General features: G+C 39.8%; 1 protein-coding gene across 1 annotated transcript; it reads left to right on the plus strand.

Moving 5' to 3' along the window:
- Positions 1–38,898: 38,898 nt before the first annotated feature.
- LOC107817975 (transcription activator GLK1) lies at positions 38,899–43,674 on the plus strand. Its single transcript, XM_016643875.2, has 6 exons — positions 38,899–39,799; positions 40,110–40,250; positions 40,898–41,266; positions 41,898–41,954; positions 42,132–42,269; positions 43,023–43,674. The coding sequence occupies exons 1-6, from the start codon at positions 39,278–39,280 to the stop codon at positions 43,170–43,172; spliced, it is 1,377 nt and encodes a 458-aa protein (XP_016499361.1). The 5' UTR covers positions 38,899–39,277; the 3' UTR covers positions 43,173–43,674.
- Positions 43,675–72,089: the final 28,415 nt, after the last annotated feature.

A 72,089-nucleotide genomic window follows, 5' to 3' on the forward strand; every position in this document is an offset into this window, starting at 1 on the left:
CGATTTTCAATTTCCATGTCGCTAACCGTACATATCATGTCGCTACACGAAAGTACAAGAATTCATCATAACCCCTAAACTACTAGTTGAATAAGCACTTCATCGGCTAGAATACAAACCTCAAGTCGTGATCTAAATCGCCATAACTCTTCTGGAATCCATTTACACAACAAGGCCATTTGAATCAAATACCTCCCATATCAACCAAGTTATGGTGGCTGTCAAGCCCGTACGTACAACCACAAACCACATATATAACTTCACACGCTGAAGGAACTGATCATTGCCACACTCATGTTGATTCAACCATTACTAACTGACCCAACTTCTTCCAATTTACTCTCTAATTGCCTTATAAATAATAATAGCTCTATTCAAAAAATAACGAACTAAATTCGCACTCATCCCGAGTGACCCGCATCACGAGACAACATCGTCTTAATACTCATGAACCATCTCATACCCTCCCTATACACATAATAACATCTCAAACTGGTACACCCATTCTGCAAGATATTCCATGAGTCCGAAGCTATTTCTTCCTTTCCTCCAATACTGCACCGCATACCTGATGATAACATAGAACACTCCAAGTCCCGTTCATAATCCACTACAAAACTCTATCCTTAACCACACAACGAACTCGAAATCCTTAGGCACTATACTTTAATTCTTGAACTGTCACGGCCCGCAATTCTCACAGTGGCTACCGTGATGACGCCTAACATTTCACTTGCTAGGCAAGCCAACGTTAGAGAATCATTAAACCAATCCTTTTTTCATTCAGTAAATAACAATAAATTAGCTAAGATGAAATGTAGTGAGTGTGGAATAATATAAAAACTGCATTAATTACTACCCCCTGGATCAGGTGTCCCAATTCACGAATTACTAAGATTTAGTTGAAAGTAAGGTGTTTGTAGGAATATAACTATTCGAATGAAAGAAACAGTAAAATAGAAAAGATAGACGGGGACTTCAAGGTCTGTGAACGCCGACAGATCTACCTTGAGTCTCTGGATAGCGGGTCCAACAGCCAAAATCTCGATCAACCCGAGCCGGTACCAAAATCAGCACAGAAAGTACAGAGTGTAGTATCAGTACAACCGACCCCATGTACTGGTAAGTATCGAGTCTAACCTCGACGAAGTAGTGACGAGGCTAGGGCAGATCGCTAACATTAACATATACACAATAATATCAATATATACAACAATAACAACAACTAAAGAAGCAAGGAAAGAAATATTGGGAAGGGGACATCCTGAGGGGATTACATGGCAAGGAATCACAACAAGAATGAGAACATGATGAATCGATATATCTTAAACAGAAAGAAATAAGTAAACACAGTAAAGGAAAGTGCATGGCATCACCCTTCGTGCTTTTACTCTCAACCTCACCATAAGACACAATAGAAACGGTACGACATCACCCTTCATGAATTAACTTTCTCTCATAACATGGCACGGCATAACCCTTCGTGCATTAACACTCACTCATAAAATGTTGCACGACATCACCCTTCGTGCTTTAAGACTCGCCCTCGCCAAGAAAATGAACAACAATAACAGGGAGATTGAAATATCAAGAACAAGTCTTACTTCAACATTCAATTCCACGTTACTAACCTCAACTTTGAGTCAATACCCAATCAATACCAATTTCCATAACAAATAATAAGAATTGTTCAACATAACGAATAGCTAGTCTAATTATGAACAATATGATCAAGGAATACCACGATTACAATAATAAGACTCACTCGCATATTATGACTCGACAACAACGTATGGGTACTCGTCACCTCACCTATACGTTATACTCAACATACAAACACGTAGAAAATAGGCGAATAATACCTAATCCCTCAAGCCAAGGTTAACCACAATACTTACCTCGTTCCGAAGGCCACTCAATACTCAATCACAGCTTTTTCTCTGAATCCACCTCCAAACCACTCGTATCTATTTAAAATCGACTCAATAATATCAAATATTGCTAAAGGAATCAATTACATTGCATAAATTTAGATTTCCCAAACCTTTTCCCAAAAAGTCAAAAACCGACCTCGGGTCAAAACTCGAGGTTCAGACTAAAATCTATTTACCCACTCACCCCCGAGCCCAGATATATAATTGATTTTATAATTCGGCCTCAATTTGAGGTCTAAATCCCCAAATTTCGAAATCCCTAGTTTCTACCCAAAAATCCCCAACTTTACCATGAAAACCTTAGATTTTAAGTTGAAAATTCATAAAATGTAATGGGTAATTGAAAGATTGTAGTTTAGAATCACTTACTAACACTTTGGGGAAGAAAATGTCTTTTGAAAATCGCCTCTAGGCCATCTAGCTTTTGACAATCTAATATAGCATGATAAGGTGACAGCCAATCCATACCCAGAATGACGTCAAAATTAACCATGTCGAGAAGTAGAAGATCTACACAATCTCAAGGCTCCCAATGGTGACCAGACACAAACTATAAATACGATCTACAATAATAGTATCTCTCACTGGTGTGGACACATACACAGGAGCACTCAAAGAATCACGAGGCACGACCAAATAGGAAGCAAAATAGGATGACACATAGGAGTAAGTAGATCCCGGATCAAATAGAACAGAAGCACCCCTACTGTAAACTGAAACAGTACCTATAATATGGCGTCAAATCACTCAACCTCAGGCTTGGCTGGAAAAGCATAACACCAGAGCTGGTCCCCACCACCCTGAACTACGTCCCCGGGACGACCTCTAGCTAGCTGGTCTCCATCTCTAACGGTATGACCTCCACCTCTAACAGTCTGGCCCCTACCTCTAGCTGCCTGACCCCTGCTTCTGGCTGGCTGAGTAGGTGGTACAACAACTAGTGCCGGAACCATGGCACAAGAACCCTGATGCTGTGAGAGCTGCCCGATGTTCGAGGATAAAATCTAGCAATGTGCCTCAGATCACTACAAGTATAGAAAGACCTTGGCTGCTGTGAGTGCTGGCTGTGAAATTGACCCTCTCGACCTGAGTAACCACCCTGAAAACTCTAGAGCAGAGGTGCACTAATAGGGGCTGGTGGTGCACTGTAGGCTAGCTGGTCGAAATAATGCATCTGAGGGCCACGACCACCTGAGGTACCGTGGGATGCCTGGAGTGCTGAATGAAAGAGCCTAGGAGGATGGCCTCTGCCATAAGTACCCAGCCTCCAGATGAGGCTCCACTGAATCCACCGGAGTGACGAGGCCTCTTGTCAGACCCCTGACCATTCCCTGAGCTAAAACCATCTCGACTCGCCTGGCAACATTGGCAGCCGCCTGAAATGAAATCTCACTCCCAGTCTCCTTAGCCATCTGCATTCTGATAGGTTGAGCAACTCCATCAATAAACCTCCTCACCCTCTCTCTCTCGGTAGGAAGTAGAATAAGAGCATGACGGGCCAAATCCACAAAACGGGTCTCATACTGAGTAACAGTCATACTTCCCTGCTGGAGACGCTCGAACTGACGACGATGCTCCTCTCACAATGTGATAGGGAGGAACTTCTCTAGGAAGAGCTGATAAAACTGATCCCAAGTAAGAACAGGCGACCCGACTGGTCTGGTAAACAGATAATCTCTCCACCATTTCTTGGTGGAACCATTAATCTGAAATGCAGCAAAATCGACCCCGTTGGTTTCCACTATACCCATGTTTCGTAGAACCTCATGACAGCTGTCGAGATACTCCTAGGGATCCTCTGAAGGAGCACCACTGAAGTGAACTGGAAAGAGCTTGGTGAACTTGTCCAATCTCTAAAAAGCCTTAGAAGACATAGCTGACCCATCTTCGGCCTGTGCTTGTGATGACCCAAAATGTCATCTTTAAATTTAATAATTAATTCTGTGTTCTAAGACCTCAAAAATCACTATTTATCCTTTCTCGACTTGCGTGCACAGTCCATAAAATTTTCCGGAAAGTTTTCAGGTGAAAAATGGATTAAAATGTGAATTAGAGCTTTAAAACTCAACTGAGTTGACTTTGGTCAACATTTTGAGCAAACGGATTTGGATCAGTGTTTTGATAATTTTGGTAGGTCCGTATCGTGATTTGTGACTTAGGCGTATGCTCGGAATAAAATTCCGAGGTCCCTAGCCCGAGATATGGAATTTTGTTAAAAAATTAAAAGTTTAAGTTCAAATAGTGACCGGATGTCAAATTATGTGCAAACGACCCCGGAATAGAATTTTGAAGATTACAACAGCTCTGTATGGTGATTTTTGACTTAGGAGCATGATCGAAATTTTATTTGGAAGTCCGTAGTAGAATTAGGCTTGAAATGCCGAAAGTTGAATTTTTGGAAAGTTTGACCGAGGGGTTGACTTTTTGATATCGGGGCTGAAATCTGATTCTGAAAATTTTCGTAGCTTAGTTATGTTATTTATGACTTGTGTGAAAATTTGAAGTCATTCCGAATTGATTTGATGTGTTTCGACACAAGATATAGAATATGAAAGTTCAAAGTTCATTGATTTTGATTTGAGGTGTGATTCGTCGTTTTGATGTTGTTTGATGTAGTTTGAAGCCTCGACTAAGTTCGTATGGTATTTTGGGACATGTTGGAATAATTAGTTAAGGTCCCGAGGGTCTCGGGTGGATTTCGGAAGGTAAACGGAATGGATTTCGGACAAAGTGCTAGAAATTTCTGTTTGCAGCAGAAATTTCTGTTGCAGAAATTCCGTGCGTGGAGCCAAGTTTGGAAGCTTATATCTCGCAATGCATAAGGAATCAAAAAATGTGCAAAACAGGCAAGTTATAGTCGTTAGATTATAGGTTCCAGAAAGTTAAACTATGTATTATATGGACATTTGTACAGAAAGTTATGATGGATTGAATAAAGGGTGGTAGAGCAGTTTCGCCAGAAATTTCGCCAGAAATTCTGATGCATGCAGCCGACTTTGGGAGCCAATATCTCGCAATTTATAAGGAATCAGAATAATTTCAAAACATGAAAGTTGTAGTCGGTGGATTCTAGTTTCCAGAAAGGTAAACCATTTATCATTTGGACATTTTTACTTAAGGTTATGATCGATTGAAGTAAGACTGGTAGAGCTATTTCTGGTGGACTTTTAGTGACGGATTGGCAGAAACTTAAGGACCAAAAATGGTCATTTCATTCATTTCGTTTTGGATTTGTGGAGCACGGTTTTTGGGCGATTTTTGGGCGATTTTCATGGGAAAACATTGGGGTAAGTATTCTTTATCCTATATTGATTATATTTCAGGATTCCATACTCATTTACATCATGAATCCATGAATTTATGGATGAAAAATCAAGATTTTTGTAAAATCTTCCAAAAACAAAAATTTAAGATTTGGAGGTCGAGTTGTTATCGGATTTTGGTAAAATTGGAATGGGTGGACTCGTAATTGAATGGGTTGTCGGATTTTATAAGTTTCACCGGATTCTGAGATGTGGGCCCCACGGGCAAATTTTGAGCTAATTTCGGATTTTAATGAAAATGTAATATTTTCTTATGAAATTGATTACTATAATTTTTGTTGACTGTATCGAATTAATTATGACTAGATATGAGTCGATCGGAGTCAGAAAATCGAGGAAAAAGCATAATACTTGATTAAATTGGAGCAAGTCGAGGTAAGTGACTTGTCTAACCTTATGTGGGGGAAATTTTCCCTAGAATTGGTATTGATGTGATTATTGAAATGTGTTGAAAGTCATGTGCACGAGGTGACGAGTGTGTACACGGGTTAATTTGCAAAAGATTATATTTTTAAATTGTGTTGATCACTGTTGCGCATTTATTAAATTATTTTATTTTGTTATATTCTTCATCATTGATGTGAGATATATACTTCAAATTTGTTTGATCTTTTCTTACTAATTGTTTTACCTATTTAGTTGAAACTTGGTTTTTTTATTCTGTGCATTATTTGAAGGTTGTTTTTCTTTAAATTAAATATTATTAATATGAAGTATTTGACATTTTTAAACTTGATATTGAAGTAACGTAGTAAAAATTTTGAAATATTATTTTCCTAAATTATTTACTCCTGAATATTTTTATACTCATTGTGAGGGAGCCGTGAGCTCTTTATTATGGAAGAATATTATTGATGAATTATTTTGACATGAGCTGTGAGCTCTTTATTGTGGAAAACTATTATTGATGATTTATTTTGGCATGAGCCGTGAGCTCTTTATTGTGGCAAACTATTATTGATGATTTATTTTGGCATGAGCCGTGAGCTCTTTATTGTGAAAAAATATTGTTGTTGAATTATTTTGGCAAGTTAAATTATTTGAGCACTTGAGGTGCAAATTGTGATATATTGTGATATTGATACGCATGCGGTGGTATAAGGTCTGGGTGTTGAAACGCATGCGGTGAGATAAGGGTGGCTTGATACGCGTGGCTAGTAGGGGAACTACTAGAAGTCATGCGGTGTGATAAGGGCGGCTAAAACGCGGGATGCTATTTCGGGAAAAATATTTTATTTAAATAAATTGTGAAGGCTCCCGCGGTGATATAAGAAAATGTGATATTGTGAATTTATTTATGATTTGGGACTACGAGGCGGTACCTCGGGAGTGCCCTTGTTGATATTGATTTATGGCCTTAGTTGCCTTTGATTATTATTGTGATTTTCATAAAGTTGAAGGAAATTCTGCTTTGATTCCACGAGATATTATTTGTAATTATTTGATGTCATTAAATGTGACATACTATTTGATTCATTTCCAATGTTATTTTATTTTACTACATTGATAAATATTTTATCATGCCATTATTATATTTTAGTAGAGCCTCACCTGACCTCGTCACTACTCTACCGAGGTTAGGCTTGGCACTTACTGGGTACCGCTGTGGTGTACTCATACTACACTTCTGCACATCTTTTTGTGCAGATCCAGGTATATTTTACCAGCCTAGACGTCATTGAGTTACCTGCGCACGGAGACTTCGAGGTATATCTGCCAGCGTCCGCAGACTCCGGAGTCCCCTTCTATCATTTTATGTTGCTTCCTTATATTTTATCTAGACCTTGACATATAGAGACATTGAGAATAAATTCTTAGAAGCTTGTGACTTATTTATACCGGGTTTTGGGAGTTAAAATTGTTTGAATTGTAGTTTATTTATTTAAGATATTTATTATTATTCCGCATTGATAGGCTTACCTAGTCTTAGAGACTAGGTGCCATCACGACATCCTACGGAGGGAATTTGGGGTCGTGACAAGTTGGTATTAGAGCACTAGGTTCATAGGTGTTATGAGTCACAAGCAGGTTTAATAGAGTCTTGCGGATCGGTACAGAGACGTCTGTACTTATCTTCGAGAGACTATGGAACTGTTAGGAAATATTCACTTCTTTGACTCCTTATCGTGCGGCATTGATTTAGCTTGAAACATATATCTTATATTCCTTTGTATCCACTCGTGTATGACATTGCGCACTCAGTATCAATTGTGTGTCGACGGTTCGTAATGCCGTATATGGACTATGAGGGAGCCAGAGATGCTCAAACATTGCCTCAACATGTGGTTCCGACTGAAGATGCGGACATATTGAGAGATCACCTAGTGAATCATGTGGGGTGCAACGGACGTTGGCGTCTGGTTAATTTGTACAAGATGTGAAGGTTATTATTGAGGACCATTGGACGTTGTGACTTATGACTTAGCGCCGAGTGGGGGAAGTCCACTACCAATGGGTGGATTGCGGGGTCATTTATTATATCAGTTTTGGCCTGAAATGTATATATGTGGTACTGAAAGGTTCCCTAAAATTTACACATGTTTAAGACCTGAGATTTTGTAGAGGATAAGGTTAGGACTTGCGGTATGTCCGCCTCCTTAATAATCCTATACTTTAATAGCAAAGGAGTAAGAACTCTAAATTTATAGAAGGTCTACTCATCGTGGACGTCACTGTTGCGGATTTTGGGGTGCTTCAGAGTAAGTACACTTGTTGACGAGAGTCTAGACTATGTGGTTCGTGACAAGATTTGTCTATATGGAGCTCTACTTTTGTGATCATTGTGTATAAATAGGGGTAAGGGTTACCCCAAAGAAGAGTCGAAGAGTATGTTAAGCAATTGGTCAGCTCAACAGTGTAGAGTTAGTATAACAAAAGAAGAAATTCGCCTTGGGAGAGATAATTCTCCACCGGTGTTCGTGGCAAGCCTATAAAGAGAGCAGACCAGCCAATGCAACACCGCCCAATTGGCTTAGTTCTCAGAAACGTTTTTGAAAGAGTTTGTTTTCTGGACTCTCCGTAATGCGTGGCGCATAGGGTTTGAACGGTTGCGTCATGTCACCATTGACGATTTCATAATATGCCATCAAGTTCAATAAGTTAGCCCGTCATACTCGTACTTTGCTTCCTACACCCAGAGGGCGAGTCCATAGACTCATTAAAGAACTCAATTATGATCATAAAATTTTGTACGACTCGGGAGCTACAAGCTGATACTTCATTTCTGCTAGTTGTACAAATTGCCAAGATATTAGAATGTGTTCGGGGTGAAAAAAAAATGAAAAAAAAAAGGGAAACTAAGGAGACCAAGACGTCTCAAGGTTCTGGGGGATTCGGTGGATTCTACTCTGCAAGTATAAATCATTATGGAGGGGGCTCGGGCAGTCGGGCAGTCGAGTCCGCACATCGGATTACTCGGGGTGCTCCAGTAAGTTCTTTTAATGCACCACCGACATGAGTTCCTACAATTGTTATTCCAGTTATCTGCACAGACTCAATATGAGCAGCCTAACCCGCAAAAGGGTTGTTATGAATACGGTGATACTAGGCACATCATGAGAAAATTGTCCCAAACTTGGGAGAGACATATTTCATCAAAGAACTCAGGCTACGTGCCCCATTGCAGTTACTACACCACCAACATGACCAGTTAAGGGTGGAGGACAGACTGGTAAAAGGCATCCTAGAGGTGGAGACCCAGCCGTTGATATATTTATTTTACGGTATGGCAGAGGTCGCTACATCAGATGGTGTCGTTACAGGTACGACCTCGATTTAATATAAAGGAATAATTTCCTTAAGTTGATTCGGTTCTCAATATCGAAACGAGTCTTCCTATTGTGCTCCACTTATGAGTGAGCTTCATAATTCTATAATTTACGTATGTGTTTACCCCTGTTGGGAGATTTTATGGAGATAACTACGCCTATCATTTCGTGTTGGTCACTAATAAGAGCTGCGAGGCTAAATGTGGCTTTCTGTTACTCATTTCGGTAAATTTTGATGTAAATTCCGAATAATTAATTACAAATTGTGAATTATATGCCTTACCGGTATGGGGTTCATTATGTGTTGTGATTTGGTGTAACCGAAATTATTTAAAAGGAGAAACTGGAAATTTTCAATTGGCACAATGTGCATATTACTTGTGATTCAGAACCGAGGACGAGATCCTCGCATTTTAATATAAACTGCTATGTTTAAATCGGGCTACGAGCTGCGGTGGAAGTTATATAAGGACGAGATCCTTGTGAGGAAAATTCTTGTGTTTAAGTTCTCTCTTGTGAACTTTAACTTGTACTATAGTACTAATAGGGAGTCATGCCTGTTAGGCTTATTTGAAAATTCTATATGAAATTCTCTGTGCATACTTGCCAATTTTGTGTTGTAATTATTGAGTTTTAACCTACGAGGTAGGTTCCCTCCTAGGTGACGTTAAAGGTGACCCGTTAATTCGAGTAAATAATTATGAGGTCTTCATGTCTCGTATCTCGTTATCATTATTGTGAAGGTTTAAAATGAGATTTTTGTTAACATGAAGTTAATTGACGTTTTTGTAATTGATTATGAACAACTATTAAGACAAGATTGACCCAGAAGGGTGCTCCGTTCATATGGGCCGAGGAATGTAAGGAGAGGTTCCAAAAGTTCAAGACAACTTTGACTATAACCCCAATGTTGGTATTACCTACAGGTTCAGGATCTTATATTGTATATTGTGATGCGTCGCGTATTGACCTCGGCGCAGTGTTGATGCAAGACGGTAGGGTGATTGCCTACGCATCCAGACAGTTAAAGGTTCATAAGAAGAATTATTCGGTCCACGACCTTGAGTTAGCAGCTATTGTTCGTGCCTTGAAGAGTTTGGCTCCATTATTTGTACGGTGTCCATTGTGAGGTCTACACCGATCACCGAAATCTACAATATCTGTTTAAACAGAAGGATCTTAATTTGCGGCATCGAAGATGGTTGGAGTTGCTTAAGGATTATGATATCACCATTCTCTATCATCCTGGGAAGGCCAATGTGGTGGCCGATGCCTTGAGTCGTAAGGCGGAGAGTTTAGGCAGCTTAGTATATTTACCGGTAGCAGAGAGGCCTTTGGCCTTGGATGTTCAGGCCTTGGCCAACCAGTTTGTCAGTTTGGATATTTTCGAGCCGAGTCGAGTTTTGGCTTGTGTGATTTCTCAGTCTTCTCTTTATGATCGTATCAGGGAATGTCAGTATGATGACCCCCATCTACTTGTCCTTAAGGACACAGTTCAGTACGACGATACCAAGGAAGTCACTATTGAAGATGAAGATGTATTACGGATGTAGGGCAGGCTATGTGTGCCAAATATAAATGGTTTTCGTGAATTGATTTTCTTGGAGGCTCACAGTTTGCGGTACTCCATACATTCGGGTGCTGCGAAGATGTAGCAAGACTTGAGACAACACTATTGGTGGAGGCAGATGAAGAAAGACATAATGAAATATGTAGCTCGGTGTCTAAATTGTCAACATGTGAAATATGAGCATTAACGACCGAGTGGATTGCTTCAGAAGTTAATGATTCTAGAATGGAAATGGGAGAGGATCACTATGGATTTCATTGTTGGGCTCCCACGGACTCAGAGGAAGTTCAATGCAGCTTGGGTGATTGTGGATAGATTGACCAAGTCAGCTCATTGCAATCCTATGATGACTACCTACTCTTCCGAGCAGTTGGCTCGAATCTATATTCGCGAGATTGTCCGATTTCACGGCATATCGGGATTCATCTCTGACCGGGTTATGCAGTTTACATCACGATTCTAGAGGGCAGTACAACGTGAGTTGGGTACTCGGGTAGAGTTCAGTACAACATTTCACTCTCAGACGGACGAGCAGTTCGAACGCACTATTCAGATACTGGAGGATATGCTTCGTGCGTGTGTGATAGATTTTGGGGGTGCTTGGGATCAGTTCTTACCACTTGCGGAGTTTGCTTACAACAACAGTTACCAGTCAAGTATCCAGATGGCTCCGTATGAGGCCTTGTATGGTAGGCGGTGCCGATCTCCAGTGGGTTGGTTCGAACCAGGCGAGGCTAGACTTTTGGGTACAAACTTGGTTCAGGATGCCTTGAAAAAGGTTAAGTTGATTCAGGATCGACTTTGTACAGCCCAATCTAGACAGAAGAGTTATGAGGATCGGAAGGTTCGTGATGTTGCATTCATGGTTGGTGAGCGGGTATTGCTACGGGTTTTGCCTATGAAGGGTGTGATGAGGTTCGGGAAGAAGGGCAAATTGAGCCCTAGGTATATTGGGCCTTTTGAGATTCTTGAGAGAGTTAGAGAGGTGGCTTACAAACTTGCACTACCACCTAGTCTCCTTGCCGGTCATCCGGTATTCCATGTTTCCATGCTTCGGAAATATCACGGCGATCCGTCTCATGTGCTAGACTTCAGTTCGGTTCAGTTGGACAAGAATATATCTTATGTTAAGGAACCAATGGCTATTTTGGATAGGCATGTTCGAAGATGAGGTGAAAGAACATTGCTTCCGGGAAGGTTCAGTGGAGGGGTCATCCGGTCGAGGAGGCGACTTGGGAGACCCAGCATGATATGCGCATCTGTTATCCACACTTATTCACAAGCTCAGGTACTTTTTCTAACTCCGTTTGAGGACGAACGTTAATTTTAGAGGTGGAGAATGTGATGACCCAAAATGTCATCTTTAAATTTAATAATTAATTCTGTATTCTAAGACCTCGAAAAGCACAATTTATCCTTCCTCGACTTGCGTGCACATTCCATAAAATTTTCCGGAAAGTTTTCAGGTGAAAAATGGATTAAAATGTGAATTAGAGCTTTAAAACTCAACTGAGTTGACTTTGGTCAACATTTTGAGCAAACGGATTCGGATCAGTGTTTTGATAATTTTGGTAGGTCCGTATCGTGATTTGGGACTTAGGCGTATGCCCGGAATCAAATTCCGAGGTCCCTAGCCCGAATATGGAATTTTGATGAAAAATTAAAAGTTTAAGTTCAAATAGTGACCGGATGTCAAATTATGTGCAAACGACCCCGGAATAGAATTTTGAAGATTACAACAGCTCCGTATGGTGATTTTTGACTTAGGAGCATGATCGGAATTTTATTTGGAAGTCCGTAGTAGAATTAGGCTTTAAATGCCGAAAGTTGAATTTTTGGGAAGTTTGACCGAGGGGTTGACTTTTTGATATCGGGGTTGAAATCCGATTCTGAAAATTTTCATAGCTCAGTTATGTCATTTATGACTTGTGTGCAAAATTTGAAGTCATTCCGAATTGATTTGATGTGTTTCGACACAAGATATAGAATTTGAAAGTTCAAAGTTCATTGATTTTGATTTGAGGTGTGATTCGTCGTTTTGATGTTGTTTGATGTAGTTTGAAGCCTCGACTAAGTTCGTATGGTATTTTGGGATATGTTGGAATAATTGGTTAAGGTCCCGAGGGTCTCGGGTGGATTTCGGAAGGTAAACGGAATGGATTTCGGACAAAGTGCTGGAAATTTCTGTTTGCAGCAGAAATTTCTGTTGCAGAAATTCCGTGCGTGGAGCCAAGTTTGGAAGCTTATATTTCGCAATGCATAAGGAATAAAAAAATGTGTAAAACATGAAAGTTGTAGTCGTTGGATTATAGGTTCCAGAAAGTTAAGCTATGCATTATTTGGACATTTGTACGGAAAGTTATGATGGATTGAATGAAGGCTGGTAGAGCAGTTTCGCCAGAAATTTCGTCAGAAATTCTGATGCAAGCGGCCGACTTTGGGAGCCAATATCTCGCAATGTATAAGGAATCAGAATAACTTCAAAACATGAAAGTTGTAGTCGGTGGATTCTAGTTTCCAGAAAGGTAAACCATTTATCATTTGGATATTTTTATATAAGGTAATGATCAATTGAAGTAAGACTGGTAGAGCTATTTCTGGTGGACTTTTAGTGACAGATTGGCAGAAACTTAAGGACCAAAAATGGTCATTTCATTCATTTCGTTTTGGATTTTTGGAGCACGGTTCTTGGGTGATTTTTGGGCGATTTTCACGGGAAAACATTGGGGTAAGTGTTCCTTATCCTATATTGATTATATTTCATGATTCCATACTCATTTACATCATGAATCCGTGAATTTATGGATGAAAAATCAAGATTTTTGCAAAATCTTCCAAAAACAAAAATTTAAGATTTGGAGGTCGAGTTGTTATCGGATTTTGGTAAAATTGGTATGGGTGGACTCGTTATTGAATGAGTTGTCGGATTTTATAAGTTTCGCCATTCCGAGATGTGGGCCCCACGGGCAAATTTTGAGCTAATTTCGGATTTTAATGAAAATGTAATATTTTCTTATGAAATTGATTACTATAATTTTTGTTGACTGTATCGAATTAATTATAACTAGATACGAGTCGATCGGAGTCAGAAAATCGAGGAAAAAGCATAATACTTGATTAAATTGGAGCAAGTCGAGGTAAGTGACTTGTCTAACCTTGTGTGGGGGAAATTTCCCCTAGAATTGGTATTGATGTGATTATTGAAATGTGTTGAAAGTCGTGTGCACGAGGTGACGAGTGTGTACACGGGTTAATTTGCGAAAGATTATATTTTTAAATTGTGTTGATCACTGTTGCGCATTTATTAAATTATTTTATTTTGTTATATTCTTCATCATTGATGTGAGATATATACTTCAAATTTGTTTGATCTTTTCTTACTAATTGTTTTACCTATTTAGTTGAAACTTGGTTTCTTTTATTCTGTGCATTATTTGAAGGTTGTTTTTCTTTAAATTAAATATTATTAATATGAAGTATTTGACATTTTTAAACTTGATATTGAAGCAACGTAGTAAAGATTTTGAAATATTATTTTCCTAAATTATTTACTCCTGAATATTTTTATACTCATTGTGAGGGAGCCGTGAGCTCTTTATTATGGAAGAATATTATTGATGAATTATTTTGACATGAGCTGTGAGCTCTTTATTGTGAAAAACTATTATTGATGATTTATTTTGGCATGAGCCGTGAGCTCTTTATTGTGGCAAACTATTATTGATGATTTATTTTGGCATGAGCCGTGAGCTCTTTATTGTGGAAAAATATTGTTGTTGAATTATTTTGGCAAGTTAAATTATTTGAGCACTTGAGGTGCAAATTGTGATATATTGTGATATTGATACGCATGCGGTGGTATAAGGTCTGGGTGTTGAAACGCATGCGGTGAGATAAGGGTGGCTTGATACGCGTGGCTAATAGGGGAACTACTAGAAGTCATGCGGTGTGATAAGGGCGGCTAAAACGCGGGATGCTATTTCGGGAAAAATATTTTCTTTAAATAAATTGTGAAGGCTCCCGCGGTGATATAAGAAAATGAGATATTGTGAATTTATTTATGATTTGGGACTACGAGGCGGTACCTCGGGAGTGCCCTTGTTGATATTGATTTATGGTCGTAGTTGCCTTTGATTATTATTGTGATTTTCATAAAGTTGAAGGAAATTCTGTTTTGATTCCACGAGATATTATTTGTAATTATTTGATGTCATTAAATGTGACATATTATTTGATTCATTTCCAATGTTATTTTATTTTACTACATTGATAAACATTTTATCATGCCATTATTATATTTTAGTAGGGCCTCACCTGACCTCGTCACTACTCTACCGAGGTTAGGCTTGGCACTTACTGGGTACCGCTGTGGTGTACTCATACTACACTTCTGCACATCTTTTTGTGCAGATCCAGGTATATTTTACCAGCCTAGACGTCATTGAGTTACCTGCGCACGGAGACTTCGAGGTATATCTGCCAGCGTCCGCAGACTCCGGAGTCCCCTTCTATCATTTTATGTTGCTTCCTTATATTTTATCTAGACCTTGACATATAGAGACATTGAGAATAAATTCTTAGAAGCTTGTGACTTATTTATACCGGGTTTTGGGAGTTAAAATTATTTGAATTGTAGTTTATTTATTTAAGATATTTATTATTATTCCGCATTGATAGGCTTACCTAGACTTAGAGACTAGGTGCCATCACGACATCCTACGGAGGGAATTTGGTGTCGTGACAGTGCCGCAACAACCGACTGAACTACTCTGACTGGCTGAGATGCTGAAGCCTGATACTGGGGAGCTATCTACTCCGGAGCGAGAGTGGTGGGAGTCTGGGCTCCTCCTCCAGGCTGAGAGATAGCTGATGCCATGAGAAATCCTCCAGTCTGTGCCACACTCTCCATAAGGCCCACCAAACGGACCAAAGCGTCCTGAAGTACTCGGGTGGCAATGAACCCCTCCGGAACCTGAGCTGGTCCGACAGGAATAGTCTGGGATGGAACCTCCTCACCCAACTCTACCTAAGGCTCCACTGCTGGTACTGCTGCATGAGCTCTGGGCTGAGCCCTACCCCTGCCTCATCCTCTGCCCCTCGTAGGAGCTGCCACTGGGGGCTTTGGCTACTGCTCAGCTAAGGAAGCGGTACGTGTTCTCGCCATCTGTGAGAGAGTAAGAGTAGAAGAGTTCAATCAGTATTGAGAAAACAAAATCGCATGATAGAGAAGAATAGAAGTGAAATTTGTTCCTAAACTTCATAGCCTCTGAAAGATAAGTACAGACATCTCCGTACCGAGACTCTACCAAGATCGCTCGTGAATCATAAGACCTAGGCAACCTAGTGCTCTGATACCAATTTGTCATGACCCAGAATTTCCACGGTCGGGACCGTGATGGTGCCTAATATTTCACCAGCTAGGCAAGCCAACATTAGAGAATCATTGAACCAATCCTTTTTTACTTTCAGTAAATAACAACAAATTAGCTAAGATGAAATATAGTGAGTGCGAAATAATATAAAAACTGCATTAATTACTACCACTCGGATCTGGAGTCACAATTCAAGAACTACTAAGATTTAGTTACAAGTAAGGTGTCTATAGGAATACAACTATTTGAATGAAAGAAACAGTAAAATAATAAAGATAGACGGGAATTTCAAGGTCTGTGAATGCCGACAGATCTACCATGAGTCTCTGGATAGCGGGTCCAACAGCCAAAATCTCGATCAACCCGAGCCGGTACCAAAATCTGCACAGAAAGTGCAGAGTGTAGTATCAGTACAACCGACCCCATGTACTGGTAAGTATCGAGTCTAACCTCGACGAAGTAGTGACGAGGCTAGGACAAGACACCTACAAATAAACCTGTGCAATATATATCAATATATACAACAATAACAACAACTAAAGAAGCAAGGCAAGAAATATTGGGAAGGGGACACGCTGAAGGGATTACATGGCAAGGAATCACAACAGGAATGAGAACATGATCAATCGATATATCTTAAACAGAAAGAAACAAGTAAACACAGTAAAGGAAAGTGCACGACATCACCCTTCGTGCTTTTACTCTCAACCTCACCATAAGAAATAATAGAAACGGCACGGCATCACCCTTCGTGCATTAACTTTTTCTCATAATATGGCACGACATCACCCTTCGTGCATTAACACTTACTCATAAAATGTTGCACGACATCACCCTTCGTGCTTTAACACTCACCCTCACCAAGACAATGAACAACAACAACAACATGGAGATAGAAATATCAAGAACAAGTCTTACTTCAACATTCAATTCCACGTTACTAACCTCAACTTTGAGTCAATGCCCAATCAATACCGATTTTCGTAAAACATAATAAGAATTTTTCAACATAACGAATAGCTAGTCTAATCATGAGCAATATGATCAAGGAATGCCACGATTACAATAATAAGACTCACTCGCATGTTATGAATCGACAACAACGCATAAGTACTCGTCACCTCACCTATACGTTGTACTCAACATACAAACATGTAGCAAATAGGTGAATAATACATAATCCCTCAAGCCAAGGTTAACCACGACACTTACCTCGCTCCGAAGGCCACTCAATACTCAATCACAGCTTTTCCTCTAGAATCCACCTCCAAACCACTCGTATCTATTTAAAAACCACTCAATAATATCAAATATTGCTAAAGGAATTAATTACATTGCATAAATTTAGATATCCCAAACTTTCCCCCAAAATCCATTTACCCACTCACCCCCGATCCCGGATATATAATTGGTTTTGGAATCCGACCTCAATTTGAGGTCTAATTCCCCAAATTTCGAAATCCCTAGTTTCTACCCAAAAATCCCCAACTCCCCAGGAAAACCTTAGATTTTAGGTTGAAAATTCATAAAATGTAATGGGTAATTGAAACAATGTGGTTTAGAATCACTTACTAATTCTTTGGGGAAGAAAATATCTTTTGAAAATTGCCTCTAGGCCTTTGGGGCTTCAAATTAAACATGCACACAAGTCCTAAAATATCATACGAACTTGCTCGTGCGGTCAAACCGCCAATATAACACGTAAAACTACGAATTGAACACCAAATCGAATGAAGTTTTCAAGAAAGCTTTAAAACCTCTATTTTCACAACCGGACGTCTGAATCACGTCAAACCAACTCCGTTTCTCCCCAAATTTCACAGACAAGTCTTAAATATTATAATGAACCTGTACTGGGCTCCGGAACAAAAATACGGACCCGATATCCACAAGGCCAAACATAAACCTAATTCTTAAAACCATTAGATTTTCAATCTTTCAAATTTTAATACAAATTCATATCTCGAGCTAGGGACCTGGGAATTCAATTTCGGGCATCAACCAAAGTCCCATATTTCATTACGAACCCACCGAAACCGTCAAAACATGGGTCCGGTCCGTTTGCTAAAAATATTGACCGAAGTCAACTTAAATTGATTTTTAAGGCAAAAATTCTCTTTTTATCAGTTTTTAACATGTAAGCCTTTCGGAAGAACACTCGGACCGCGCACACAAATCGAGGAAGGATAAGATGAGGTTTTTGAGACCTCAAAACGTAGAATTAGGTTCTAAAATATAAGATGACCTAGTGGGTCATCACATTCTCCACCTCTAAAATAACTGTTCGTCCTCGAACGGACATAGAAAAGTACCTGGGCTGGTGAAAAGATATGAATATCTACTCTGCATGTCCGAATCAGACTCCCAAGTAGCTGCCTCGACGGGCTGATCTCTCCACTGCACTCGAACTGAAGGATAACTCTTTGATCTCAACTAGCGAACCTGCCGGGCTAGAATAGCCATCGACTCCTCCTCGTAAGTCAAATCCTTGTCCAACTGGACAGAGCTGAAATCTAACAGATGGGACGGATCGCCGTGATACTTTCGAAGCATGGACACATGGAACACCAGATGAACTGATGATCACCCCAGTGGCAACGCAAGCCTGTAAGCCACCTCTCCCACTCTCCCCAGAATCTCAAAAGGTCTGATATACCTAGGGCTCAACTTGCCCTTCTTTCCGAACCTTATTAGACCCTTCATGGGTGACACCCGAAGTAACACTCTATCCCCAACAAGGCCATTTGAATCAAACCTCAAGTCGTGATCTAAACCGCCATAACTCTTCCGGAATCCATTTACACAACAAGTCCATTTGAATCAAATACCTCCCATATCACCCAAGTTATGGTGGTTGTCAAGCCCGCACATATAACCACAAACCACATATATAACTTCACACGCTGAAGGAACTGATCATTGCCACAATCATGCTGATTCAACCATTACTAACCGACTTAACTTCTTCTAATTTACCCTCGACTTGCCTTAGAAATAATAATAGATCCATTCAAAAAATAACGAACTAAATTCGCACTCATCCCGAGTGACCCGCATCACGAGACCACATCATCTCAATACTCATGAACCATCTCATACCCTCCTTATGCGCACAATAACATCTCCAATTAGCACACCCATTCTGCAAGACCTTCCGCGAATCCGAAGATATTTCTTCCTTTCCTCCAATACTGCACCGCATACCCGATGATAACATAGAACACTCCAAGTCCCGTTCATAATCCACTACAAAAAATTGATCCTTAACCATATAACGAACCCGAAATCCTTAGGCACTATACTTTAATTCTTGAACCCACTAGGACCGTTGTTGAGAGTCACCCACTCTAACCTGGTCCCGAATTAACCAAACTCCAACGCTGCTGCTAGCACATGAACACCCTCTCAAAGAAGCAACCGACTGGCTTTGTTTCCTTCTACATCACATCCAAAAGAAGCATAAACTCTAAGTTTTCCCAAAACTGCACATGAATCGATAAGGTGAAGTATAACACATATTCATCAAGTTCTCTGCTCGAATTACCCCTGATGTTTTATTTTCTTAGTCACAATAACCCACCATTGCACCGATAACCAGAAACTGCACCAGCAGTCAACCACGCGATCCAATCATAGATGGTGGGGCTCCCCCACTTAGCTTTAAGCTAAAATTACATAAATCTAGAACCCACAAGGTTTCTTCCTTCTCAATTACCATGATCTTGCACCTTTAACCCGCCAAATTTCCCGAAATCTTTTCGTTAAATATTTCATGAACATTCTGAATCATCAGCAACAATCACAAATTTGACCTCTTACCGAGTAGCAAGTAGAATTCTTTGTAAAAGTTTCATCAATATCACGCAACCGCTAACCTACTCACAAGAAATAACCCACATGTGGAATTCCATGATGACATCTTCCTTACGACGCTGTACTGGGTACAACTACCATGCATTCAGTAAACCCTCCCAAGCCCATGCTCATCCACTAGCTGTACAAGTCTGTTCCTTCCCCATTGAAATCAACTAAAAGTCCGATAATACGTTCCAAACTCGAAGTCATGTTGCATTTAAAAATGGTAATCAAGTTTTCACACCCTTTCATTTCAAGAAAACTCCTCTTTGCCATACTCACTCTCCCCCAGTGCAATATCTTCTATCTCAAATAAAACCTGTAGACCTAGTCGCTTCCCACCACGATTCCCAAATCGCTCTAAATTTTCTCAAAGGATGTGGCTATCCTACCACAGAATCTATATGTTATCCCACCACTCTCAATTCGGTTAAACCATCTTCTTCAAGCAACTTCTCGACCTTTGCTTTTCATACTTGGCCTGCTAGTAATTCAACTACCTCGAGACACCTCTCGTCATGTCCTTCCTCATACTTCGCTGCCCAAATATTGCCTCAAATCAAATCCATACATGTAGCACCTAAACTGATAAATCACTACCAACTCCAAACCTCCTAGAAGAATATCGTTCTCGAGCCATCAACATTAGAAATACCAATTCGATTCTGAAAATGCTACACTCCGCTATCTCTCACAATCGCTTCTTAGGCACAACTTCTCAACACCCTATCCCGAAGGCAAATCGAAGAAGACCATAACACTGGCGAACCTTAATGCGTTCAAACAAGGACGACGACACCATATCTCAAATAAGAATTTCACCATACTTGAAAATATCAAGTCTCGCTACTTCATCAACTAAAGCCTGAACATCCATAAACCGGTTGCCTTTCCTATGCTGGATTTAAATGTCGAACCCCTAAACTATGCACTGAGAAATTCTCCTTTCGAGTCATTCACTCTCTCGACACATAGACAAGCACCCTACCATTACACCAATACTACGCGATAACAATGCATGAACATCATAGCAATCTATGCGTAGCCTCAAAACCATAGTCATGCACCATATTTGTGAATAATACTACTTGCTACATGGTGAGAGGTTGAATATGTGATTGTGATGGATGATTCATAATGTTCATGATAGGCTTAACAAAATACTTCGACAAATTTGGCGGGTTAATGGTATGGGATCATGGTGATTGAGAAGAAGGAATCATTGTGGGCTCTACATTATGTGATGATATCTTAAAGCTAAGTGGGGGAGCCTTCCCGTCTACGATTGGATCGCGTGGTTGTCTGCTTATGCGGTTTCTGGTTATCGACGCGTTGATAGATTATTTACGACTAAGAAAATAAAATATCAGGGGTAATTCGAGCAAGGAACTTGATGAATATGTGATATACATCGCCTTATCAATTGAGTTGCAGAATTTGGGAAGATTCCGTGTTTATGCTTCTTATGGATGTAGTGTACAAGGAAAAACATTCAACCGGTTGCTTCTTTGATAGGGTGTTCATGTGTTAGCAAAGAGTTGAAGTTCGGTTATGTTCGGGATTGGGTTAGACTGGGTGACTCTCAACAATTCTCCTAGTGGGTTCAAGAATTAAAATGCAGTTCCTAAGGATGTTTGGGTCCGTTGTGTAGTTAAGGGCCAAGTTTTCGTAGTAGATTTCGAACAGAACTTGGAATGTTCTATGTCACCGTCGGGTATATAAGAGTAAAGGATGAAATAGCTTCAGATTTGCAGAAGGTCTTGCAAACTGGGGGTGCCAGTTGGAGATGCTATTATGCGCTTGAGAAGGGTATAAGGTGGCTCATGGGTATTGAGACAATGTGGTCTCGCGATTCGGGTCACTCGGGATGGGTGCAGATTGAGTTCGTTATGTTGTGAATGGGGATATTATACTTCTAAGTCTGGTCAAGAGTAAAATGAAAGAAGATGGGTTGGTTAGTAATGGTTGAATCGACATGGTTGTGGCAATGGTCAGTTCCTTCATTGTGTAAATTTATACATGTGGTTTGTGGTTGTACGTGCGGGCTTGACAGCCACCATGAACTGATCGATTTGGGCGGTATTTGATTCAAATGGTTTTGTTGTATAAATGGATTCCGGGGGAGTTATGACGGTTTAGATCACGATTTGAGGTTGTATTTTCTGTAGTTTGGGAATTTAGTTGTGTGTTGCATTGGCTCTTCGGAAATGAGCTAAGTGAAAGGGTTCTAGCCAATGGAAGTGTTATTCTACTGGTAGTATAGGGGTTATAATTAATTCATGTATCCTCACGTAGCGGCATGATAGGTGCATTGAGCGGCATGGGAATTGGAAGTTGAGGATCAAGGTTGCAGTTCAGTGTTGATAAGAATATCAAGAGTTCAGATGAGTAGGGAATAATTTAGATGTTTTGAGTAAGCTAGCGTTATCTTAGTGTCGCCTGAGAATGGTGTTCTGTGGAAGGGGCATTGTATATTGATTTGCGGATTGTGATTCGTCTTACAGAATTAGTACGGTTGGTGGTATGGATGTGAACACTTTGATACATGGTGCGAAAGATCATGTGAGAGTATTCCATGAGGAAAATTGTATAAGTATGTCGTATTAGTCACTTGATTGTTAAATATTGAAACCAAGTATGGAGATTTTGATACTGTCGCTAATGTGAGAGCTTGTGCATCAAGGACGCCCCAGTCTTTTGGTTGTGAACTGTGGGAGTTTTTCCTGGATTGAAACGGCTTGATTATTCGTACATGTTTTGTGGTCCTGTGTAGCTTGTGGTATTATATGAGCAACATGGCTCTCGAGATGCAGATCATTTATCGCACCTTAGTCGTGCTTGGGTTTTGTGGCGTATTGCGCTATCCGTCTCCCCAAAGTTGTATTTTTGCACATAGCGTACTTATGGCTGATATTTGGTATTCCATAGGTAGAAGCATTATGGCTTGATGAGTATGTCCTTATTTATTGTTATAAGTGGATTGGGTGGCACGCCGCCACGGGTACGTTATTTGGATCGGGTTGCACACCGCAATGGTATCATGATTGGATGGGGTTGCACGCCGCAACAATGTTATGTTGAGTACGGTTCCCTATGTCTATTCATGAATATTTTGTTTCTCATCCTCTAAGAAAGGTTCATAACATCTGTTCGACCGTTTTATTCGTTACGTGAGCTGGGTAATTCTTTTCCAGAGTTCGTTCCTCCTTACGAGTCTTATTCGAGTTATACCTTGTCGGTGTATTGATGGTGTCATATGAGATCTGAGTCAGTGTTTGAAGTAGCTTATTTCCTGAGCAACTTGTACTGGGTGAGACGAGATTATCGGACCTCAAATTTGTGCAATCAGATTTATTTAAGGTGCATTAAAGGGAAAATATCATTATTCAGTTCAGCTCCAGTCCGACTCGAGCTAATATTCCCAACTAGGATGTGGTGGCACGGGTAGGTGCACGAGGTGTTAAACAGTGATTTTGGACAACTCCGGAGCAATCCTTAGCACGTTCAAGGACGAACGTATGTTTAAGTGAGGGAGATTGTAATAACCTGATCGGTCGTTTTGAGCTCTAGTGTGTTGTTTTTCGGTTTGAGGCGTTGAGTAGCTTCACTTCAGGTATATTGACTTTTACGTGTAGCCGGAATTGAATTTCGGAAACTTCTGGATGGATCTGGAAAGAAAATTCTAATTTCAGAAACTTTAAATTGAAAGAATTGGGTAAGATTTGACTTTTGGGTAAACGACCTCGGAATCAGGATTTGAACGTTCCAATAGATTCATATGATGATTTCGAACTTGGGCGTATGTTCGGGTTGAGTATCGGATCACCCGGGAGCATTTTGGCGCTTATTATAGAAGGTTGACATTTTAAAGGTTTAAGAATTTCATATGTTTGGTTTGAAGTGGATTTTGATGTTATCGATGTCCGTTCGGGGTTTCGAGACTTGAAATAGCTTTGTTATGTCATTTGTGACTCGTGTGCAAAATTTGAAGTCATTCTAGATTAATTTGATACGTTTTGGCACAGGATATAGAATTTGAAAATTTGAAAATTTATAAGTTTGATTCGAGGAGCGATTCATGATTTTGATGTTGTTTGACGTCATTTAAGGCTTCGACTAAGTTCGTATTGCATTTTGGGACGTGTTGGTATATTTAGTTAAGGTCTCGCGGGCCTCAGGTGGATTCTGGATGGTTAACGAATTTATTTTTGGACTTGAGAAATGCTGAAGCTGCGCAGCAGCTGGTGTGATCGCTTATGCGGAAGTTTGGTCGCAGAAGCGACCTCCCAGAAGCGAGGTGAGGCTCGCAGAAGCGGCTTGGGCAGCCTGGGCGTGAAGTTGCAGAAGCAGTGGCGAGCAGCGCACCTGCATGTGCGGGAATTTGCGCAGATGCGCTAGGCTGTGTCGCACCTACGGTTGCGCAGGAGCAGAAGAATTTTCGCAGGTGCGGTGGGCTGCTAACAGTGGGTTTCCGCAGGAGCGAGGAAGTTTCCGCATAAGTGGCTGTTTTTCCGCAGATGCGAGAAGTCGTCTGGGTTGAGGGGGTATTTGGCCTATTTTCTCTCATTTTCACTTGGTTGGGGCGATTTTGGAGAGCTTCAAGGGGAGATTTTTATCAAACATCACAAGGTAAGTGATTCCCACATATTACAAGTTAAATACATGGTTTATATATGGATTTAAATATGAAAATTAGTAAAAATTTGGGATTTTGGTAGAAAACCTAGAATTTGATATTTTTGGATTTTGATCATGAAATCTGGACATGGAATTTGGAATAAGTTATATATTTTAGTTCGTGATGTTATGAGTAAAGTTTATATTCAAAAAATTTTGAAATCCGGGCACATGGGCCTGGTGGTTGATTTTATCGACATTTCGAGTGGAGTTGGGAATTGTTTAAAGTAATTAATTATCGGTATTAGAATATATTTTGATTGGTTTGCACATTTATTTGAATAGTTTTGGATCGACGGGCATTGGTTTTAGGTGTTAAAGAGACTTTGGAGCCGGTTATGGAACTTCGAAGCGAGGTAAGTCTTCTGTCTAACTCTGTAAGGGAGAAATAACCCCTAGGTGATGTGTTTGTTATGTGCTACTGTTGCGGGGGCTACATACACACGGGGTAACGAAAGTCCATACGTAACTAGATTTATGTTATGTCCGGGTAGACTTAGGTTCCCGCCATGCTATAACCGTACTATTTGAGTTGTCTCTAGCCTATTAAATTCCATCATACTTTACGAATTGAGACTAGACTTGCGTAGAATAATGGGATTCATGATAAGCCGCAGATTAATTCCTTATAAAATTCTTTTGCGATATGCGTTCTCATCGAAAAGTTCCTTTAAAAATCAGTAAGTCACACGACTGTTCGTGAGTGGGGCCGAGGACCCGTCAAACCTTCTTATTCGAATGGGATCGGACCTTTCGCCTCAGCAGGATAGATATATCTATGGTTCGTGTCATTCGACCCTCGGCAGTGCGCACATTATGATGGATCAGACAGTACGCCTCAACAGAATTATGTACCACACACTTATGGGAGCGGGCCGTTCACCTCGATAATAAAATAGATGTATCTATGGTTCGGCAATGTTATGATGGATCGGGTCGTACACCTCGACATTTCTATTAAATACTCTTATAAAATCGTGTGTAATAATTGGCAAGAAGCCAGCATATCTGTGAGCTTTTTCTGATTTAACTGTGACGACCTATCTGGTAACGTCCATTATATATATACTCCGATTGAGGAGGTAGCTACTAGCTGAGAGTTTGAGTTATTGCTGAAAGGAGGATTGTACCACGTATTATACTTGTTATTTCACTTATTTTCTCTGACTCACACCTGTTTACTTCTATTGTATCTGTCTTGTTGGATCACTAGTAAGTGTTGCTGTCGACCCCTCGTCACTACTTCTCTGAGGTTAGGCTAGATACTTATTGGGTACGCGTTGATTTACGTACTCATGCTACACTTGTTGCACTTTTTGTGCAGATAAATACATGTCTGGTGGTCTTTTGGGCGCAGAGGCACGGCTATTGTGGGGACTTTACCGTGAGTTGCATTTCATGTCACGATCCGCAGTCTGCAGAGTCTCCATCAGAGTTATTTATATTCCCTTGTCTAATTTCTATTCAAGACAGATGTTGTATTTTATTATATTTTCTAGTTGATGCTCATGCACTTGTGACACCGAATTTTGGGGGTTCCTACGGGTTGTTCGTTGTTGTAATTGTGTAAATATTATCACTTACTCTGTAAAAATCTATGTCATACGATTTAATTAAAGAAAAATTTTGATTTCAATTACTAAAATAAGTAAGTGAGTTGATAGATACCGTTGACTTGCCTGGCGGCAGTATTAGACGGCATCACGACCTTTAGCAGATTTTGGGTTGTGATATTTGCCATGAGCAACTGATCCAAAAATCTAGAAAAAGTATTAAACAAAGAATTAAGCGAAGTTTGGTAGGAGCAACTTAAATAAATATATAGAGAATGAATTAAGTAAAGAGTCTACGAACCGTTTTCTTCCATTTGATGTATATGCTTATCATGAAATAGGAACCCGCCAAAGAAGCTCCAAGAAAGCATTAATTTCTCTTTTATTGAACTAACATTCTTGATCATTTATCACAAGTAAAGAAGGTTGCATGATTTATACTTTCTTCATTAACTCTTAACGTTGAATTGAAATGACTGACTACGAAAAGATGCAAGCAACAAAAATAACTCTAATTTAGTAAATAATCTGATACACCCCTTCAAATAAAAATTACACCCCTTCAAATAAATTTAGTAATAATTATTTATTTTTAATAAGTAGATATTTCGGTTATTTAGAAGGGTAATCTGGTAATTTAATTTTTAACTTTTGAAGTTCCCACTTTTATAATAATATAGATAGATATTGATATATATTATATTGCATGTTATCAGACATTATTTCAACAATATCATAACTGGATCCATGTCTAAGCATTTATGTTGAATTATTACTTCCTAGACTGGGTGGGAATTGGTACTTTGGTTTTTTTAACAGTACACGAGGAAGAAAGCAAAAAACCCACATTCACTTTGATTTATTCATACATGATGTCTATTCAAATTAATCAATTTAATTATAGAAATTACCATGCAAATATATAACATATTACTTCCATAGTTATGTAATTAAAATTTATAAGTAAAACAAGTTCAATATGCATGCATGCCATATGAAATTTAGCAATTTATTTGTCCACCATTAGACTTCGTAATCTAATACCATTATTTATGTAGTTAGGAAAAAGTCTATTTCTGTACTTAAAGCCTAATGGAGCTCCAACTGAGGATAATTTTAAATTATAATCAAAAGTTAGAAAAAAAAATTGAACTTTTTTCTCGAAAGTTTTGAACACGTGGAAGTTGGAACTCACTTATTTCAGTCTAAAGATTCATAATCGCAAGTGTATACCAAGCGATTTTCTAATGGCGGACCAAATAGAACAATTTCAAAAAATACTAAGGCAATTTGAACTTTTTCTCAAGTTTATGTGTATGTAAAACATTTATGTCGCAATTATTCGCGTGATGTAAAAACTAAGTGAGGTGCAAAAAAAATCTTCTCCTTTCAAGATGGAACCCTCTACTTTGACAGTTTGACATTCCTCGCCAGAAATCAGTTCCAAAAAAATATCGTTAAATATAATGAAGTCTTGAGAAGGGGATAAGATAGGATTAAGGTCACAATGTGAACGATAATACAAGGTTGAACGACTTTCAGAAACACATCTCTGTCCGAATTCTAATTTCTATACACCTTATAATTAATATACATTTTTCATAAGTCATCCATGTTAGCCCCAAGGTTTCACGTATTGATTTTGATAATACCAAACCAACATAAGTTTTAATCAAAAAATATTTAGTTGTGTGAATTTACTTTTGACAAGTTAAATGAAGAAGGATTTGATTGGATTATTAATTCAAGTACATAAATCAAGAGGCAAGAATTAAGGGCAAAATGAGATATTCATTACGCCAAAGATGGAAGCTTAAGCACCGGAGGCAGAAGATTCAATACAAGGAAGGTTCTTACTTACAACAATCAAGAAAGATATTGAAAAGGTCCAAGGTTGATATTTTACTCAATAAAGGAGACAAAAGATATATTAAGATCTTCTCAAAAGGAAATCATTTTCATTGTGAAAATAATAAATGGCCATTAATATCTTCATATTGGAAGAAAAAAGTCCAGATCCAAAGTCAAAGAAGAAGATATTGAAACTCTCTTGGGTTGTCTAAATAACCTGTCATAAGAAGAAGCGCGCTCAATTTTCAACAAAGTGATACAACAAGAAGGTGGTCCAAAAGGAATAAGAAATCCTGGAAAAAGAAAGAAGATTGCACAAGGAAAAGTTATTCGGAAAGAAATCTCAAACATGGTCACGGTTTAGAAGAGATTAGCACAAAATGTTGGAAGGATGCCAAACCAAGAGGAAGAAGGACAAGATCAATGGGTCAATCAATACACTAGGAAAATAACATAAAGATCCTGCAAGGGAAGAAAGCAAAATACTAGAAGGCAAATTCAAAATAGGTGATCTTGTACAAAAGGAAAGAAGATAGCTAATATTCTAAGAAGAATTCTGCAAGTTCCTACATAGGCATGAATAAAGGAGATGTCAGTGTTGAGTTATAAAAGGAATGAGATCAATTATTAAAGAATCTTTGTTATAAAAGGAATGGGATCAATTATTAAAGAATCATTCCTTAAATCAAGATTCTCTCCTAATGAGATAAAAAAGACCAAGTCCAAGTATGGTAAGAATCGTCAAAGGTCTGCCATCTAATATAGAGGAGATTTGTAATTCAAGTACACTTTCAAGCAATCAATTTATGGCAAGGGAATTAAGGATGCTACTGCTATAAAAGAAATTTTATTCAACGGTCAAATCTCCAAAAGGAACCAAGCACTTCAATTATGAGAAAAATCAGTAAACCATATCAAGGAAGATCTTCAACAAATATGAACTGGTGATACTGCATCAAGAGGAACAACTATTTAAAGAAACAGTTGAAGACACTTCTCAGTACCAGCTTCACAGACAGCTTTTCTGATGGGTTCCATCTTATTCAATAGCCAAAGTAATAGGCATGTGCCTAAGGAAAATTTCTTTGGTTTGGTAGCCAACTTTGTTGAATTTCTTTAGTTTAGTAGCCAACTTTGTTGAATTTCTTTGGGTTGGTAGCCAACTTTGTTGAATTTCTTTGGGTTGGTAGCCAACTTTGTTGAATTGTCAACATTGAAGAAAAATAAGGAAAAATGTATGCAAATTATCAAATATATTAGGCTTTAGAGAGTGAGGCTTTGGTTATAAAGGAGAGCTTCAACTCTCATTTCCACAGACCAACAAAGAGAGAAAGAAAGAGTGGGGTTTCACAGACAAGGTATAAGAAAATAATCTGTGAGAAAAATAGAGAGTGAGCGATATTGTGTGAGGTGAGAATATCAAAAGAGGGTTATTTCTTTTGAGTGTTGTAGTGGTCTTTGGAGTATTTTACTCGGACCGACAAAGTGTAAAATTCCTTGCTATAGTGATATCAGTTTCTCGTCTAGGGGCAGTGGTTTTTTCCCTTATTCAAAGGGTTTTTCACGTAAACATCTTGGTGTCATTGTCACTCTTTTTCTTGCTAATTACCGTATCTTGTTGCTACGTGATTATTTCGCTTTTATTACTGTGAATATTATTTTTGTAGGGGGTTTATTCCCAACAACTGGTATCAGAGCACAGGTTCTGCTCGTTCACAGAAATACTATTCACTGTCGGTGGTACTATACTCGGTGAAAAATAAAAATATCCGGAGTAAAGTATGAGGTAGAAAAATTTATTGGAGACAGCGGTTTCTCAACATGGCAAAGAAGGATGAGAGATCTGCTCATCCAACAAGGATTACACAAGGTACTAGATGCTGATGCCAAAATGCCTGATACCATGAAAGCTGAGGATTGTGCTGACTCAGATGAAAGGGCAGCTAGTGCAATCAGGTTACACTTATCAGATGATGTGGTAAATAACATCATTGATGAAGACCCCGCACGTGGCATTTGGGCAAGGTTGGAAAGCCTATACATGTCCAAAACGCTAACAAATAAATTGTACATGAAGAAGCAACTATACGCCCTACACATGGGTGAAGGTACGAATTTTTTGTCACATTTAAATGTGTTTAACGGACTAATCACACAACTCGCCAATCTCGGAGTGAAAATAGAGGAAGAAGATAAAGCCATCTTGTTGTTGAACTCGTTGCCATCTTCGTACGATAATCTGGCAACAACCATCCTACACGGTAAGACTACCATTGAGTTGAAAGATATCATATCGGCTCTTTTACTCAATGAGAAGATGAGAAAGAAGCCTGAAAGTCAAAGACATGCTCTCATCACAGAAGGTAAAGGCATGAGTTATCAAAGGAGTTCCAGCAACTATGGTAGATCTGGAACTCGTGGAAAGTCTAAGAACCGATCCAAATCAAGAGCTAGAAATTGCTATAATTGTGATCAACCAGGTCACTTCAAAAGAGATTGCCCAAATTCAAGGAAGGGCAAAGGTGAAACTAGTGGCCAGGAGAATGACGACAACACAACCTCCATGGTGCAAAACAATAATAATGTTGTCCTGTTTATAAACGAGGAAGAGGAATGCATGCACTTATCAGGTCCAGAGTCAGAATGGGTGGTTGATACATCAGCATCTTACCATGCCACACCGGTAAGAGATCGTTTTTGCAGATATGTAGTAGGTGATTTCGGCCTTGTGAGAATAGATAACACAAGTTACTCAAAGATTGCGGGGATTGGTGACATTTGTATCAAGACAAATGTCGAATGCACATTGGTTCTAAAGGATGTGCGACATGTACCTAATTTGGGGATGAACTTGATCTCGGGAATTGCTTTAGACCGAGATAGATACGAGAACTATTTTGCAAATCAAAAGTGGAGACTCACCAAGGGATCATTGGTGATTGCAAAGGGAGTTGCTCATGGCACGTTGTACAGGACAAATGTAGAAATATGCCAGGGTGAATTGAATGCGGCACAAGATGAGATTTCTGCAGATTTGTGGCACAAAAGAATGGGTCATATGAGCGAGAAAGGATTGTAGATTCTTGCCAAGAAATCACTCATTTCTTATGCCAAAGGTACAACAGTAAAACCCTATGACTATTGTTTATTTGGTAAGAAGCATAGAGTCTCATTTCATACATCGTCTGAAAGAAAATTAAACATACTTGATTTGGTATATTCTGATATTTGTGGTCCAATGAAAATTGAATCGATGAGCGGTAATAAATATTTTATTACTTTTATTGATGTTGCTTCACGAAAATTATGGGTTTATATTTTGAAAACCAAAAATCATGTGTTTCAAGTTTTCCAGAAATTTCATGCTATGGTGGAAAGGGAGACAGGCCGAAAGCTAAAGCGTATCCGAAGTGACAATGGAGGTGAGTACACTTCAAGGGAATTTGAAGAGTATTATTCGAACCATGGGATCAGACATGAAAAGACAGTTCCTGGAACCCCACAACACAATGGCGTAGCCGAAAGGATGAACCGCACCATTGTGGAGAAGGTGAGAAGCATGCTCAGAATGGCTAAACTGCCTAAGTCATTCTGGGGTGAAGCAGTTCAGATAGCCTGTTACCTGATCAATAGGAGCCCATCAGTTCCGTTGGCGTTTGACATCCCAGAGAGAGTTTGGACCAACAAGGATGTATCATACTCGCATGTGAAGGTGTTCGGTTGCAAAGATTTTGCACATGTACCAAATGAGCAGAGAACAAAGCTGGATGATAAATCTTTTCCTTGCATATTCATCGGATATGGAGATGAAGAATTCAGATACACAGATTGTGGGATCCCGTAAAGAAGAAGGTCATCAGAAGCAGAGATGTAGTCTTCCAAGAAAGTGAAGTTGGAACTGCTGATGATATGTCAGAGAAGGACAAGAATGGTATTATTCCTAACCTTGTTACTATTCCTTCTACTTCTAATAATCCCACAAGTGCAGAAAGTACGGCCGACGAGGTTGCCGAGCAGGGGGAGCAACCTGGTGAGGTTATTGAGCAGGGGGAGCATCTTGATGATGATGTCGAGCAAGTGGATCACCCCACTCAGGGAGAAGAACAACCTCAACCTCAACCTCTCAGGAGATCAGAAAGGCCAATGGTAGAGTCATGCAGGTACCCTTCCATGTATTATGTCCTCATCAGTGATGAGGGGGAGCCAGAAAGTCTTAAGGAGGTGATGTCCCATCCAGAAAAGAATCAGTGGATGAAAGCCATGCAAGATGAGATGGAATCTTTGCAGAAAAATGACACGTACAAGCTGGTTAAACTTTCAAAGGGTAAAAGACCACTAAAATGTAAGTGGGTCTTTAAACTCAAGAAAGATGGAAATGGCAAGCTGGTCAGATACAAAGCTCGATTGGTGGTAAAAGGCTTCGAGCAGAAGAAAGGTATTGATTTTGACGAAGTTTTCTCACCTGTTGTCAAAATGACTTCTATTCGAACAATCTTGAGCTTAGCAACTAGCCTATATCTTGAAGTGGAGCAGTTGGACGTGAAATTTGCATTTCTTCATGGAGATTTGGAAGAGGAGATCTATATGGAGAAGCCAAAAGGATTTGAAGTAGTTAAAAGGAAACATATGGTATGCAAACTGAATAAGAGTCTTTATGGATCGAAGCAGGCACCAAGACAGTGGTACAAGAAGTTTGACTCGTTCATGAAAAGTCAAACTTACATAAAGACATATTCTGATCCATGTGTATACTTCAAAAGATTTTCTGAAAATAACTTTATTATATTGTTGTTGTGTGTGAATGACATGTTAATTATAGGAAAAGACAAGGGGCTAATCGCAAAGTTAAAGGGAGATTTGTCCAAGTAATTTGATATGAAGGACTTGGGCCCAACACAACAAATTCTGGGTATGAAGATAGTTCGAGAGCGAACAAGTAGAAAATTGTGGCTGTCTCAGGAGAAGTACATTGAATGTATACTAGAACGCTTCAACATGAAGAATGCTAAGCCAGTCAGCACACCTCTTGATAGTCATCTAAAGTTGAGCAAGAATATGTGTCCTAAAAGTGTAGAGGAGAAAGGAAACATGGCTAGAGTTCCTTATTCTTCAGCAGTCGGAAGCTTGATGTATGCAATGGTATGCACCAGACGTGATATTGCTTATGCAGTTGGTGTTGTTAGCAGATTCCTTGAAAATCCTAGAAAGGAACATTGGGAAGCAGACAAGTGGATACTCAGGCTGAGAGGTACCACGGGAGATTGTTTGTGCTTTGGAGGATCTCATCCAATCTTGAAGGGCTATACAAATACTGATATGGCAGGTGACATTGATAACAAAAAATCCACTGCTGGATATTTGTTTATATTTTCAGGGGGAGCTATATCATGGCAGTCTAAATTGCAGAAGTGTGTTGCACTTTCAACAACTGAAGTAGAGTACATTGCCGTTACAGAAGTTGGCAAAGAGATGGTATGGCTCAAGCGGTTTCTTCAAGAGCTCGAATTGCATCAAAAGGAGTATGTCGTCTATTGTGACAGTCAAAGTGTAATAGACTTGAGCAAGAACTCCATGAACCATGCAAGAACAAAGCATATATATGTGAGATATTATTGGATTCGTGAGCGAGTGGAGAACGAATCTTTACAGGTCAAAAAGATTCACACCAGTGAAAATTCTGCCGATATGTTGACCAAGGTGGTACCAAGAGACAAGTTCGAGCTATGCAAAGAACTTGTCGGCATGCACTCAAACTAGAAGACAATACTACCTCCTCTAGATGAATGAGACTGGAGGGGGAGATTGATGGGTTCCATCTCATTCAATAGCCAAAGTAATAAGCATGTGCCTAAGAAAAATTTCTTTGGTTTGGTAGCCAACTTTGTTGAATTCCTTTGGTTTGGTAGCCAACTTTGTTGAATTTCTTTGGGTTGGTAGCCAACTTTGTTGAATTGTCAACATTGAAGAAAAAGAAGAAAAAGTGTATGCAAATTGTCAAATATAGTAGGCTTTAGAGAGTGAGGCTTCGACTATAAGTGAGGTTTCACAGACAAGGTATAAGAAAATAGTCAGTGAGAAAAATAGAGAGTGAGCGATATTGTAGTGAGGTGAGAATATCAAAAGAGGGTTATTTCTTTTGAGAGTTGTTGTAGTCTTTGGAGTATTTTACTCGGACCTAAAAAGTGTAAAATTCCTTACTATAGTGATATCAGTTGCTCGTCTCGGGGCCGTGGTTTTTTTTTTATTCAAAAGATTTTCCACGTAAAAATCTTGGTGTCATTGTCACTCTTTTTCTTGCTAATTATTGTATCTCGGTGCTACGTGATTATTCTGCTTTTATTACTGTGAATATTATTTTTGTAGGGGGTTTATTCCCAACATTTCCTACTCTTTCTACACCTTAGTCAAGCACTGTATTCCTAAGTTTACAAGTGTCATAAAAGATAAAGAGAAAGAGAAAAATACTGAGAGGTTGAGTCATTGTTCGTTTCTTTGGTGAGCGAGTAAAAACCAAAGTGTCGTTGTTGGTGAGCGAGTAAAAATCAACTCTTATACGTTGTTGGTGAGCGTGTCAAAACCAATCCTTGCTCGTTGTTGGTGAGCGAGTGAAAACCAACCTTGTAAACGTTGGTGGTGAACGCTGAAAATCACAAAGGCTGTACATATTCAAATTACAAAGAGCTCAAAGAGATAACCTCCTTGTAAGCCAAGGAGACTGGATTAGGATACCATATTGGTTCTGAACCAGTATAAAAATTTCTGGTGTCATTTACCTTATCGCTCTCATACTATATTTTGTGCTTTTACTGTTTGTTGTGATTTATATTTACTTAAATCGAAAGGACTAACAGTTTCGTGTAGGTTGTCTCCATATCAGTCGACTAAGTCTAAATATAGTTGACGAATTTTTAATAGGCGTACAATTCACCCCTCTCCTCTTGTACTTTCACTCCATAACATTTAGAAGAAAATTTTATTCATATTCGGCACCTATATCAAATTGTAGAATACAATATATGTATTTTCATAGATAAAGTTATCACTTAATCATGATTAAGTCACATGTATTTTCACTATAATTTATAATTTATAACTGTATGAAGTAAAATTGGTTAATAACATATGGTCGAATGGTAACATGACACGTGAAATCGAAGATAAGCAAAGGACGAGTCATGGAGCAACCAATACCGGACATAACGGGTGTGACCAGTACCAAATAAATTTCAAAAGAAACGTAGTTGACGGTAAAAGTTCAAAGGTTTGCCATTGGACAATATTCAATGAGGGAATATTCGTCATCACTAAATGAACGACCGTTGTAGAGAATATCTGCATTCAAGGCCTGTCGTTACATGTTTATAAATGATTCTTTTATTATCATTTAAGAGGGGCTTGATCCGAGAATCTTGTTTCTCTAAATAGAGTTATAAATAGCTGGGTTAGCAACCATTTTAAGGATATATGAAACTTTCCGCACACAAAAGTTTTACTTTACTATTTTTGCTCTAAATTCAGCAGCTTTTATTTTATTTTATCATTATTTACACTTTTGCTCTCGGGAACGCTGAGTTCGGAACCGGGCTTGTTATATTCTTCAATTTCAATCGTTAATTCTTAATTTTCATCCTATTTCTTTATTATTTTTGGATCAAATCAATTCGCTTGTCTATAAACCACGCAATAAATTTAACTGTACCGTTTTACGGATAAACAGTAACTGTTCAGGTTTTTTTTACCACCTTGAGGCGGTGTAGGATTTGATTCAGACCCCTATCTTATTATAACTGCTTTAATTGATATAAATACTAGAAACAAATAAATATTTGGCCGCACACACTGTATAAAAGAAGTCAAGTTTGATAGGTAGCGTATATTCGATTAAACGGGGGAGAACCTCACTGGCATGAGGTCTTGAATTGCAATGTCCGACCGCTATTATGGTTTCTTTCAAAAATGTATATCAAATCTCTGTGTAATTTATATTTGCATGGAGTTCCCCCAAAAAAATAATATTCATTTAGATCCTGAATACAGTCGTTTTGATAAATTAAAGTTATCTTAAAATATTTGAGGGCGTTTAATACGAAAAAGACATCGTTTCATTTTTTTTTCCAGACCTACAATCTTATTTATAATGATCACAAGAAGATTTATTCATCCAATTTCGTTGGTCTTATGGGAAGAGTAATGAGAAGGATATGAATGCAAAGAAAATGACTCAATAGAAAATGATATTAATCGTGCTAGCTACTATATCGTAAAACTGATTGAGACTGTTCAGTTATTAAGGCATCTTAAATGCAGGAAGTGTTTTGCTATACGACAAAGGACCAAATATACCCCTCTACTTTCGAAAATGGTTTAAGAATATCCTTCGTTATACTATTGAGTTATTTATACCCCTGCAGTCATACTTTGGGTTCAAATATACCCCTCATTTAAACGGAGGGACACGCGTCATTGTCCTGTTGGTCAATTCTAAATATCTTCTAATTAATTAAAAAGACCCATTCATCATACCCGAAAAATAACTTTTTAAAGTAATTTTTTTTTGTAAAAACTGGAAAAAACTGAAAAAACGAAAATATTTTTTTTTCCAGTTTTTACAACAAAACTGTTTTAGAAAAAACTGAAAAATATTTTCTAAAACAATGTTTTTGAAAAAAACTGAAAACAAAAAGCTTAAAATTAATTTTCTAAAGCAACTTTTTTTGTAAAAACTGAAAAAAAAGAAAATATTATTTATCCAGTTTTTACAAAAAAACTGCTTTAAAAACTAAAAAATATTTTCTAAAATATTTTTTTGTAAAAAATGAAAAAAAAAAACTAAAAAGCAAATTTCTAATGCAGTGTTTTTGTAAAAAATGAAAAAACAAATTTTTTTTTCAGTTTTTAGTTAAAAATATTTCAGTTTTTTTCAGTTTTTAATTGCTTTAGAATTTTTTTTTTTTTTTCAGTTTTTACAAAAATATTATTTTAGAAAATATTTTTCAGTTTTTTCAAAGCAGTTTTTTGTAAAAACTAGAAAAAAAATATTTTCATTTTTTTCAGTATTTAGTAAAAATATTTTTTTAGTTTTTTCCAGTTTTTACAAAAAAAAAAAAATTATTTTTCGGGTATGGATAATGAGTCTTTTAATTAATTAAGAGATATTTAGAATTGACCAACAGGATGATGATATGTGTCCCTCCGTTTAAATCAGAGGTATATTTGAACCCAAAGTAAAAATGATATTAATCGTGCTAGCTATATCGTAAAACTGATTGAGACTGTTCAGTTATTAAGGCATCTTAAAGGCAGGAAGTGTTTTGCTATAACCATTGTTTTGAGGGTGCAGAGGATGGACAAATCATTGCTTGACATCTCACCACATCTTTTGTTAGTCAATGCTATTCCAGTTTTGACTGCCAATTTTAGTTGTTGACGATGGAACACTCAAGTAACCGTTTCTTGTTATTTTTGGTTTCCCTATAATTTTCCTTTTCCATGCACATTTCATGCGCTGAGGTGGTAAGCTAGGTAGCATCGACCTCATCAAATGTCCATTTTGGACAAATTTAATAAAAGAAGGGTATATTTGAACCAATAATATTACGGACTTGGAAAACAAAATCCATTTCGTTTGCTCTCTGGAAAAGCATGTTAATATAAGCATTGTTGTCATCTTTGTTTAACACAAAGTCGCTCGCAAGTTTGCCCTGGTATGCATCAGTGAGAGTAGTGTGCGATTCTAATTAGGTTGAATTGATCGTATTTATCTAATTAATTATTTAATACGATAGACTCACTCTATTCACTTGATTTTTGGGTTATAATCATTATGTAGGAGACATAGCATTGTAATAATTATTATGTGAGTTTTCGTTTACGGAGTACTCGAATTTATCTCATTCCACACTTATATTAATCCACTATCTAGCTCGACAATAGGCTCAAGAACTACTAATTAACACTATTATTTGCATCACCCTTTTTTGTGTTATTTCATCATAAGCTCAAAAGTTGCTTCCTAACGGTAAGTGGGGAGAGGATTTATATATTAGCTAATTACCATCATATTCATGTCATAAATAATGGCAAAGGGCCAAATATCCCTATACTATGAGAAAAGATTTAAATATACCGTTTGTTATACTTTGGGTCCAAATATACCTCTGATGTAATATTATTGATTCAAATATACCCCTTTTCTATTAAGTTTGTCCAAGGTAGACATCCAATCCTATGTGGTATTGACATTTGATGAGGTGGATGCCACATGACATGCCACCTCAGTGCCCCTAATCTATATATAAAAGACTAAAATTTAAAATACAATATTTTTTATGGTAGCGGTAATGAGGGTTAAAACTAAAATAGAAGGGAGGGGTAGAATGGGTTAGAGGCGGTGAAGTGGCAAACCATGTGGCATCCACCTCATCAAATGTCAGTGTCACATAGGATTGAATGCCCACTTTGGACAAACTTAACAGAAGATGAATATATTTGAACCAATAATATTACGAAAGTGATATATTTGGACTCAAAGTATAACAATAAATAAGTTTAAACCTTTTCTCGTGATATAGGGGCATTTGGCCCTTTGCCGCATAAATAATCACAATATTAATTTAGTTTAGAGTCTTTTCGGCTTTGACAATTCAACTCACAAAAAAAATCAAAGGTCTCTTTTCCAGTAAAAGTTTCTATATAACATACAAACTTAATTCTATAAGCGAGAATGTTATTGTAATTAAAGCAAACACATGTTGAGAATGCAATATGACCAAATACATGACAATATCCTTTTTCTTTTTACTGTTTCAACAGATATAGATGAGCTCATAATACATATATAAATCCACTTCCAGCACAGCCCTACCACGTCTGACTTGACTGTCATCAACTTGCAACCTTTCATCCCTTAGGCTCTCTCAATTTAATACTAAAAGATATCTAATAAAACAGCTCACCAACACTTTCTATAGATTTATTTCTATGTCAAAAAAAGACCATCCACAAACCCCTTTAATACTGAAAACAAATATTTATTTCTATACTAGCACAAGACAAAACAAAAAGAAAATTACAAATCTTAGAGACGCCCCCTTTACACAAGTTGTGGTGTAGATTAAATCTTTCGCTCTCCACGCTCCCTATACTTACACTAGTACTACTACTATTTCAACAACAAAAAGAAAATAAGAAGACATTTCTCAAAATCAAACACAAACCATTTTCGGCATATACTCCCCACAACCAAACCATTTTCCTCAGTTTAAGGCTTAACTAATTAATTGTCTTTTTTATTTGTGTTCCAGTTTTGGCATGCAACGTTAAATTCACGTAACTGCAGTTCAAATAATTACGTGTTTGGTTATTGTGTTATTGTAATGCTTGCTGTGTCATCTTTGAGTAACACAACGAACAAAGATGAAAGGGGTAACGAGATGGAAAGTTTCACGATCGGAGGAGGTGACGATTTTCCAGATTTTATGGGTGAGAATTTGCTCGACAGTATTGATTTTGATGACCTTTTTGTTGGGATCAACGACGGAGATTTGCTACCAGATTTGGAGATGGACGCAGAGATTTTTGCTGAATTTTCAGTTAGTAGTGGCGATGAATCTGATGTGAACAACTATAATATCTCTACTCCTACTACTATAAAAAATGTAGAACAAGAGAGTTGTTTAAGAAAAGAGGAAGTGGAAAAAACATCATCAGTTTCAGCTTCAGATCTTGGTTCGGGGTTAACGAGCCTGAATTATCAGGGAGATGAAATTGTGAGTACTCAAAAGAGTGAAGAATCTGCACCACCAGTGAATCAGAATCCTTTGCATAAAGAAAGTGATAAAGGCAAAAAGTCATCTGCTCAATCCAAAAATAATCCTCAAGGGAAGAGGAAAGTTAAGGTAAAGAGAAAAAGAAGATCGAAAATTTTAATCATTTTTTCGACCTTTGATAAATAGGAAATGACTAATTTTCAAATAACCTAACTCTCTTTCATATTTATGGAATTTCACAAATGGGAAGCAAACCTCACGAGAAATCGTGGGTGTCTACAAATCCTATATTAGAAACGCAGAATATTTGACAGTAAAGTTAGGAGATACTACTATGTTTTATTTACATTGTTACGAATCTAAAAGAAGTTTCTTTTAATTTATTTTTATGGCTTGAGTTTTGGTGATAAAATGGGAAGTTTTCTTGAACTGTGTGAAGGTGGATTGGACGCCAGAATTGCACAGAAGATTTGTACAAGCAGTAGAGCAGCTAGGTGTAGATAAGGCAGTTCCATCTAGAATTTTGGAAATTATGGGAATCGATTGTCTCACTCGCCATAACATTGCCAGTCATCTTCAGGTATTTAATCTTCTCTCTTCCCTTTAACTTTCGATTTAGTTTTGCACATCCCTTTTTCTTTTTTATGGTTATATAAAATGGTTCTTCCTTCTGGGCAAAGCTGTTCCACTGCATTTTGAAAGGAATAGATTAGACAATGATGAAAAGTAGGAAACTACTATTTGTATACTTTCCCTTGTTCTCTAATCCCAAAAATAAAATGGCATATTCTTTAGAGAGAGAAGCAGAATTCATCTGAAAATAGGAAGTTTTCTGCTTTGCTCAATTGGAAACACTCTAGAACACACACAAAAAAAACAACTGGATCCTCCTGGTTCAAATTTCTAAAGCATATGAATGTACTAACTTAAGTATAAAAAATGACTTGCTAAGTCGTTTATGTTACAAAAAAAGACAGCTCAGTGCCGCTATGCGCGGGATCCAGGGAAAGGTCGGACCACACGGGTATATTGTACGCATTCTTACCCTGCATTTCTGTAACGGCTTGAACTCGTAACCTCCTGGTCACGTGACTTTACCCGTTACGCCAAGACTCCCTTTCTTTGTTTGTTACAAACGTTTGGTTATAAATACTGCATCTTCAGAATTGTAGTCATCCCACGGAATATCGAGTTCAAGTAGTTTGATGGAAATTGTTGAATGTGCAGAAATATCGATCCCATAGGAAGCATTTACTTGCAAGAGAAGCCGAGGCGGCGAGCTGGAGCCAAAGAAGGCAAATCTACGGCGGTGCAGCTGCCGGAGGCGGAGGAGGAAAGAGAGAGATAAACCCATGGCCTGCGCCGACTATTGGCTTTCCTCCTCCTCCTCCAATGGCAACTCCAATGCCTCATTTTAGACCCTTACATGTATGGGGTCATCCATCTGTCGACCAATCATATATGCACATGTGGCCTAAACATTTAGCACCTTCACCTTCTCCTCACCAGCATCCATCGCCAGCTTGGCCACCTCCTTCTCATCTTCATCTTTCACCACCTGCAGATCCTTCTTTCTGGCATCCACATCATCAACGGGTGAGTTCTTTTTACTTTTTGTTTTGGTTGGTGAGTTGGGAGGGGGAAGCTCTATCTTTTAGTATTACACGTCTTGGTCTAAATGGAATAGCATTTCTATTCTGCATGTTTATGGAGTTTGAAAAATCCAAATATCTCAAAGATAGATAGATAGAAAGGGAGGGTTATCAATTTATTCTGTAAACTACCAGGGGCTCATGCTGGATAAATGATTCTGGGATGGAGCAATGAACTATATTTGATTGGGGCAGTTGACAATTGAATCCAATATGTCAACTTATAAATTAGGAAATCTAACTACATCAACTTGAATTTTTTGAGTGGAAGCAGTATATATGTTAAACTAAGTGACTATCTCGTCTGTCTAAAAGTTTGTCGTTACAAAAAGTATGATTTTAATTACTTAATTATATTATGCCTTTAACATAAAAATATTATATTGAAAATATTTAAATAAGAAAACATAAAAGAGTGTATTCTTTTGTAGAAACATAAATGAATTAACTGTAAGTGAGATACTAATAATTTTAGTAATAACAAATTTGACCTTAAAATTAAACATTTTACTAAGAAATGTTTATGTTTGACTACAAGAATAGAATGACAAATTCTCCTTTTTCTGTTGTTGCAGATACCAAATTCTCTTACCCCAGGAACTACTTACTTTCCAGCACCTATAGCACCAACGGTAACTATTCAATCAATTAATCATTAATGCTCTTTGAATTATTACTTCTAAGGAAGTATATGCAATTTAATTACTTTTGGATTTTTGTAAATACAGACCATGTGTTTCTTGGCATATATAGTACTAGTATCTTTTTTTTAAAAGTTTGGCTTATATAGTCAGAATAAATTGATGCAGAGATATCATGCTCCTCATCCAGTCCCAGGCATTCCACCCCCTGCCGCCATGTACAAAGTAGACCCCGGCATTGGCGTTCGAACTGCCGTCGCCGGAGCTGGACAGCCTCTTCCCAAACCTCCTTGTGACTTTCATCCTGTATGCCCTCTCTCTCTCTCCCCCCTTAATTAGCTTCTCTCATGATTCTTGATTTAGTTCATGCATTGTACAAATTGTTAAAAATAAGAAAGTACGTACATTAATTTTATTTACTTGGTCACTTTAAACGGACCATGCACTTGAATGAATGCCTTTTCACTCCAGCATCATGCTCATGCAATAGGTTAATATGTTTAATGAATTTGTACTTCTTATTGTACCCAAAATGAGGTTCAATTCTTACTTAGTCAAGGTAGATATAAATGCATACTAAGATTGAACGACGGTTCTAAAATATGACACTTGCAACACTTTTGGTACACAGCTCCATGTGCATGTATATATACAATTTATTACTCCTATTAGCTACTTTAAGCATAGAATTTAACTTTTATACACCAATAGTACCCAAAAAAATATTGACTAAGGGTAACTTTTCATAATAATTGAGATTAGTAATCTGAAAAATGAAGCATGTGACATACTATAATTGTTTAAAACATTAATAATACAAAAATCATTTATAGCATCACATATAAGCTAAATCCTTAAGCATACATAGTCAAGATCGTTTCTATTCGCTAAACTTGGTACATATTATTTTCCGTTTAGGTCATTGTTGTCTATTGAAGTAGGTGTCATTGTTTTAGTGCTCATGTTCGAGAATTTTTTTAAGGTATATTTGCTCAGTACGTTAATTTCATTTCGAAGCTTTCAATATGTTTTACTAACATATTTGTGAATAATTGACAGTCAAAGGAGAGCATAGATGCGGCTATTGGAGATGTTTTATCAAAGCCATGGCTGCCACTTCCCCTCGGACTGAAACCTCCCGCTGTAGACAGTGTGTTGGGAGAATTACAGCGTCAAGGGGTACCTAAAATACCACCAACTTGTGCATAGAGTTATTGAGGCAGTGCATTCAGACTCCAGAGGGTCTCCTATAACCCAAGCGCTATAATCTGCATGGACAACTCACGTGCTGCACAGACAACTCACGTGCTATAATATCATATCAGAATCCGCATAGAAAACTCACGTGCTGAGGTACAATACCCACAAATAGGCCATCAGCCTCATAGCAAAGCCGGTGGAATTTTTTGGGGTTCTCTTACACCAAGAAACCCTTCAATTCGACGACATTTCCTGCACGTAGAGATGAAGATGAATTAAATCTGTCATCACCATCATCTATAATGCAGTTTTTTCCCTCATATATCAGAAAACTTTTTTTTTTTTTTTTTGTTTCTTAACTTTGTTGTCCTACTTTGTTCTTGTTTCGTTATGTGCAAGGACATGCTTTAACTTAACAATGGGGTTTGCACATGCATGAACTGATATATCTTTTTGTGATGATGTAATCACCGGTTTGAGAATTCTAATAATAGCGAGAGCTTCTTGTAAACTTGCTCCAAGGTTTTCTTCTTCAATTCCTACCTTTATTTGTGCATTGACTCTCTGATATTAATTATTTGAATAATGCATGTAATATTTTTCTTTTCTGAGTACCAAACTACACTCAAAATCCACATGCATTATACCGGGCATGCACACAAATGAACGAGAGATATAGTTAAAAGAGAAAGGAACTCTTCAAGCAATCTTACTTTACGAAATAAATATTCAAGAAAAAGGCGAGAAAGAATGCACAAGTTAAAATACTAGCTAGATTACTCCATGCATGAATATGAATATCGGGTAATTTGAGCTCATAGATGTCTTTCAAATTAAGCCGACCATAACTGACGTAAAAGTCATGCACATGGAGCTATTATGTTGCATAGAATCAACGAGGTATATACCCAAAAAAAAAACTTTTGGAGCCTCAGAAAAAAACAAGAACAAAATATGGCTAGCTAGGGTACATTTAGGTGGACTGTTGTAATCATCATGCATCATATCTACTATTTTAGAGTTTGAACCAGACATAAGTAGGGGATTGAATTGTGTTTTATCCTATTAACCCGATTTCAAAGAACCTGGTCTTAGAACTAAGCAGCTAGACACAAACAAAAATAATTGCAGAATTTAAACGATACAGAGATTTTTTATGTGAAAAACCTCATTGCTCAAGAGAGTAAAAACCACAACCTTAATATTGGCTTAAAAGGGTTAAATTTGACTTGAGTCAACATTTGTGATAAACGAACTCGAAACCGTGATTTGACGGTCCCAATAGAATCGTATAATGATTTTGGACTTGGGCGTATGTTCAGATTGGGTTTTGGATGACCCGGGAGCATTTCAGCGCATAAAGTTGAAAGTTGGCGCATTTAAGGTTTTTTAAGTTCTTTAAATTTGGTTTGAAGAAGGACTTGGTGTTATCGAGGTCGATTGGAATTCCGAGCCTGGGAATAGTTTCGTATGGTGATTTAAGACTTGCACGCAAAATTTGGTGTCATTCTGAGTAGTTTAAGTATGATTCGGTGCGTTCGGAGTAGGTTGGAAGAGCTTGAAATTCATAAGTTGATTCTATTTGGTTTTGGGTTGTGATTCTTAGTTTTAATGTTATTTTTTGTGTTTCGAGAGGTCGAGCAGGTCCGTAGTATGTTTACAAACTTGTTGGTATGCTCGGACGGGGTTCCGGGGGCCTAGGGTGAAATTCGGATCGAAAACGGATTGGAACCTTGAAATTTGGGAGTGTTGTTGCTGCTGAACCTGGTGTTTTCGCACCTGCGGAGAATTGCCGCAGGTGTGGTTGGTTCATTGCGGGTGCGAGGCTGTGGAGATGACCTGGAAGCGCAGGTGCGAGGAAAATTCCGCACCTAAGGTCGCGGATGCGGAGCGTGGCCACTGATGGGGAAATGGCTAAGGTAGCCTGGGGTCGCATAAGCGGACTTGTTCCGCAGGCGCCTGCCCGCAAGAGTGGAGGAAAATTCGCAGAAGCGGATGGGGGCCAGTGTGGGCAAGGTCGCAGGTGCGTGGGGAAAGCCGCAGAAGCGGGATCGCAGGTGTGGTACCCTTCCGCAGGTGCGCCCAGTGCTGGGTTGTGTGTGTTCCGCAGAAGCGGTCCTTTGCTCGTATAAGCAGCGTCACGGGTGTGACTCAAAGTCCGCAAAAGCAGAAATCGCTAGAGGCAGTGAGGGCATTTAATGTCGGGACTTAGGCAATTTTAGCTCATTTCTTTCACCTCTTGGGCGATTTTGGAGCTCTTTGAAAAGGGGTTTTCAACTAGCACTTTGAGGTAAGTAATTTCTATATGAGATGAGTTTAATACATATATTTCGGGTAGATTCTTAGCATATAAAGTGTAGAATTTGTGATTTTAGTTGAAAAATCTAGGTTTTGATAAAAAATGGGATTTAACCACAAAAATAATTATGGAATTGGGTGAAAATTATATATTTGAATTCTTGAGGTTATGGATAACAGTTATCTTCGAAAATTTCCAGATTCTGGGCACGTAGGCCCGGAGGTGAATTTTAGGAATCTTTCAATTTGGGTTGGGTAATTACTCTAATAGTTAAATTATTAACTTTTGAGCATATATTGATTAATTTATATAATATTTGACTAGTTTCAGATTGTTCGGCCCCACGTTGGGTCCTTAGAGTGAATTTGTGGTCGGAAAATGAGTTTTGAGACGAGGTAAGTTTCTTGCCTGACCTTGTAAAAGGGAATTTACTCCATAGGTGATTTAAATTACTATTTATTTCAAATTGTGAGGGCTACGTATACACGAAGTGACGAGAGTCCATGCGTAGCTACTAATCATGCTTAAGTCCGGGTAGTTTAGGACCCAAATCGTGAAATACTTGTAATGTTTGCACCCTACTTGTTAATTAAATTGCCTAAATTATATTGAAACTTGATAAAGGATTTGTAAAGAATGAATTTCACTTACTTGAGTTTTAGCGGGTTACTTGATCGTTAATAAAAATTATGCTTCTTTGTGTATTAGCCTTATAATAGCTCGGATATTCATAAAGTATACTCTCTTCTTGTGGAGCGGGCCAAATGTCTCGGCAGTATAATAGATGCATTTATGGTTCGTGCCGCTCGACCCTTGGCAGTGCACACATTATTCTGAATCGGGCCGTACGACCTCGGCATAAATCGTGCATGTTAATGCTTGGAGCCCGAACACACTTGATAATATTTTCATGAATTGAGAGGTTATAATTATTTAATTGCCTGAGCTTTACTTGGAATTAGGATGTGTTAGTGGAAGACTTTTGGAATGTACTATCAGTTAAGAATCATTTAATCATTGTTGCTATTTTGTTAATATTATTATTCACATTTTCTATGCTTATATAGCATTCCTGTATTTCATTGTTAGCCCATAGTAAGTGTCGATGTCGATTCCTCGTCACTACTTCTTCGAGATTAGACTGGATACTTACTGGGTACATGTTATTTATGTAGTCACGCTACACTTCTGCACTAATCGTACAGGATCTGAGGCAGGTGCATCTAGCATTCATCCCCGCGCGCACCCCCGTTACCCCGAGGTCTAGTGGTGAGATGCTTTCTAAGCTCGTTCTGCAACACTCGGAGTCTCTCTTTTGCATTTATTTTCTGTCTACTCTATTTCAGACAGTAGTTTAGAGTTTTGTATATTCTACTAGTTGCTCATACACTTGTGACACCAGGTCTTGGAACACATGCTAGTAGACTTTATGGTTTTGGAGCATTTATTTCACTGCATTTGCTCGCTCATTAGCTTTCGCTTTACTTTATTAATTTTTTTACTCCTTATTTTCTTAATAAATGAAATTCAACTAATTGGAAATTTATTAAAAAGAACAATTACATGGTTAGTTCACCGTTAGCTTTCCTAGCGGCGACGTTGGGTGCCATCATAGCCTATAGTAGGAATTGGGTCGTGACAACATGGTATCAAAGCACTAGGTTCTCGTAGGTCTCACAGGTTATGAGCATTCCTAATAGAGTCTTGCGGATCGGTGCAGAGACGTCCGTATATATCTTCGAGAGGCTATAAGATGTTAGAACGCTACTCTTTCTTCATCTCCTATCGTGCAGTTGATGTTATGCTAAGTATCTTTCTCTTATTCTCTCACAGATGGTGAGAATGCACGTTGCGAATATACTCGACCATGGAGGAGCTTCTCCCCTATTGCCAGAGGCCGAGGGAGGGCTCCAGCCCGTGGAAGAGGACGATGGCATCCTAGAGTTTCTCTAGTTATGCCACCAATGGATCCAGTAGAGGATCCTATTATTGAGGAGCATGGCGAGGTGCCTGCAGCGGAGCCAGCCCAGTGCATTTCATGTCCGCACCGAGATTCCAGGAGGTCATAGGCCGTATGCTACGGGTCATGGATTCTATGACTCAAGCTGGTTTATTTCCAGCGGACCCAACCACATCTCAGGCGGGAGGGAGAGCACAGACCGCTACCGATCAGGCTCCAGGGCATGTAGCTACCGTATATCAGACCCCGGGCGCACTAACCATGGGCGGAGCTCAGCCAGTTGCAGCAGCTATACCTGAGCCCAGACCAGCTGCGGCCGGCGAGCCGCAGAAGCTATTGGACAGATGGACCAGGCTTCATCCTCCTGTCTTTGGAGGTGAGCGACATGAGGACCCCAGGACTTTATTGATCGGTGTAGGGACAGACTGCACAACATGAGGATATTAGAGTCCCATATGGTGGACTTTACCACCTTTCAGTTGGAGGGCAAGGCCCGTAGATGGTAGCAGTCCTATCTTCTCGGCAGACCAATAGGTTCTCCTCCCATGACTTGGGACTAGTTCACACGCTTCTTCCTGGACACATATACTCCACTCTCTTAGAGGGAAGAGTTGCGATTTCAGTTCGAGCAGCTCCAGCAGGGCCAGATGTCGGTGACCGATTATGAGACGAGATTCTCTAAGTTGTCTCGCCATGCACTTATGATACTTCCTATCGATGCAAAGACTGTGGAGGTTTGTTGCAAGTTTGCACTCTGGTACCCAGGCCACTATGGCCCGAGAGGGTGAGTTGAGGACTTCGTATGAGCTAGCTATGGAGATAGCTCGGAGGATCGAGGGTGTTCGTCAGCGGAGCTAAGAGCAGGTGACGAGGGATAAACGATTTCGATATTCTAGGGGGTTCATTGGTGCTCCGACTGGGGGCAGAGGTCAATTTGTGAGGGGTCAGTCTAGCAGGCCCACGTATCCAGCAGCGTCGCCTCCTCGGGGTTCTCCAGTGCAGCCCTATTTCAGCGCCATCCCAGAGAGCTCCTATCGTCCACCAGCTATTCAGGGTTCCTCCAGTGGGCCTTCAGGCCGTCAGGGTCAGACATCAGGTCAGCAGTCCACCATACCGAGAGGTTGTTTCGAGTGCGAGGATCTTGGTCATGTGAGGAGGTTCTGCCCCAGGCTTTGGGGCAAGGCAATGCAGCAGGGCCCGCAGCCTATGATTACAGCACCAGCTACCACACCAGCCGTCCGACCACCCAGAGGCGGAGGGCAGGTGGGTAGGGGCTGTCCTAGAGGTGGAGGCCAGTCAGGTGGTGCTCCAGTCAGGTTCTATGCCTTTCCAGCCAGACCAAATATAGTAGCCGCAGATGCCATGATCACATGTATTATTTTTGTCTACAGTAGAGATGCTTCAATACTCTTCAATCCAGGGTCTACATATTCATATGTTTCATCTATGTTTGCTCATTTTCTAGGTGTTCCTCGTGAGTCTTTGGGTACTTTTGTTTATGTGTCTATGCTAGTGGGTGATTCTGTTGCTGTGGATCGGATCTATTAGGTCATGTATCATGACTTTCTGTGGTTATTAGACTAGAGCGGATCTTATGTTGCTCGATATGACCGACTTTGAGATCATCCTGGGCATGGACTGGTTTTCTTCATATCACGCCATACTTGATTGCCATGCCAAGACTGTTACCGTGGCGATGCCAGAATTGCCTAGATTGGAGTGGAAGGGTTCATCCGTTAGTGCATCTAGTCGGGTTATCTCTTTTCTGAAGGCTCGACATATGATTGAGAAGGGTTGTTTGGCTTATCTAGCTTATGTTTGAGATACTACTACAGGGATTCCAGCAATTGATTCAGTGCCGTGGTCCGGGGTTCTCCGATGTGTTTCCTTTTGATCTTCCAGGCATGCCGCCATATCGTGATATCAATTTCTGTATCGATTTGGCTCCAGGTACCCAGCCTATCTCTATTTCACCGTACTGCATGGCTCTGAAAGAGTTGAAAGAATAACTTGAAGAGTTGCTAGCAAAGGGGTTCGTCAGACCGAGTGTGTCGCATTGGGGTGCACCTGTATTATTCGTGAAGAAGAAAGATGGGACTATGCGGATGTGCATTGATTACCGCTAGTTGAACAAAGTTACCATTAAGAACAAGTACTCATTGCTGCGTATTGATGATTTATTTGACCAGTTATAGGGTGCCAGGGTGTTCTCTAAGATCGACTTGTGATCGAGGTATCATCAGTTGAAGATTCGTGATTCGGATATTCCGAAGACGGCTTTCCGGACTAGATATGGCCACTATGAGTTTCTAGTGATGTCCTTCGATTTGACTAACGCCCCGGTGGTGTTCATGGATTTGATGAACCAGGTGTTCAGGCCATACATTGATTCATTTGTCATTGTCTTCATTGATGACATTGTGATCTACTCGCGTAGCATGGAGGAGCACGAACAACATTTGAGAGTGGTGCTTCAGACCTTGCGGGAACAGAAACTATATGCTAAGTTCTCCAAGTTTGAGTTTTGGTTGGATTCTGTGGCATTTTTTGGGGCATGTTGTATCAGGCGAGGGTATTAAAGTATATCCCAAGAAGATCGAGGTTATTCAGATTTGGCCTCGTCCTACCATAGCGACCGAGATCACGAGCTTCTTGGGGTTAGCAGGTTATTATCATCGGTTTGTGGAGGGCTTCTCATCTATTGCAGCACCTTTGACTAGATTAACCCAGAAGGGTGATCCGTTCCGGTGGTCCGATGATTGTGAGGGAAGCTTTCGGAAGCTCAAGATCGCATTGACTTCAACACCGGTGTTAGTGTTGCCTTTCGATTCAGGGATGTATACTGTGTATTGCGACACTTCATGTGTTGGCCTGGGTTGTGTGTTGATGTAGGAGGGGCGAGTTATTGCATATGCTTCACGTTAGCTGAAGCCCCATGAGACGAATTACACCATGTACGATTTCGAGTTCGCCACGATAGTTCATGCTATTAAGATTTGGAGGCATCATCTTTATGGGGTGTCCTGTGAGGTTTACACCGATCATCGTAGCTTGCAGTATTTGTTCAAGCAGAGGGATCTCAATTTGAGGCAGCGCGGGTGGCTTGAGTTTCTAAAAGTTTATGATATTACCATCGTTTATCATTCGGACAAGGTGAATGTGGTTGCAGATGCCTTGAGCAGAAAGGCGTAGAGTATGGGTAGTTTGGCATTCATATTAGCAGAGGAGAGGCCATTAGCTTTGGACATTCAGTCCTTGGCTTACATACTTGTGAGGTTGGATATTTCCGAGCGCAGCCGAGTTCTTGCATGCGTCATCGCCCAGTCTTCACTGTTCGAGCAGATCAAGGCTCGCCAGTACGATGACCCGCACTTATTGGTTCTCAGAGAGACGGTACTACAGGGTGGTACCAAGGAGGTTACTATCGGTGAGGATGGTGTTCTTCGACTCCAGGGTCATCTATGTGTTCCTAATATGGATGGGTTGAGGGAAAAGATTCTAGATGAGGCACACAGTTCTCGGTATTCTATTCATCCAGGTGCTATGAAGATGTATCGCGACCTGAGGCATCATTATTGGTGGCAGCGGATGAATAAGGACATAGTTGAGTATGTAGCGAGGTGCCTAAATGTCATGACCCAATTTCCCTTTCGTATGACGTCGTGACAACACATAGTCTTTATGACTAGATAAGCCCAACAATTTGCGAAATAAATGAAATAAAAACATAAATTTAACAACTAACTGTAGCAATAACACTATAACTCAGTACCATGCCACTTGTCATGTACAATAACCAACTCCTCAATATACTACACAGCATTCCCAAAACTCGGAACATCATGAATTACAAACTACATAAGGAAGATCTAGTGTCTCTATACATCAGAGTATAAAAAAATAAAAATACAGAAGATAATGGACATGTGAAAGAGTAGAAGGGGACTCCGAGGTCTGCGGACACGGCAGATATACCTTGAAGTCTCCAAAGCTATCTCGGCTCACTGACAGTGCGACAGATAAGGAGCACCTGGATCTGCACACGAAAAACATATGCAGAGAGTAGCATGAGTATACCATAATCGGTACCCAATAAGTGCAAAGCCTAACCTCGGCCGAGTAGTGACGAGGTCAGGTTAGGACCCTACTGGTATATATAATAATATAGCAAGGCAGGAATAATATATCGCAGTAAAATAAAGACTGAAATTTAACAAGAAAGAATTCATAGAAGGTAACAACTCAGTACACAGAAATACAACAGGGGATCTCCCGAGATACAGTCTCGTAGTCCCAAACGTAAATATGCAGGGGGATCTCCCAGAATATCGTTCCGTAGCCCCAAAGTAAATATGCAAGACATGGGGATCTCCCGGAATACCGTTCCGTAGTCCCAAAATAAATATACAGTACAGGGGGATCTCCCGGAAAACCGTTCCGTAGTCCCAAAGTAAATATGCAAGACATGGGGATCTCCCGGAATACCGTTTCATAGTCCCAAAATAAATATGCAGTACATGGGGATCTCCCGGAATACCGTTCCGTAGTCCCAAAGTAAATATGCAGCTCAACCAACAGAAATAAAAGTTACAGCAGGAAAAACTACAATTGAGACTAAGTTCAAGTCAAGGAAAAACAGGAATTTCACTAAAACATGATGCATAGAGTTCAGATAAACAATTTAGGCAAGTAGGCAAGTATTTTAGTCTAGGAGGATACTACACATGTTGATAAGACTCAAATAAGAAGGAAAAACAGGTTATTACTTAGTAGAAATCGGGTTTTTACAACAATTAGCCCGTGTACGTGCTCGTCACCCCACGTACACGGCGCTCACATATCAAAACAGTTCCAAATCCTAAGGGGATTTCTCCCACACAAAGTTAGGCAAGCCACTTACCTCGAACCAAGCTCAATCAATCGGTAAGAATGCCTTTTCCACAAATATCCAACTCTGAATGGCTCGAATCTAGCCAAAATAATTCGATACAGTCAACAAAAATTATAGGAATCAATTTCATAAGAAAATACTACATTTTTCAATAAAAATCTAAAATTAACTCAAAATTCGTCCGCGAGGCCCACGTCTTGGAATCCGGCAAAACTCACAAAATCCGATAACCCATTTAATTATGAGTCCAACCATGCCAGTTTTACTCAAATCCGACTCCGAATCGACATCGAAATCTCAAAAATCCATTTCTATGAGATTTCTAAAATTTTCCCAAATTTCCATCACAAAATACTAATTAAATGGTGAAAACTATGATATATTCGTGTATATTGACTAAATCCGAGTTAGAATCACTTACCCCAATGTTTTTCCTTGAAAATCTATCAAAATTGCCTCTCCTCAAGCTACAATTTGTCAAAAATGGCAAATGGGACGAAGTCCCCTATTTTATAATTCTGCCCAGGCAGCCCTCGGTCCTGCCTCGATCCTGGCCCTCGATCATGGCCTCGATCATGGCCCTCGATCCTGGCCCTCGATTATCTCCCTCGATCCTGGCCCTCGACCCTGGCTTCGATCCTAGCCCTCGACCCTGGGCTTGATTTCTGGGCTTCGATCCTGGGCTTGATTTCTGCATTTCCAGTAGAAGAAAATTTGCAGCAGATGTTTTAGTCCAACTTTTGATCCGTTAACCATCCGAAACTCACCCGAGGTCCTCAGGACCTCAACCATATACACCAACAAGTCCTAAAACATCATACGAACTTATTTGAAATCTCAAATCACATCAAACAATGCTAAAATCACAATTCACACCCAATTCGAGCTTAATGAAAATTAAGAATTTCCAACTTCTACATTCGATGTCGAAACCTATCAAATCAAGTCTGATTGACCTCAAATTTTGCACACAAGTCATAAATGACATAACAAAGCTATAAAAATTTTTGGAACTGGATTCTGACCCCGATATCAAAAGGTCAACTCCACGGTCAAACTTTCAAACTTAAATTCCTATTTTAGCCATGTCAAGCCTATTTTAACTACGGACTTCCAAATAAAATTCCGAACACGCCCCTAAGTCCAAAATCACCATACGAAGCTGTTGGAATCATCAAAATTCTATTTTGGGGTCGTTTGCATATAAGTCAATATCCGATCACTATTTGAACTTAAACTTTAAAATTTGAAAATAAGTGTTCCAATTCATTCCAAAACCTCACCGGCCCCGAACCGACTACCTCGACAAGTTACATAACAGTTATAAAGCACAGAATGAGCAGTAAATAGGGGAGTGGGGCTACAATTTTTAAAACGACTGGCCGTGTTGTTACATCCTCCCCTCTTAAAACAATCGTTCGTCCTCGAACGAGCATAGAGACATACCTGAAGTGGTTAAAAGATGAGGATAAAGGCTGCGCATATCCTGCTTGGTCTCCCAAGTCGCCTCCTCAACCGAATGACCCCTCCACTGAACCTTCACGGAAGCAATGTCCTTTAACCTCAGCTTTTGATCCTGACTGTCCAAAATAGCTACTGGTTCCTCAACATAAGATGGATCCTTATCCAATTGAACTGAACTGAAGTCTAACACATGAGACGGATCGCTGTGATACTTCCGGAGCATGGAAACATGGAATACTGGATGACCTGCAAAGAGACTAGGTGGTAGTGCAAGTTTGTAAGCCACCTCCCCAAATCTCTCAATAATCTCAAAAGACCCAATATACCTAGGGCTTAACTTTCCCTTCGTCTCGAACCTCATAACACCCTTCATAGGCGAAACCCGGAGCAAGACTCGCTCACCAACCATGAATGCAACATCGCGAATCTTCCGGTCCGCATAACTCTTCTGTCTGAACTAGGCTGTGCGAATTCTATCCTGAATCACCTTAACCTTCTCCAAGGCATCCTGAACCAAGTCTGTACCCAATAGCCTAGCCTCGCCCGGTTCGAACCAACCCACTGGAGACCGGCACCGCCTACCATACAAGGCCTCATACGGAGCCATCTGAATGCTCGACTGGTAGCTGTTGTTATAAGCAAACTCCGCAAGTGGCAAGAACTGATCCCAAGCACCCCCAAAATCTATCACACACGCACGGAGCATATCCTCCAGTATCTGAATAGTGCGCTCGGACTGTCCATCCGTCTGAGGGTGAAATGTTGTGCTCAACTTAACCCGAGTACTTAACTCATGTTGTATGGCTCTCCAGAAACCGTGATGTAAATTGCGTACCCCGGTCAGAGATGATGGATACATGTACGCCATGAAGTCAAACGATCTCGCAGACATAAATTCGAGCCAACTGCTCGGAAGAATAAGTAGTCATCACAGAAATTAAATGAGCTGACTTGGTCAACCTGTCCACAATCACCCAAACTGCATCAAACTTCCGCTGAGTTCGTGGAAGTCTAACAATGAAATCCATAGTTATTCGCTCCCATTTCCACTCTGGAATCTCTAACTTCTGAAGCAACCCACCTGGCCACTAATGCTCATACTTCACCTGCTGGTAATTTAGACATCGGGCCACATACTCTACTATGTTCTTCTTCATCCTCCTCCACCAGTAATGTTGTATCAAGTCCTGATACATCTTTGTGACACCCGAATGAATAGAGTACCACGAACTGTGAGCCTCTTTGAGAATCAACTCATGCAAACCATCTAAATTGGGCACGCATAGCCTGCCCTGCATCCTCAATGCACCATCATCTCCAATAGTGATATCTCTTGCATCACCTCGTCGAACCCTATCCTGAAGGACGAGCAGATGGGGATCATCATACTGACGCTCCCTGATACGATCATAAAGAGAAAACCGAGAGACCATACAAGCCAATACTCGACTCGGCTCAGAGATATCCAATCTCACAAACTGGCTGGCTAAGGCCTGAACATCCAACGCCAATAGTCTCTCTGCTGCTGGTAGATAGCTAAACTCCCCAAACTCTCCGCCTTACGACTCAAGGCATCGGCCACTATATTGGCCTTCCCGGGATGATAGAGAATGGTGATATCATAATCCTTAAGTAAATCCAACCACCTCCTATGACTCAAATTAAGATCCTTCTGCTTGAATAGATGCTGCAAACTCCGGTGATCGGTGTAAATCTCATAAGGAACACCGTACAAATAATGCCGCAAAATCTTCAAGGTATGAACAATAGCTGCTAACTCTAAATCGTGGACAGGATAGTTCTTTTCATGCACCTTCAGTTGTCTGGACGCATAGGCAATCACCCTACCATCCTGCATCAACACCGTGCCGAGACCAATTCGCGATGCATCATAATATACAATATAAGACCCTGAGCTTGTAGGCAACACCAATACTGGGGCTGTAGTCAAAGCTGTCTTGAGCTTGTGGAAGCTCTCCTCATATTCCTCGGTCCACCTGAATGGAGTACCCTTCTGGTTCAATTTGGTCATAGGTGCAGCAGTAGAAGAGAAACCCTCTACAAATCTACGGTAATACCCTGCCAAACCAAGAAAACTCCGGATCTCTGTAGCAAAGGACGGTCTGGGCCAACTCTGCACTGCTTCAATCTTCTTCGGATCCACCTGGATCCCATCACTCTATACTATATGACCCAAGAATGCCACTGAGTCTAGCCAAAACTCATACTTTGAAAATTTTGCATATAACTTGTTTTCTCTCAAGGTCTGAAGTGCAGTCCTCAGGTGCTGCTCATGATCTTCTCAAGTCCGGGAGTACACCAGAATGTCGTCAATAAACACAATGATGAATGAGTCAAGATAAGGCTGGAACACACTATGTATCAAGTGCATAAAAGCTGTTGGGGCATTGGTCAGCCCAAAAGACATAACAAAAAAACATAGTGACCATATCTGGTCCTGAAAGCAGTCTTCGGGATATCTGGCTCCCGAATCTTTAACTGATGATAGCCTGAGCATAAGTCAATCTTGGAAAACACTCTGACACCCTGTAACTGAACAAATAAGTCATCAATATGAGGCAATGGATACCTTTTCTTCACTGTGACTTTGTTCAACTGGCGGTAATCAATACACATCCGCATAGAACCATCTTTCTTCTTCACAAATAAGACAGGAGCACCCTAAGGTGATACACTGGGCCGAATAAAGCTAAGCAACTCCTGTAACTGCTCCTTCAACTCCTTCAACTTAGGAGGAGCCATACGATATGGAGGGATAGAGATGGGCTGAGTGCCCAACAACAAATCAATGCCAAAATCAATATCTCTGTCGGGTGGCATGCCCGGAAGATCAGCTGGAAACATATCTGGAAAGTCCCTCACTACTGGACCTGACTCAACTATAGGGGTATCAATACTGACATCTCTCACATAAGCTAGATACGCGTCACACCCTTTCTCAAGTATTTGTTGAGCTTTAAGAAATGAAATAACTCTGCTGGGAGTATACTCTAAGGTACCTTTCCACTCTAATCGCGGAAGTCCTGGCATAGCCAGCGTCACGGTCTTAGCGTGACAATCGAGAATAGCATAATAGGGCGATAACCAGTCCATGCCTAAAATAATATCAAAGTCCACTATGTTGAGCAATAATAAATTGGCTATGGTCTCAAAACTACTAAGAGCAATTAAACACGACCGATACACGTGGTCCACAACAAGAAAATCTTCCACAGGAGTAGACACATAAATAGGGGAACTCAAAGAATCCCGAGATATGCCCAAATATAGGGAAAAATAAGAGGACGCATAGGAATATGTAGAGCCTGGGTCAAATAATACCGACGCATCTCTATGACAGACTGGAACAATACCTGTAAAGACAGAATCAGAAGCAACTGCCTCCGTACGAGCAGGAAGGGCATAATATCTGGCCTGGCCTGCCCCTCTAAGGCGACCTCTACCTCCCCGACCTCCACCTCGGGCTGGCTGAGCAGGTAGAGTGGCAGCTGGTGCTGTAATCATAGCCTGAGGACCCGGTGGGGCATGCTGTCGCTGAGAAGTCTGTAGAGGTGCACCCCTCCTAAACCTGGGGCAATCCCTCACCATATGGCGAGTGTCGCCACACTCAAAACAAGCTCTGGGAGGGCGTGGCTGCTGTGACTAGCTCGAGCCAGGTCTGCTGGACTGGCCACTAGGAACATCCCGTATAGGAGGCAGACTAGATAATGGCAGTTCATAATAAGGCTCTTGGGGCCTAGAAGGAGCTGGAACACCGTTGGCGGCTGGAAGAGCTGAAAGAATGGGGCGACTCACATAACCCCTACCATGGCGAGCTGCTGGGGCACGAGCACCAGAATAAGAACCAGTCTCTCGAGACCTCTTGGCCTCCCTCTCCTCTCTATCCCGGGCAAGCATGCCCTCCAATCTCCTAGCAATACTCACAACCTGCTGATAAGAAATATCCATCTCCAACTCCCTGGCCATACTAATCCGGATACTGGGGTGGAGTCCCTCAATAAACCATCGAACCCTCTCTCGAACTGTGGCAACCAAGGCCGGTGCATGTCGGGCCAAATCACTGAAACAGACTGCATACTCTGACACAGTCATGGATCCCTAGTGCAGCTGCTCAAACTCCGCGCACCATGAGTCCCTGAGGATCTGAGGGACATACTCTCTCAAAAACATGTCCGAGAACTGAGTCCATGTAAGTGAAACTGCCTCATCCAAACTACTCAAATCATAAGCACGCCACCACTAATAGGCTGCTCCTCTAAGATGGAATGTAGTAAAAGAAACCCCGCTCGTCTCCGCTACACCCATAGTACGGAGAATACGATGACACTCCTCCAGAAAACCCTGAGCATCATCTGTAGCCAATCCGCTAAAGGTAGGTGGGTGGTACTTCTTGTACCTCTCAAGTCTGAGTTGCTCCACCTCGGAAGTTGCTGCCCTAACTTCGGGCTGACCTAGAGCTACTAGCTGCATTGGTACAATCTCTGGAACCTGGTCGACCTGAACCCGCTGCTCTGGATTACCGGCGACGGGAGTTTGTGCTCCTCCCCTGTCCTGAGATGTGGCAGGAGCAAGTGGAATCAATCCAGCCTAAGCTAAGGTGCTGAACATGCTCAGAAATTGGGCTAGAGTCTCCTGGAGGGCTGGTGTAGAAACAGCTACCTCAGGTGTCTCCCTCCAGCTGGAGCTACTAGGTTTTCCTCTGTAGCATCTCGTGCGCGTGACATGGCTACACCACATAGACGTCCTCATCCTCTACCCCGGCCTCGGCCTCTCGCGGCTCTAGTAGGGGGCGCGGGTGCCTGGTCATCAGATCCGCTCGTACATGTTCTCACCATCTATGAGAGAATAGAATACAAAAGTTTAGAATTTTTTTTTGAAGTCAACATATTTTCGCACGAAAAGGAATCAAAGTAGTGAAATTTTCCTAACAGTTCCATAGCCTCCCGAAGATAAGTACAGACGTCTCCGTACCTATCCGTGAGACTCTAATAAACTGGCTTGTGACTCACGACACCAACGAACTTAGAGCTCTGATACCAACTTGTCACGACCCAATTTCCCCTCTATATGACGTCGTGATAGCATCTAGTCTCTATGACTAGGTAAGCCTAATAATTTGAGGAATAAATGAAATGAAAACATAAATTTAACAACTAACTGTAGCAATAACACTATAACTGGGTACCATGCCACTTGGCATGTACAATAACCAACTCCTCAATATACTACACAGCAATCCCAAAACCCGAAACATCGTGAATCGCAAACTATAGAAGGAAGATCTAGTGTTTCTATACATCAGAGTCTAACAAAAGAAAAATACAGAAGATAATGGACATGTGAAAGATTAGAAGGGGACTCCAAGGGTTGCGAATGCGGCAGATATACCTTGAAGTCTCCAAAGCTGTCCCGGCTCACTAATAGTGTCGCTGATAAAGAGCACCTGGATCTGCACACGAAAAACATGTGCAGAGAGTAGCATGAGTACATCACAATCGGTACCCAGTAAGTGCCAAGCCTAACCTCGGTCGGGTAGTGACGAGTTCAGGTCAGGACCCTACTGGTATATATAATAATAAAGTAAGGCAGGAATAATATATCACAGTAAAATAAAGACTGAAATTTAACAAGAAAGAATTCATAGAAGGTAACAGCTCAATACACAGAAATACAACAGGAGATCTCCCGAGATACCGTCTCATAGTGCCAAACGTAAATGTGCAGAGGGATCGCCCAGAATACCGTTCTGTAGTCCTAAAGTAAATATGCAAGACAGGGGGATCTCCCGGAATACCGTTCCGTTGTCCCAAAATAAATATGCAGTACAGGGGGATCTCCCGGAATACGGTTTCGTAGTCCCAAAGTAAATATGCAAGACAGGGGGATCTCCCGTAATACTGTTCTGTAGTCCCAAAATAAATATGCAGTACAGGGGGATCTCCCGTAATACCGTTCCATAGTCCCAAAGTAAATATGCAGCTCAACCAACAGAAATAACAGTTACAGCAAGAAAAACTACAATTGAGACTAAGTTCAAGTCAAGGAAAAATAGGAATCTCACTAAAACATGCTGCGCGTAGTTCAGATAAACAATTAAGGCAAGTAGGCATGTTATTTTAGTCTAACAGGATACTACACATGTTGATAAGACTCAAATAAGAAGGAAAAATAGGTTATTGCTTAGTAGAAATCGGGTTTTTACAACAATTAGCCCGTGTACGTGCTCGTCACCCCACGTACACGACGCTCACATATCAAAACAGTACCAAATCCTAAGGGGATTTCCCCCCCCCCCCCACAAAGTTAGGCAAGCCACTTACCTCGAACCAAGCTCAATCAATCGTTAAGAATTCCTTTTCCACGAATATCCGACTCTGAGTGGCTCGAATCTAGCCAAAATAATTCGATACAGTCAACAAAAATTATAGGAATCAATTTCATAAGAAAATACTACATTTTTCAATAAAAATCCGAAATTAACTCAAATATCGTCCGCGAGGCCCACGTCTCGAAATCCGGCAAAACTTACAAAATCCGATAACCCATTCAATTATGAGTCCAACCATACTATTTTCACTCAAATCCGACTCCGAATCGACATCAAAATCTCAAAAATTCGTTTCTATGTGATTTCTAAAATTTTTCCAAATTTCTATCTCAAAACACTAATTAAATGGTGAAAACAATGATATATTCGTGTATATTGACGAAACCCGAGTTAGAATCCCTTACCCTAATGTTTTTCCTTGAAAATCTATCAAAATCGCCTCTCCTCAAGCTACAATTTGTCAAAAATGGCGAATGGGACGAAGTCCCCTATTTTATAATTCTGCCTAGGCAGCCCTCGATCCTGCCTCGATCCTGGCCCTCGATCATGGCCTCGATCCTGGCCCTCGATCATGGCTTCGATTATGACCCACGATCCTAGTCCTCGATCATGGCCCTCAACGCTGGCTTTGATCCTGGCCCTCGACCCTGGGCGCGATTTCTGGGCTTCGATCCTGGGCTCGATTTCTGGACTTCGATCCTGGGCTCGATTTCTGCATTTCGAGTATAAGAAAATTTACAGCAGCTATTTTAGTATAACTTTTGATCCGTTAACCATCTGAAACTCAAGTCCTAATACATCATACGAACTTATTTGAAACCTCAAATCACGTCAAACAACGCTAAGATCACAATTCACACCCAATTTAAGCTTAATGAAACTTAAGAATTTTCAATTTCTACATTCGATGTCGAAACCTATCAAATCAAGTCCGATTGACCTCAAATTTTACACACAAGTCATAAATGACATAACAGAGCTATAAAAATTTTTGAAACTGGATTTCGAACCCGATATCAAAAAGTCAACTCCCTGGTCAAACTTCTAAACTTAAATTCTTATTTTAGCCATTTCAAGCCTATTTGAACTACGGACTTCCAAATAAAATTTTGAACACGCTCCTAAGTCCAAAATCACAATACGGAACTATTGGAATCATCAAAATTCTATTCTGGGGTCGTTTGCACATAAGTCGACATCCGGTCACTATTTGAACTTAAGCCTTAAAACTTGGAACTAAGTGTTCTAATTCATTCCAAAACCTCACTGTACCCGATCCGACTACCCCAAAAAGTTACATAACAGTTATAAAGCAGAGAATGAGCAGTAAATAGGGGAGTGGGACTATAACTTTTAAAACGACTGGCCGGGTCGTTACACTAAATTGCCAGCAGGTTAAGTATGAGCATTAGAGGTCGGGTGGCCTACTCCAGCAGATGGTTATACCTGAGTGAAAATGGGAGTGCATCACTATGGACTTCATAGTTGGGTTGCCGTTGACCTTGAGGAAGTTTGATGAAATTTGGGTCATTTTGATAGCTTGACCATCTCGTTACACTTCATTCCGGTTGTGACCACGTATTCTTCAGAGAGATTGGCCCAGATTTACATTCAGGAGATTGTTCGGTTGCATGGTGTGCATGTTTCCATCATATCAAATAGAGGCCCTCAGTTTACTTCGCATTTATGGAGGGCAGTATAGAGTGAGTTGGGATCCGGGTTGAGATCAACACATACTTTCATCTACAGACTGATGGGCAGTTTAAGCGGACGATTCATATCTTGGAGGATATGCTCAGAGCATGTGTGACTGAATTCATAGGGCAGTGGGATCGATTTTTGTCTTTGGCCGAGTTTACTTACAACAACAGTTATCAGTCCAGCATAGAGATGGCTTTCTTTGAGGCTTTATATGATCGGCGATTTCGTTTGCCCATCGAATGGTTTGATCCCGGCGAGGCTAAGTTATATGGTACTGATTTAGTGAAGGATGCCTTGGAAAAGGTAAATTTGATTCAGGAGCAACTTCGTGCAGCATAGTCCAGACAGAAGAGTTATACGGATCAACAGGCGTGTGATTTATCATTTATGGTGGTCGAGAAGGTTCTCTTGAAAGTCTCGCCGATGAAGGGAATCATGAGGTTCGGGAATAAGGGCAAGTTGAGCCCAAGGTTTATAGGTCCATTTGAGGTGTTGAGATAAGTTGGGGAGGTTGCTTATGAGCTTGCGTTGCCTTCCAGTCAATCAAGAGTTCATCCGATCTTCCACGTGTCTATGCTCGGGAAGTATCATGCTGACATGTTGCATGTGTTAGACTATATCATGGTTCAGTTAGATGAGAGCCTGGGTTATGAGGAGAAGCCAGTTGCCATTGTTGACAGGCAGGTTCGCCAGTTGAGGTCCAAGAAGATTTCTGCGGTAAAGGTTTAGTTGAGGGGTCAACTAGTTAAGGAGGCAACTTGGGAGACCGAGGGGGACATGCGAGACAAATATCCACACTTATTCGACACTCCAGTTATGTTTCTAGACCTGTTCGAGGACGGACGTTTGCTTAAGAGGTGGAGAATGTAATGACCCAACCGGTCATTTTGCTTTTTAGAACCCCGTTACCTTAAATAAGACCTCTCGTATGTGATTTTACTGTTTTATGACTTGCGGGGATGGTTGGTTTGGGTTTGGAAGGGTTGGGGTTGAAATCGAAACACTTGGTTCCTTAATATTGACTTAAAAGGGTTAAATTTGACTTGAGTCAATATTTGTAATAAACGACCTCGGAATCGGGATTTGACAGTCCCAATAGGTTTGTATGATGATTTTATACTTGGGCGTATGTTCATATCAGGTTTTTGATGACCCGGGAGCGTTTCGGCGCACAAAGTTGAAAGTTGGCGCATTAAAGGTTTTAAAGTTCTTTAAATTTGGTTTGAAGTAGAACTTAGTGTTATCGGGGTCCAATTGGGATTCCGAGCCTGGGAATAGTCTCGTATGGTAATTTAAGACTTGCACGCAAAATTTGGTTTCATTCCGAGTAGTTTAAGTATGATTCGGCGTGTTCGGAGTAGATTGGAAGAGCCTGAAGTTCATAAGTTGATTCTATTTGGTTTTGGGTTGTGATTCTTAGTTTTGATGTTATTTTTCGTGTTTTGAGAGGTCGAGTAGGTCCATAGTATATTTACAAACTTATTAGTATGCTCGGACGGGGTTTCGAGGGCCTCGGGTGAAATTCAGATCGCAAACGGATTAGAACCTTGAAACTTGGGAGTGCTGCTACTGCTGAGCCTAGTGTTTTCGCACCTGCAGATGGAATGGCCGCAGGTACGGTTTCTTCATTGCCGGTGCGAGGCTGGTGGAGATGGCCTGGGAGAGCAGGTGCGGCAAAAATTCCGCACCTGCGAGGTCGCGGATGCGGAGCATGGCCGCCGATGCGGAAACAGCTAAGGTAGCTTGGGGTCGCAGAAACGGACTTGGTCCGCAAAAGCGGACGGGGCCAGTGTGGTCAAGGTCGCAGGTGCAAGGGGTGAGCCGCAGAAGCGGGCTCGCAGGTGCGGTACCCTTCCGTAGATGCGCCAAGTGTTGGGTTGTTTGTGTTCCACAGAAGCGGCGTCGCGGGTGCGACCCAAAGTCCGCAGAAGCGGAAATCGCTGGAGGCAGTGTGTTCGGACTTAGGCAATTTTAGCTCATTTCTTTCACCTATTGGGAGATTTTTGAGCTCTTTGAAGAGGGGTTTTCACCTAGCACTTTCAGGTAAGTAATTTATATAGGAGATGGGTTTAATACATGTATTTCAGGTAGATTCTTAGCATATAAAGTATAGAAATTGTGGGTTTAGTTGAAAAACCTAGGTTTCGATAAAAATGGGATTTAACCACGAAAATGGTTATGGAATTGGGTGAAAATTATATATTTGAGTTAGTGAGGTTATGGGTAACAGTTATCTTTGAAAATTTCTCCGAGCACGTGGACCCGGGGGTAAATTTTAGGAATCTTCCAATTTGAGTTGGGTAATTATTCTAATAGTTAAATTATTAACTTTTGAGCGTATATTGATTAATTTATATAATATTTGATTAGCTTCGGATTGTTCAGCACCACGTTGGGTCCTTAGAGTGAATTTGTGGCCGGAAAGTGAGCTTTGAGACGAGGTAAGTCTCTTGCCTAACCTTGTAAAAGGGAATTTACCCCATAGTTGATTTAAATTACTATTTTTTTCTAATTGTGGGGGCTACGTACACACGAGGTGATGAGAGTCCGTGCATAGCTACTAATCATGCTTAAGTCCGGGTAGTTTAGGACCCAAATTCTGAAATACTTATAATGTTTGCACCCTACTTTTTAATTAAAGTGCCTAAATTATATTGAAACTTGATAAAGGATTTGTAAATACCGAATTTCACTTACTTGAGTTTTGGCGGGTTACTTGACCGTTAATAGAAATTGTGCTTCTTTGTGTATTAGCCTTATAATAGCTTTTAAATTGGATGTTCATAAAGTATCATCTCTTCTTGTGGAGCGGGCCGAACACCTAGTAGTATAATAGATGCATCTATGGTTCGTGCCGCTCGACCCTCGGTAGTGCACACATTATTCTAGATCGGGCCGTACAACCTCGACATAAATCGTGCGTGTTAATGCTGGGAGCCCGAACACAATTGATAATATTTTCATGAATTGAGAGGTTATAATTATTTAATTGCCTGAGCTTTACTTGGAATTAGTATGTGTTAGTGGAAGACTTTTTGAATGTACTATCAGTTAAGAATCATTTAATCACTGTTGCTATTGTGTTAATATTATTATTCACATTTTCTATGCTTATATAGCATTCCTGTATTTCATTGTTAGCCCATAGTAAGTGTCGATGTCGACCTCTCATCACTACTTCTTCGAGGTTAGATTGGATACGTACTGGGTACATGTTATTTATGTACTAACGCTACACTTATGCACTAATCGTGCAAGATCTGAGGCAGGTGCATCTGGCATTCATCCCCGCGCGCACCCCTGTTACCCCGAGGCCTAGTGGTGAGCTGCTTTCTGAGCCCATTCTGAAGCACCCGAAGTCTCTCTTTTGTATTTATTTTCTGTCTACTCTATTTCAGATAGTAGTTTAGAGTTTTGTATATTCTACTAGTTACTCATACACGTGTGACACCAGGTCTTGGAACATATGCTAGTAGACTTTATGGTTTTTGAGCATTTATTTCACTGCATTTGCTCGCTCATGAGCTTTTGCTTTACTTTATTAAATTTTCTACTCCTTATTTTCTAAATAAATAAAATTCAACTACTTGGAAATTTATTAAAAAGAACAATTACATGGTTAGTTTACCGTTGGCTTGCCTAGCGGCGATGTTGGGCGCCATTACGGCATATAGTAGGAATTGGGTCGTGACATATTATGTGTTTTATGCCTTGCATAAGTGATTTCGAGTTAAAAAGATAATCGGGAGCTTATCGAACAAGTTGGAGCTTTGAAATTTGAGTAAAAACCCAGGGGATTAAACCGGGATCGCGTTCGGTGGTCGAGGACCAAGTCTGCATATCAAAAATCAAAGAAGAAATTTTACTCTGTAAAACATGCACAGCCACGCCGCATGGGGAAGCGAATGGGGCGGCGCAGTAGTGCTTTGTGCTGTTGTTTGTTGGAAATGGATCTCTGAACTTCCCCACTAGCGCCCCTCATGGGGCGGCGCACGGCGCGGTACGCGTGTACAAAATTCTCAGAGTATTTTTCATGTTTCGGCTTGGAAAGGATAGTTTCGTCCGAGCCGGTTCCCACATGATATAAATACACCAAAAAGACATTTTTGAAGGGTCTTTTGACCTTGGAATCTTTGGAAGAGCATTGGAGGATACAAGACACATGATTTCATCATCTTTCCATCAATTCAATACGGGAGTTTGGATTGTAATATTAGATTGATGTTTTCTCACTCTTTAATTATATTTGTGATGACTTCCTCCATAATTATAGAGTAGTTTACCTTAGGGTTTGACATGATTTGGTGACTTGGTTGTTGTTTATGGATTTGACTACTGTTTAATTGCTTGAATTTATTGGAGGGGCTTTAATAAAGTTGTTATTTTATTCTTTATAGTGTTTAACCGAAAGAGGAATTTGACTACTGTTTAATTGCTTGAATTTATTGGAGGAGCTTTAATAAAGTTGTTATTTTATTCTTTATAGTGTTTAACCGAAAGAGGAACATCTTATTGAATATCATTGCAGCGTATGCCTTAGTTTATTTTGGTGATTCTTTGAAGTAATCGAGAGAGATATTTTGAGTTACCGTTTAAATTAAAATTGAGAAATATTCGCGAGAAGTTTCTCTTAGATTAGTCCTACTAATAGATTCCTGCAAGTTTCATTGCACCTCACATTTATTTAGATTTAATCGAGAGAGGAGTCTGAATCGGAAGTACACGCTAATCACCTATTTAATTCGTGTGAATCAATGGAACCTCAAGAGTAAAATATTACAATATCATATCCAGAATAATAATCTTGCACCTATCATGTAAAAACCCTTATTTCTCACATTGATAAGAAACCAATTCTGCTAATCTCTAGTTTGTTGCAGTCAATCGTCAATTGCTTTACTTTAGTAGTTAATCGTAGTTTATAATCATTCCAAATCAAGTTTTGATTATCCTGAATAGTATTTAAACCGGAAATTACTAGAGCATTGTTTAAATCCAATCCCCGTGGAGATGATAATTTTACTATACTATCTTTGGCTAGCGAGCATTAATTTCGTATTGCGCGCTGTTGTCGGGGATTGGTGATCAACAGTGTTCAAAATAGTTTTTGGTGATAATTCAGGAACCTATTTTATTTTATTCTTTACGGGTTTTCTCTTCCGTATGAAGGCAACAGATTGACTTCTCTGGTGTATGACTCGTTCTTCTTCAAAGGAAGTGATACACTACAAATCAGAGTTGGAGAACACCAGCGAAAAACCAAGGAAAGAAAAAGAATTAATAGAAAATTTCTTGGGTCATACTTCGACTCAAGATAACATGGCAAGTAAAGAGATTGATGGAGTAGACTTAGCTGCAAGAGAGGCAGCACAATAAGAAGTTGCACGGATAGCAGTTGAGGCAACCCTCAATGCTAATGAGGACACTATCGAAGATGGTGGGGGTCGAAGATTCAAAATAAATCGACCATTAGTTGAAGACTAGTTCGAAAATATGGTACCCAGGCCTGGTAGAGCATTAGGTGAATATGCCAGACCAGTTTACAATCAAGGACTGTCAAGTGTCAGACCTCCACCCGTAGCAGCAAACAACTTCGAGTTGAAGCAAGGCTTGCTTCAAACCATACAAAACAACTGCATCTTCAGAGGAAAACCGAATGAAGATCCTAACACTCACTTGATGGACTTTGAAGAAATCATGAACACCTTCCAGTACAATGGAGTATCAAAAGATACAGTCTACTTAAGGGCATTCCCCTTTTCATTGAAAGATGATGCAAAGCACTAGCTTCGTAGCTTACCTAAGCATACGTCTAAGATAAAACATGGAATAAGTGTAGGTTATGCATTAAACTTGGCAATAAAATACTGAATCATATGAATAACATACGTAAGAAAATATGCCCAAAAGACATATATACATATATATACGGAATATGGTAGGGCGAGCCGACAGGGCCACATACTATCCAACTATACATGACTGTCTACGAACCTCTAATAGAGTGTAAAACTGTATAAAGGATGGGATTGGGTCCCGTCATACCCATGTATACAAAAGTATCGTACCAAAACCCAATAGAAGCTCCGGATCAAATGGAGCACACCAACTCTCGCTGAGCAAGGATCCTAAGGAGGGAGATCGTCAGCCTATCTACCTATACCTACGGGCATGAAACGCAGCCCCTCTGGCAATAGGGCATCAGTACGAATAATGTACCGAGTATGTAAGGCGTAAAAATTAGTATATAAAAGACATGAAAGAAACATGGAGTAAAGGACTCAACCTATAAGTCTGAATAGCTCTGTGAATCACGAAACATTTATAATATCATGCATATACGTATAAATGTCATATCATGCATAGGTATATGCGTACATAACATCATCAAGCGTCTGAGCTAACCCATCATATCATCTCGGCCTATGTATGAGAAATCATTAACGTATGCCAGCTGATCGGGTGAAGGTGCGTATATAACGGCATAACCTTTCCTCATACCCCATACGCATATAATATACGCGTATGTAATGTTATTTGGTCATGGGTAAATGTACATGTATAAATGAATGCAATGCATAAGGAAGTAAGTCAATAAGATCTATCGGAATGTCATAAGACCCATGAATAGACGATATAATAATAGGACACATGGGGAATCAAGAATATAGGCACCCCTATTACTTTCATGAATAGAGTCATTTATGAAAGTTGCGCATTTGCTCGTTTCGTTTGTATCATCTAAATCATGCCAAAGGAAAGAAGGATAGCCTTAACATACCTTAACTACATTGAGACCTTAATATCTTCCAAGCAATTCCTTAAACAACTCAACTCAATCTATCATAGCATAAAGAGATTCAAAATCAATGTTGAGTAAAGGCTAAGTCCGCAACTTAAACTGGTAGCTCGTTTATGTAAATTTGGGCAGTATCTTCCTTGTAAAAAGAGCCTCTTCCAATACCATATACCAACAACAATTACCAGAGTAATCAATAAATACATAATTATCAATAACAAGACACCATATAACAACAACAAGTCACAACTACTTCACGACGAGCGGCAAGCTCCGATTGAAACTTGTATACCCCATATCACCCCTTATAGACTTCTTAATTTAACTTAAAAGTATTATTTACATGATAATGAAGTCATTCATCAATGATTCCAGCCTTATACCATATATTTATAACAAAGAAAACAATCCATAACTCCAACTATCCTCAATTAGCAACTTTATTCACTAGTTCATGTCTAGCCCATCCATTTAACTTAATCAAAATCAAGATAACCTTAAGAATTTGCAACATCACAATAAATTTATATCCTACAGTGGATTCAAGTTAAAATTCAAGTTATATTTAGATTACAACAGCCCAATATACCCCAATCACTTCATACTCGAAACGATAACTATAGTAGTGTCAAACACCCCGAATATATTACAAAGATCGACTAATCCACCATTCCGCCATTATGTGGTATTTTTCCATGCTATTTCTCCTCCAAAACTCATTAAACGGTAGCAAAATAGACAGACCAAAAACAACACGAAACAGCCCACAAAACAGTCCACTACAAGTCGAATAACTCACGGCTTCCGATCACCGTCTTGTAAGTTCTAACTATTAGGAAATGAATTTATCAACCTTCTTTGATATTTAAAAACTTAAATACTGAAAGTAGGCATTTTATTAACTATTAAATACCTTCCAACACTCAAAGTACAAAGAAAAAGAGAGGCCATATAGCGATACTTGCGTCGTAGGGATCGTTCTAATGTTATCACTTCTTGATTTCATACCCGGGATGTTAATCTTCTTTGAAACCCTTGTAGAGAGCTTAAGGGTAAGTTTATGGGTCTTATTTTGTCGTGGTCTCTTGAAAAATGAAAAAAGATACGACATAAGGGATATAAATATCCATTTTGTTGAAAAGTCAAAAAGGTGCTACTTGGCACCCTAGCATTGGCCCTTTTTCCAACGCTTATATCTTTTTATTCGGATATTATATGAACGATCGGCTAAAAATATTGGAAACTACATTCCAAGATCTTCAATTTGGTATATAATATGTCCCAAAAATACCTCATATAATACACGAAATATATTGATCAAAAAACTTCATTATAAGGCAAATCCTTAGTCGGTTTTTCCGCAACTTAAATCCGATTTTTTTCAAATTTTTTATTTTATATCCAAACATTATATATAATCATGTTATGACTTTAAACTCATTTAAATTATGATTAATAAGTCTCATATTTATTACGTCACTTTGGGATGCACATGGTGTAACACTTAAGGGCATTCTTCTTTTCACTGAAGGATGATGCAAAGCACTGGCTTCGTAGCTTACCAACTTGGTTGATCAGGACATGGGAAGACATGATTAAAAATTTCCTTGACAAATACTTCTCAGCTACAAAAATAGTGAAATTCGGAAGGAAAATTCACAACTTCTACCATAAGGACACTCAAACAGTTTTCGAGGCTTGGAAAGGATTCAAAGAGATAGTGAGAAAGTGTCAGCATATTGGGACTGAATTGTGGATACAACTCCAAGACTTTTGGGATGGATTGATACTTTCCACACGACGAACTTCGAGTACTGTAGTTGGAGGTCCTTTAATGAAGAAGACTCCAGAGGAGATTGTTGCAATTCTTGATGAGCTCTCTGAAGATGCTAACCAATGGCCTGCTGAGAGTAATGATAGAAAAAAATCAACTGGGGTTCACCATCTAGACTCTAACACATCAGCGCAAGCCCAGCTAGACACCATGGTCAGAGAGATAAGAAAGTTAACATTGGCCAAGGTACAGAGTGAGTCGTAAGCACCATGTGAATTTTGTGGAATGAGACACCCTACACATGAGTGTCAAGCTTCAGCTGAAGTAGTAAATAATGTGGGGAGCTTTAACAGAGGCAACTACCAAAGCGACAACAATTTTAATCTATGGGGCACATGCACCTAGGTTTCTCTTGGAGTTCACCAGGTGGTAGTGCAAACACATGGCAGCAAAATAACTCCAGACCCCAGGGACAGGGAGCTCTAGGTTTTTAAAATCAGCAGAGGAAGCAATATCATCCTCCACAATCTAATCAGTCTAGCATTGAAGATTTGATGAAGGCCTTTATTCTTAATACATATGAGAGGCTTGAAACCCATGGTGCAGCTATCAGAGAACAGGGCACGACCATTTGAAACTTGGAAAGAAAGTTGGGGCAACTAGATAATCTGTTGTCTGAAAGGGTTCCAGTAATTCTCCTTGCTGGTATCGAAAGAAATCCAAAAGAGACAATAAATGCAGTGTCTATGAGGAGTGAGCACGTATTAGAGGATCCCAAGGGAAAACAAAAGGATGAGTTGATTGAAAGACATGTGGAGATTATGGAGGAGCAGAAAAATGACAACATTTAAGAAGGTGCAGGGATGGTAGATGAGGGTCTGAAGAAGAAGGGAAAGACTAGAGCTTAGAATAAGAAGAAAGATGAGAATGCAATAAATGAGGAGATTGAAGAAAGTAAATATATGCCTGCTCTACCGTTCCCGTAGAATCAAAGAAGAGAGAAGCTGGACAAACAATTCGGGTGCTTTCTAGAAGTTTTCAAGCAGGTGCATGTTAATATACCTTTCACAGAGGTGCTTTCATATATGCCCGCTTATGCTAACTTTTTGAAGGAGATATTGTCCAAGAAGTGAAAAGTGGAAGAGACATCAGTTGTCAAGCTCATAGAGCATTATAGTTCCATTTTGCAAAACAAGCTCCCTCAAAAGTGTGGAGATCCAGGGAGTTTTAATATACCTTGCTCTTTAGAAAGTACAAAGTTTGAAAAATCTTTGTGTGATTCAGGTGCTTCTACTAATCTTATGCCTTTGTCTATTTTCAGGAAATTAGAGGGAGAGATTGGAGAAATCAAGTCGATACATGTGTCCTTGCAGCTAGCGGATCAGACCACAATCATACCTGAAGTAATAGTGGAAGACGTGGTAGTTCGGGTAGACAAATTTGTGTTTCCTTTGTATTTCATTGTGGTGAACATGGAGGAGAATAGGGAGGTCCCTCTGATTTTAGGAAGACCCTTCTTGGCTACTGGTTGTAACGACCCGACTTGTCATTTTGAGAATTTATGTTTCGTTCAGTTACTTGAGGTCCCGAACAACTTCATAATATGTATTACGACTCGCGTATGTGGTCGAATTTGGTTTTCGGAAGATTCAGAATTAAATTGAAAGAACAATTCTTATTTTTGAAGCT

This window comes from Nicotiana tabacum, chromosome 2, assembly GCF_000715075.1.
Source record: "Nicotiana tabacum cultivar K326 chromosome 2, ASM71507v2, whole genome shotgun sequence".
Lineage (NCBI taxonomy): Eukaryota > Viridiplantae > Streptophyta > Magnoliopsida > Solanales > Solanaceae > Nicotiana > Nicotiana tabacum.

Coding starts and splice junctions, on each gene's coding strand:
- LOC107817975 (XM_016643875.2), top strand. CDS start 39,278: ATGCTTGCTGTGTCATCTTTGAGTAACACAACGAACAAAGATGAAAGG. Junction 40,251..40,897: donor ACATTGCCAGTCATCTTCAG/GTATTTAATCTT, acceptor TTGAATGTGCAG/AAATATCGATCCCATAGGAA. Junction 41,267..41,897: donor GGCATCCACATCATCAACGG/GTGAGTTCTTTT, acceptor CTGTTGTTGCAG/ATACCAAATTCTCTTACCCC.